This window comes from Schistosoma haematobium, chromosome 1, assembly GCF_000699445.3.
Source record: "Schistosoma haematobium chromosome 1, whole genome shotgun sequence".
Classification (NCBI taxonomy): Eukaryota; Metazoa; Platyhelminthes; class Trematoda; order Strigeidida; family Schistosomatidae; genus Schistosoma; species Schistosoma haematobium.
Window position 1 is genome coordinate 14,420,536 of NC_067196.1, and position 72,089 is coordinate 14,492,624.

Consider the following 72,089-nt stretch of genomic DNA (forward strand, 5'->3'; position numbering starts at 1 on the left):
AGTTCATTATCACCTACCAGCAGTACTTATTACTTGCGATAGAACATGAGGGTAATCGCACGCTAGATCGGGTTCTGGTGACATTATTTCCTTGACACACAATCCATTTAGCTGAAAATACAATAACTGAGGTTGATATTAGCTCTGGACACTTGAATAAAGTTAATGTAAAAACCGAAATCCCAATACTTAGTTTGAACGCAGAACTAATAAACCAAAATATATTCGATTGTACCAGACTATGTTCTTCTGTATAGCTAACGAGGCGTTTTTCAGTTACTCGTGTTAAATTATATCAAAACGCAAACTCTGTGCTCAATTTAAACGGCTCTGAATTACGAAATGGAATTGATTATATCAAAAATACAAAATACCTCAAACGGTACAGCCTGTGCTGTACTGACAAAAGTTTCTCTACCTGAGGATCAGTAAAAATATTCCCGACAAGATAGGGTCATTTATCTATCTGTAGTGATTCCGAAAACCTTTACAAGCAGACAGTCAAAGGTTTGCAGTGACACACTGAACCACGCTGTGACCTAGAGCTTAGTCAAACATGACCTTATTGTCAGTCGTCCGGCAACATGCAACAGGAAATTAGGTAACAAAACATAAGTTTATATTTAAAATCACACAATAAGGGCTCAGACAAAGAAGACTGAAAAACACAAAGTTTCGTTAAAGGAGATCTGAAAAAAGGTTAAAATACAAGACCAGGAGAAGAAACAGATAAATGACATTGCTGTACAAAAAAATGATGTGGCGGGATTTTCAGCGTTTTCTTTCTGTTACAGTCAATAAACATGTGAAACATGTTAATCACATTTGTGATGAGTAGAATAGGGTGTGCACAAACATACGCTAATTTAAAAACATTAGGGATAAATAAGCCAATGAGTGACAAGGTCAAAATGTGGTTTAGGAAGAGTTAATAAATTAGGTTGTCGGAAGCTAGAATAAACCATGTAGGTTTAAAAGCCACCGACGCTGCACAATCCTCCACAAACCTGTCGGCCTCACCAGTGTACTAGTTAACACATTATACGTAGTAACCGGAACGGACATAATGGCTTTTGTATAGACAAACGACATGTGATGCAGTGAATGATTCCGGGGGAGGTTTTAATGGCAAGTCAAGACCTAAATGACTAGTCTTTAAAAGACTTCGAAATACTGGACATGCTTCTAGTTAGTGGCCGCTGGTCAAACATCCGCACGAGACTACATTTAGGTAGGCTGTGCTGGACGTCTCCTACGGCACATAGTCGGCATGGATCAAGTACTTTCAAAGGCTTTGACCATTTTCCAGTAAATATTTGAACTCTCTCATTCTTGTCTTCTGGTTTGCCCAGCCTCGAGATCTTCGATTCAAAAGGAGTTAAGACAACTATGTCTTCTAGCACCGTATATTTATGGCATTGTTAAGATTATCACACACAAGTAACCTTGTAACAGAAAGAGACAGGTGAAAAGAGCCGTACAATAATAAGAAGTCGGTAGAAATCAGTTACATAGGCCTGACTAGAATTTTTGGTCTAGTCCAGTTTGGCTGGCTACAACCGAAAAGGAGATTTGGGAATTTACGAATTTATTTCGAGGTTGACTATGGACCTTCTGGTTATGCTAAATGGTTCGGTTGGATGCAAATATGTCCACCATGACGTACAGAGGTGAGGTCTGAATTTTAAAAATGCGTTCACCCCCCAACCATCGTTTAAAATGTTGAATCACCTCCTAGTTTATGAAAAAGTTAGCTACCTTCACAATTCCGCGAGTCTGTGGCCTGTCGTATGAAATGATACTTGGAAGCTATACTTGTTTACACTGTCCGTCTGCAGATTAAGCGATTATTTTATTTTGAGGTATAGAGTACTAAGAAATGATTTGGGGTCAGAACAGTTCAGTAAACATAGCTGACGATTTCGCTGATCCTATGTGTAAAATACCCTGGTGACACACAGGTTTTCTCACAGGTTTATGAGTTCTTTGGACGTACTACTTAGAGAAGTTGGGTCCGATTGACACGTCCTTGAGATTAAGCACTCATGAAAGCTTACTTGAAAAAGATTAACAAAATATATCGAAAATGTCTTCTACATAGTATTCTGGAGCCGAGCCAAACTCTGTTCGAAGAAGAAAAAGAACATGAATTTTTTTGCTTTTTGTTATTGCGTGGTGTTTGGCGCGCCGTACAAAGTGTCCGATACTATCGGGTTGCGAGGGTGAGTTATTGCAGGCGGTCTGGTGAGGAATTAGCTCATTGTTGTTCTTTTCTGTATGGCGAATTAAATATTGTTAATATTTGCCTGCATGATTGCCTGATTTATATAACGACGTAATGCGCGTGAAAATCTTATCCTACTACTGTATTACCATGACCAGTTGTTCTCAATTCACAACGCATTATTACCTCTAGATCTTTTTGTTTCAGGACTTCTGGAAGCCGTATCTTATTGGCGCTATTTTTGGGCGAGTATTGCGCTGTGACCAGCCTACTCTTTCTATTATCAGACTTTAATCAGCCTAGATAGCAAGGTAACCAGTCTCATTACTCAATATACTCATGAATTTGATATCATCTGTAAAAAATAGTGTCTGCAGGCGAGACTACAATTTATGGACGAACCAATCAGGTTTACGATAACGGGTCTTGCGTTTTGGCGCAAAATTCATTCACCCATTTCGCTAAATGGAATCCTGGTATTATAGCTGATGTCAGTTCGTGATGAAAACCCTAAATCTAATTCCTGACCCCAACCATCAACTATAAATCATAATCCTTATTCTTCAAACTGCTTTATAACCCTCACTTACCCCTATTAAGTAGGTAGACACTCAAAGTCATTATAGCGTCCCTCAAAGGTCGTCCACAAATTATAGTCTCACCCTTTCTGAAATCGATAAATATCTTATCTGCAGACAATGCCGTATATTGTGCCGCTGTCCATTGCATTTGTGTAATTATTCCGTACGTTCTCTAGTAGTAGGCTTAAATCAGTGCTATTTGTATATAACGTGAAATAATGTGGTTAGTTCTTCTCTAGAGCATCACAAAATGTACTTGATTTATTCGAAGACGGTCACATCTAAAACCAGCATGATTTTCTTGAGTTTAGTGTTCTTGCATCCCAACAGGCCATCTTATGTTCAAACGTTGTATAACAGTGCCAGGTCTTAGGTCGGATTAATTCGAATTCGGTATAATACCTTTGGGTAATATTTTAATATATATGGAGTCGCCAATGTAATGTAGTAAACTTTAACCATGACTTCGGTTGTTTCATATACATGCAAATAATACTAATCTTATGTACAGTGGCTTTGTTTCTCACTCCCGACCGTTGTTGCTACCTTGACATGGTGGTCGGCCTTGCCTATCGTGATGAAGCAACCGAGCTATACTGGCTGGAACAACTGTTCACCAAGGTCCTACCACGTCAGAAAGGTCGGTTGAGGAGCGGTAAGACTAAAAGCAACAAACCCAAGGTCCGAAGGCGAAGTCGTACTGCTGACTGTACAGAAATGTGACAGCAGTAAGGTGTTTCCCTCGGACAACCAGCATCTGCAGTGATGCTGCCTTCCCACAAGGAGGGGTGGGGTTAGAAAAGGTCGACTCTAAAAATGTCACACCTCACCTTACCTCACGGATTTCCGTCTCCGGTGGTAAGGCCCTTTGAAGAATGGAGCTAACACGTCAAAAACCTCCCACGAAAAGGCCGTGCGTGACCGGCCTCAAGCAGTTGTCCCTTGGGCACTGCGGTCACACTTCCAGGTCACTAAGACCACCTCTAATCCAATTTCCTTTTCAGGTACCACCAGAAGAACCCTTCCTCGGTGTGGGCAACCGGGAAGCGATAACCGCCCTCATACCTCTAACAGCACTCGAGACCACTGTATTCATAATCAACCTTCCTCTTCAATTCCTATTATTCCTCCTACATCGACTTTCAACTCTAAACTTCCTCTTTCGGCTTCCTCCTCAAGTGTCACCATAGCCAACGATTCTAGTGCGCAAAACTCTGTCCCAGGTCTACTGAAACCCCGCTCCAAACTACACATTGGAGCCTTCAACGTACGCACCCTATGTCAAATCGGTCAGCAGGCTTCCATGGCTAAAACCCTAGAGTCTCGTACCATTGATGTATGCTGTGTCTCCGAAACACGCATACAGGATCCCAGTGTGGTCATTCACTTGACCTCACCTCGGCAAAACGGAGAGCCAACGAGACACACCCTCCGTGTATCTGGTGACCCGATGGCCAGCTCTCGTGGACTAGCAGGAGTAGGGATATCACTAAGCATGAGGGCGGAACAAGCACTGTTAGAGTGGATCCCCGTCAACAGTCGTTTATGTGCTGTTCGGCTAAACGGCTACGTAAGAACTCGTAAGAATAGGGACACACATCGTTGCCTTTTTTGTCGTTTCTGCCTACGCTCCCACCGACTGCAGCTCAGTTGAAGTGAAAGATGAATTTTAGAGAAAGCTGTCTGAACTTCTTCAGAAAGCTAAACGCTCAGACATAGTACTCGTAGGGGGTGACTTTAATGCTCAGATAGGTAGTTTAAACCAAACAGAAAGGGATTTAGGTGGATATTTTAGTATTCCGACACAGCGAACAGATAATGGTGATCATCTGCTGCAACTATGCTCAGACAATCGTTTATTTTTAGCAAACACAAATTTTAAGCATAAAGAGAGACATCGTCTAACATGGCGACCCCATACACCAAAACAACGATGGACTCAAATAGACCATATTGCCATCAGTCATCGTTGGAGAGGGTCGGTAGATTGTCGTTCATACTGGAGTACCTGCTTGGACTCCGACCATGCCCTAATACTGGCACGCATCTGCTTGCGCCTCACTGTACGCAAAAAAGCCACAGTAAAAAGACCCATTAGAACTGAATTGAATAGCGAGAAAACCTAAAGTAGGTTCCAGGAACAACTGAGGTCACAGTTTGGTAGTTCTGAAAACGAGGCCGACCCAGATGTTGCTTGGAAAGATATACAAACAGCTGTGGAAACAGCAGTGACATCTATCAGTGATTTAAACCACAGGGTTACAAAGAACCAATGGATTTCTTCAAGGTCTATTGCACTGATGGATTCTCGTAAACTCATCCCATCAGGCTCTAAACACAATGAAGAGCGACAACAAATCAGATCTAGGTTAAGCAAAAGTCTAAGGAACGACCGTGAGCAGTGGTGGGCAATGAAAGCAAAAGAGATGGAAAAGGCGGCGACTATAGGGAACACAAGACAGCTTTACAGACTAATAAAAGAAACTGGAACTAATAAGTAAAGTGTGAGATTATTTCGGAAAAAGACGGTACTCTCATCTGCTCCCAATCCACTTATCGACTTAGAATACGCAGATGACATAGTCCTGTTTGATGAAGACGCTGATGAAATGCAGTCTTTTTGTAGCACTAAGCAACAATGCCAGAATGTTTGGAATGCGCTTCTCTCCCTCTAAATGCAAGTTGTTGCTTCAGGACTGGCCTGCGTCAACACCTAAACTAAGGATAGGGAGTGAAGTAGTCGAACGCGTGGACGACTTCACTTATCTTGGAAGTCTGATCAACCCTAGTGGGTTGGTGTGTGACGAAATCTCAGCACGGATTCGAAAAGCTCGTTTGGCTTTTGCCAACTTACGTCACCTATGGCGAAGGCGAGATATCCGTCTATCAATAAAAGGACGAGTATACTGCGCGGCAGTTCGTTTTGTCCTACTTTACGCCTGAGAAACATGGCCATTAAGAGTAGTAGACACCCGTAAGCTACTAGTATTTGACCACAGATGTCTCAGAAATATTGCTGGCGTCTGTTGGGATCACCGGGTAGGTAATAGTGAGGTTAGACGCAGATTATTAGGTAATGATGGTAAATCAGTTGATGAGATTGTGAATCTTTATCGACTGAAATGGTTGGGCCACGTGTTACGTATGCCTGAACACCGATTACCACGTCGTGCAATGCTAACGGGTGTTAGAGATGGTTGGAAGAGAATTAGGGGTGGCCAAACCAAAACGTGACATCAGTGCTTGAAGACACTAAACTCTAGTCTGAGCCATGTTGGTAGATGCAGACTACTTGGTTGGGGTCCGCGTGACTTTCGTAACCGATGGTTGGAGACTCTTGGTGACATGGCTCAGAATCGATCACAATGGCGTAGGTGTATACACTCACTGTCTTTCCTTAAACTAAGAGATTAAAATCACTTCATATCTTTCTTTCTACTAACTAATTCTTTCTTCCTGTACTGTATCCTTATATGCAATCTTTCTCCCATATATTACCACCTTTGACCTAACCACTCCTATGAATCCGGTGTTCATCTTGCTGTGCTAATGCTGTACGGCAACCTGGACCGATGCATATATGTGCCTGGTCCTACGTTGTAGCTGACTGACTGACTTATTTCTCACACCTGATTTCACAGATGTGTATTAAGAATTACATAGTATATTTTTTGTGTGACTTCCGATTACTACAAAAGCTTTTTGTTATGAGGACATTTCCATTCGTTTTAAAGATGAACAAGCTATTGCAGTCTATTTCTGACAAGTTGAAACATTTGGAATCAATCGCAACACCAGATGCAGTAAACTATGTTGAAGCATGCCTCAAAGTACAGAATAAACAGTTGTTGCACAGAATAAAGTCGTTAAAAGAATCAGTTATTCAGCAGGAGCTACTTCTTGGATGTTAGTCAAGTTAACTAATAAGTCTTTTTACAAATAGTAAATCAACAACAACTTCATCATTTACCCTCTGTTAAGGCTGTATCCAATGGTTCTAATTTGAATGGAAATTCACTGGAAATCGGACATTTGTCCGATAAAGGATTAGTGCCGGAAGGTTAGTTTCTGTTTTTTCTCTCTATTGATCCACTTTTTCCAACGGTATGATCCTTTATGTCAGAATGTGAAAAATGGGCTCGTTTAATTTCTAGTTCTTGATTCATATTTAGGTTTATTATATTAATAACTGTCCTCGTAATATATAGTATTTAGCGTGATGTCACCGTTTTTCGCTAAGCTGGTTTACTGTTACCGGGGCAGTATTGGATATTGTTTGCTTATTAAGATCAGATACTTGAAGACGGTTACAACCTACAAAATGAATGTAAATATTGGGAATGAGACATTGTCAGTAAATATAAATTTAGTAAGTCTGAATCACTGCCACTGATAGCCTTTCTAATACTGCAGGTTTCAATGAATATATTGTTATTTTTTTCAACAATGAGACCTCTTTTCGGCGAACTGATTATCAAATATTTATGTCCATAAACATATATTTCTTCATTGGCAACAACCGAAATCATTATTGTTGTTAATAAAACTAATCTTGCAAACTGAATGTTACTGTTCAACAATGCCTCCATTTTGCTCAATGCACATGGAACCTGGCTCTTAAATGAGAACTTTTAAACTGCTTTTCCGTTTTCATTCCCCTAACGGACTTATCTACATGCAGTTGTAACACCGTGCGAATAATGTTGAGATCTTATTTTTGCTCTTGGGCTTTATGATAAACTAATTGTTTCCACCATTTTTGGAATCCGGTCGTGTTGGGAATAAACCATTTTCTCAAATGTTCTTTGTCGCGCATTATTTTCCCGATGTGGAAACTAGGCGGATAAAGTAGAGGTGGGTATTTTATTATGTGAAATAAAAAAATCCTGTAAGGGATTGATAAATGTTAGCCAGTCACAATGCCCATGGAGAAGCCTCTGGGGTCATACAAGTCAGTGTCTCGAACTAAGAAGCTATGTCTTGTTTGTTTTCACATTGCATTTTTCAAACAAGCCAGATGTAACTCCGTGGTCGAATGAAGTCGATGTTAGTTGTTCTTTTGGTTTGTCTTGATCGTTTATTGAATACTAGTCTTTTTATTTGTATTTTAATAATGAGGCATCTCTGTGTTAGTTTTCTTCATAATATTTTTATTCTGTGCTTGGCTACCTTTTTTAGTGCCGCATAATACTGACATAAAAATCTCTTCCGGAGCTAGTAATAGAACTTTTCATTTTGTGGTTTATTATAGCAGAGCAACCCAAACAGAGGACAGAGGTACAAACGGACTCGGTGAAAACTAAAAATCGGAATACCGAACGTAAAATGCCAGATGGAAAACCACAATCTGCTGAAAAGCCTGTTGATATTGGTCGTCTGGATCTGCGTGTCGGTCGAATTATAGATGTAAATCGCCATCCTGATGCTGACTCTTTATACGTAGAGAAAGTATGTGGTTTCCTATCTCATCAATTGATTGTTTTTCGAATGAGAAAAGTAATTTCCATAGACATAAAGAGTTCATCATTTGCAATGCACATATAGTGAAAGCCAGAGCGGCTTATGCCAATCTGGGCCACCTTTGGCGCCTTCGTGATGTTAGTCTGGCTGTAAATGTTCGGATCTACAACGCATCGGTGAGAGCAGTCTTGCTCTATGCTTGTGAAACCTGGCCTCTCCGAGTTGAGGATGTTAGACGACTCTGTGTTCGATCATCGCTGTCTCCGAAGGATTGCTGACATTCAGTGGCAACACCATGTCAGTAATGCAGAGGTTCGGCATCGTGTGTTCGGGCACAGAGACGATAGTTTAATTGATACCATCATCTTGAAACATCGACTTCGGTGACTTGGACATGTTCTACGAATGTCGTCTCAGAGAATTCCACGTCGTGCATTATTTGCCGACTCTGGGACTGGTTGAAAAAAGCGGAGAGGTGGTCAGTGTATGGCATGATGTTGTGGTATGAAAGAAAGCTGCAAAGGATTGGCTTCTGTCGGTCCTTCACGACTCCCTGGTTGGGGTCCGAGAGATGGTGCTACACAGTGGCTAGAGACGTTATCAGATATGGCTCAGAACAGGAGCCAGTGGCGATCCTGCTGTAACCTTCTTTTACTTTCTTCATAAAAAGTGGTTGTGTCTCCCTTACCTGAAAGATTTCTTCTGATTGTGCCTTTCCGTTCCCTCGTTACTACCACACTACCTTACACTAATCTCTTCGTTATTGTTCTCTTTTTCTTTTTGCGCTCCTTAGTTTTTTTTAATGTTTCTCTTCGAATTCTCATTGTTTTGTGTGGCGCATATATATTGGCTCTCTTGTACCAATATTCATGTGTTCAAATAAATAAATAATTCCTATCTCATCTCTTTAAATCAGCATTCATATTTTATATAAAGTGTTTAGTCTGTCCAAGCTTTGTATTTTATAACCTAAAACGTGCTTTTCGCCATTTTATTCAGGTTGACTTGGGTGGAAATGAAATACGCACTGTTGTCAGTGGGTTGGTGAAATATCTACCTATCGAGTCACTACAAAACCGAGTCGGGATATTTCTCTGCAATCTCAAGCCAGCAAAAATGCGTGGTGTTGAATCGGAAGCAATGCTAATGTGTGCAAGCTCTCCAGATACATGTGGAGTAGAGCCTCTGATTGTTGAGGGCCCAGATATACAGTTAGGTGATTCAGTTGTGGTTCCTGGATATAATCGTAAGTAATAACTTTAGTTGTCCTTAGTCTTTCAAAAGAAAATTAAATGTCACACTTAAGCTGCTGATATTTTTGACATTATTTGGTTATTTATCGTGCTTAAAATCATTCTGAGTGCAGTGACTTAGTGATTAATATTGACGCGTTTTTGTTATCATAATTACACCTAATCATTGAAGCACACATATTTGTAAATAGTACATATATCTTTCTTAACACGAACATGTACTTCACATTCTTTAGGCTGGGGTAATTCTTTAGAATCTAATGAGCTTCCGTTAGCGGCCTTAGACTGATTTGTATTGTGTATTTAGAACATCTAACTGATTAATTATGTGCTTTGTGGTATGTAATTGACATTTGTAGATATATCCTAGTTTAGTTGGACGAGTTATCTAAATTGTTTAAAACAAAATAAGTCAGGCCACCACAGAACATATGAAGTTCCGCTAAACCAAATCACATACAGTCTGGTTTGTCTTAAAAATGACATTCTCATCATACTGGTTGTTTTACAACCTTTCGGACTGTTTTTTAAACTGACTAAGCTTAATGAGGAAAGATTTGATCAGAATCAATGATTCGCTTATTTTCGGTATATATGTCCTAATCCAGGCATCCTAAATCCAAGTAGTTCTATTCTATTCCTTTTTTCATCTGTGTGACTTTCGGAGTATAGTACTTAGCTATTTTGGAAAACTTGACTCTCATATTTCTTATAGTGACTGAGAGGAAAGTTAGTGACACCCATTTCTCAAATGAACGTAGACGGGATATATTCAATTTTGGGATACCCATTTTTTGATTATGTTCAACTACTACATTTCTGTTAATTTCTGGACTGTCTTGATTTTATTTTTAATTGACTGCTTAATCAGTTGATTTTTCCGTTTTTTCAGACGATCCTGATGACCAACTTAATCCCAAAAAGAAAATTTTTGAACAAGTGAAACCAGATCTTAGAGTAAATGAAAACGGGATCGCTATGTATAAAAATGTTTCATGGACACTAAAAGGGTCTTCTCTTGCTGTGATTAAATCACTCAGGGTCAAAGACGCTCAAATAGCTTAGTTGCTAACTATACCCTTTTTAAAATATGCTAATAATTATATATAATGTTTTCGGGAATTATTTTTCTTGTTATAATCCAACTACTCGGAACTTCTGGAAGATGAGTCATAAGTAAATCCTTTAGAATTGCAGGAAGATCCTCAGTAGCAAGTAGCTTCTGTCAAATGTTGCTTTAAAATCCGGTGATATACGTTTTAATTGATTCAATTTGGTTTAAAGCATACATTTTCAGCGACGTAATATTAACGAAGAGACATTGATGTGTCATAGTTCATTTCCAAATGAAATTCAATAGGGTTTTCGCTTTTGTGAGTTTTACATTACACTTCATTTACTCATTGAGTATCATCAGAGCAGTTACATTTCCACTATATTTCAGTTATTTAGAAATTCCTATAGAATGTTCATAAAAACATTTTGACGAACAACTGCTTTCAGTAATACTTGTTGTAGACTCTACAGTTAAAAATCTACAAGTATTGTGTTACGACGGATAGCATACTAGGGAATGCACTTAAGTTTCCCGTTGATTTATCCGATGTTATCAATTGAAAATAATAGGTTTTACACCGGTCGTCTCAAGTATTAGCGAAAGACGTCGATAGTGAAGTTAAAACATCTCACAAAAAGTAAGAAATCATTTTTTTACTTATCTTTAGCTTCTCAGTCCTAATCGGTAGTTCACAATCGCACGACAAAAGTTGACACTTTCTAGGGGAGATGTATCATTAGTTATTGTAGCAATTATGATAGCAACAATTATCAATAGGTATATCATGTTACTTACTTAAGCCTGTCACCCCTAGTGGAGGAGCATAGGCCGCTCACCATCATTCTCCAACTCTGTCCTGAGCACTCCTTTCCAGTTGCTATTCATATCTGCTTTCGATTCTCGACGTGGTATGTTCGTTGTTCTTTCTCTTTTCCGTTTCCCTTCATGATGCAGTTTGGTGATTTCATCAATGTGTGTCCTATCCACTTCCAGAGTCTTCCCCTAATTTTCTCCTTATCTGTAAGCTGGTTTGGCCTCTCCCACAATAGACTGTTGCTGATGGTATTCGGCCAACAGATATTGATTGTCTTGCGTGGACAACTGTCTGTAAATACATGTACCTTTTTGATGATGTTTGTGGTAGATCTCCAAGTTTCAGGTCTATTCAATAGAACTGTCTTGCCATTCATATTGAAGATTCTGACTTTGATATTGGTTGACGGTTGTTTTGAGTTCCATATGTTCTTCAATTTTAGGAATGCGGCCCTCGCTTTGCCGATTCTCGCCTTTATGTCTGCATCAGATCCTTCAGATGGTATGTTTTCAGGTTCTACTGCTTTCCAACCCTTGATTTATCTGATGGCTAATCTAATTTCTTCCGTCGTTGGTGGAGTGTCATCTCTATTTACTGCTTCGATGTTCAGTGGATTCAATGGAGCTGGTCTATTCAAAAGTTCCTCGAAGTATTCTACCCATCTGTTCTTCAATCTTGGTGGTTGTCTTCCTTCAGTGTCCTTGACCGGTCTCTCTGGTTTACTATATTTCCCTGTCAGTTTCTTCGTTGTGTCGTATGGTTGTCTTTTAGCTTTTTCCGCTGTCGTTGCTAGATCTTCCACGTATTTTTGCTAGTCGTGTCTAATGCTTTTCACTTCTTTGCTTCTGTGTATTGAGCTTGTGCCTTAACTTTCTTTGTTCTTGTTCGACTGTTTTTGATTGCTGTCTTCTTGCTCATCCTTGCTTGAGTCTTGTCTGGGGTTTCGATGGAGGTCTATTTATTATGATGATGCCTCTTGCGGACCAGCACATTCTGACACGTTTAAGTCAGCATTTCTTCAATCCCTTTCTGGTTGTCCTCCTTAGTAGTTTCTTCTTTCAGCAGATCCTGTAAGGCTTGGAACCTGTTGTTGAGAATTATCTTGAATTCGTTGAGTTTGCCAGTTTCTCTTATGAACGCTGTACCGAACCTTTGTAATGTTTCTCTAACTCCGCCTGGAGCCCCTCTGGGACCATTGCCGGCTCCGAGCCCGGACAAAGGAGGAGGGTTAGGCATGGGGTTAGCGATTACATCCCGTAGAAAACTAACTGGCTAAAAAGTCGCTACCCAGAAAAATAAATGTTTCTCTAGTTGTCCACCACCAGGTGGTGGTGTAAAGCTATATCAGTCCCTCTCCGGGTTCTCACGTGTTCCATTGATCTTCTGAATTTTTTAGTGATGCGAATATGACCGATCTTATTCCCTGTAGTGTGATCCGATTGGACTCGTGTCATTGTGTATGTGTTTGTGTACGAAAGTACTGCCGCCTACAACCAACTTGTTGAATGCACATAGGTTTACAAATCTGTCACCATTCTCGTTTCTTTCTCCCTGTCACTCCATGTCATCCCATGATATCTTCATAACCGTTTATGTCCATTCCGACTTTGGCGTATAGGTCTATCATCAGGAAGTGAGATCCTTTCCTGGGCACTTCTGTATGATCGATTGCTGCCTCTCGTAGAACTGGTCTTTATCGTCTTCATCGCTATCATTGGTGGGCGCATAACACTGGATAATATCCATTGTAATCCTCTCGTTTTCGCTATGTTTGAAGCGTTTACGAGTTCACGTAGTCTGCGAACGGAACAAAAACTTGTGACCAAAGACCAATATACTAGCTATTCCATTGCGTCCCAGCCCCGCTAACTAGAGAGAGAAGTCAAAGTCCGGACGGAGAAGTATAATCCGCAGAAACACGAGGGGTAAGAACAGACAAACCAAAACGTATGTATACAGCACAAAACCGTCCCTGGAGAGAGTTACAATATAGCATACTAAAAGGCACAAAGGACCAATAGCGTCTAGGATCCCCCAAGTTGGAAATACGACATGAAGGTCAAAAGAGCGCTTTTGACGCGAAAACAAAGAAATTTCAATCTTCGGAATAAAATTACAAAAGTTAGGACCTTTTCCAAGTGCGTTCTGAGGATCTAACGTCCCCAAAAGTTTTGAAGATTAGTTTGATATTCCTGGATCCATTAGCTTCTTTGGACAGCATCATAGGAAATCCCTGAGTTTGTGGAGCAGTTTATTCTTTGTGACTAGAGTACAAAAACATCTTTCCCGAATCTACCCTTTCGCTTTCGTGTCAACTTCCACAAATTCTCACCATCGTATTTTAAAGGTTTCGTAATTAGAAAGTTCCATACACTCGACATAACTAGCTGTACTATATACAATACAAGTCATCTAAGTTTGTGAACTCCTCTGAGACCGTAAGTCATGAAGCGTCATTTCAGAGAGGTTGGATTATCTTGCAATCAATTGAATCTTCATTCCACTACTGTCGGTGACTCAGTGTATTGAAGATACAATCTACTACCATTTCGTGTAATGAATGATAAATTTAGATTTGAAGTGATGTGCCATGAGATGATACGCCAAAATTATTAGTTCAGATGCATCATTCGTAAAAAAGGAAAATAAAACTACACTATTGAGAATCGGCTACAAATCTAATTCGACGATAGCTTAGTTTCTCGAATTTAAGTACTTAATTCTATGCAAGGATCTATACAACTATTAAAATATTCAACATAAGAGGCGAAAGCTACCGATACTTATGATGCCGTATATGCAGTCTGTAAAAATCTGGAATGACTTACACAGTCATTCTGATCTCATACTGTCAACGCCATAAAATTCCTCTTTCTTTTATAAACGCCAGTCATAATCTGGATATTTAAATAAGGTTACCTAGTGTGAGTCTGTACTTGGCGAATCTCTCATGCAATGAATTACATTCACAGGGACGTCTTCGTCTTACTGTTATATGTGGCATGTTCAGGCTACTTGCACTAGCTGTTACAATGAAGCTCGTTATCTAGCATTCATTGGTAATGGCCGTATTAGCGGTCAACAAATGATTTCTTTAAATAAGAGTAAATATATAGATTATTTAACACTATTTACCCTCCCGAAATTTCAAGATATTTTTCTAATTCAGTTCTGTTCTCGATTTTGTCTACACAGGAGGAGTGTGGATATGTGGAATAACATGAGTTATCATACACACCTCATATATCCATGTTTAGTTAACTAGATTTCAGATTATTTCTAGCATCGGTCCTCTTTTAGTTCCACTTATTATGAGCAGAGCTTTCAGCATATCAGGTTACAAATAATATTTTAGCTAGGCAAAACTCCATAACCATAGACTTCTTCCCAATAATAGTGAAATAAGTTTTTTTTGGGATGAAAATTAGCATTATAATTATTTGACACTTTATCAAAGACCATGAAAATTTCTCATGTTCGCCATGGGACCCATCTTCTCAAGCATTTTAGAAGTTACCGAGATGGCTTGCTTACCGTGAAGTCTAGCAACTTTCTTGTTTTTTGGTTATACTACTTTTCTGTCAAACAACTTCAAATCCTTTTTCATCATCCAATGACTAGTGGGCATGTATGATTTGAAAAATTAAACACTAACAACAAACCGAAGATCAGTGTGAACACGCCTAGTCTGTTTTGCAACTCCTCACTTACAATACATATTTCCTGGCTTTTTGTGGTGTTTGTATGAACTAATGATTCTTTTGTACTTGATGGCTGCCTGATTTTGAATACCAAATACATCACGTTCGTTTGTGCTCATCTAGTTCCATTTGGTGTAAATTGTACTACTTCGGGAATTCCTAAGTAGTATAATAATTCAAATACTTCTTATTATAACACTTTTCAGCTGAAAATTTTGAAAAATTTCCCTTTCTACACGAGTCAAACTCATTATCAACATTCGGATTACACTAGACGTATGTCACCACGAATATACTACGTTTCTTCCAGTAGGCCGATTACACTGCTCAAAGTATATGCAGACGCCTCGTCCCGTATAACTTCATCTAACAGTTTCCAAAGAACCCAACGTCTTAAACTCGCTCAGCTTTCAAAAGAAGACACTGATCTTCTGCACGAATTATTTTCGACAACCTAAAAAATGCGTATTAAACAGATGGTAACCTGTAAGGAAACCTTATTATGTGATACACCTGCAGGTAGGCATCGTCCAGTCGTTCCGAAACGTTAGTGAGGTTACATCTTCAATACGTTGCACAAACTTTCTCATTTATGTGTTCATGAAACCATCAAGCTCATGGCAGAACGATTTTACTGGCCTGCTATTTATAAATACTTGTACCTTCTTGATGATGGTTATTGTAGTTCTCCAAGTTTAAGCTCCATACAGTAGATCTTTGGTGCCTTAAGGTGACCCTCGTGCTATTGATAGAAGAAACCAGAGAAGTAGTGAATAGGTCTTTATTTCGATCTTCGCGCAGTCACAGTGGAGCGTGGGATTATCTGTTCAGACAAACAAAGGCTCTCAACATTCAATATACGATAATAGGGAATATAACGCTTATAAAAAATAAGGAAGTGAATGAATACTTGAACAATACTGTTTTAGCATATGCTTGGTTGTTTGGGGTCAACTCTTAACCAACCAACCTGAGCTGTTACAGATTTTCCTTGACGTTCGTATTGAAGATTCTCAGTTTGATATTGGTTGAAAGTTGTTTTGAGTTCCACATGTTCTTCAATTGTTGGAATGCGACCCTTCTTTGCCAATCTTTACACAAGCAGGCTTAAAAAATTCGCTCAGTTAAACTTGTTCCCACTCGACCGCGATGAACTGATGGTTTTGCCCAGTTTACCCTAAAACATAGTACACTCGCCTTTGTACATCGCGACTCACTTCGACGACTTCTCGAAACGGCATACAGCGGACCCTTCGAAGTTCTTCAGCAGTGATCTAAGTACTATATCGACGTCAAAAGTGGAATTCACAATAGCATCAGCATCCATCGTTTTAAAGCCGAATACTTAGACGGGTATCTTAATAGTGTTGACTCTCTTGAGGTACAATCGACCGTCGAAGGCCACACAGTTACGATACTCCACCCTGTAATGAACAGTCATGAAAAAACGCTAGTGGTATCTGAAAGCCGGCCCAGTACAATGCATTTTGGAAGAAAGAAAATGTTTTAGGAATACTTGAATGATTACATTTTGTTTCATCTCAATTTTCTACTATTGTGTCGAAAAAACAAGAACGGACATTTTTAATAGGTCCACATATACATATATTTATATTTTTTCCCAAAATAAACAAATCAATTTTGTTGCTATCATGCTTATGTTTATATACTTCTCTCACCAGAAGAACAAAAAGATTCATTAGGCGGAAATCGTTTTCACTTTATCACATGTTTACGAAACTCATTTATATATGTTTTTCATTTTTCTCGCCAGTTTTTTGTCCTAACACATTGGATTAACGCGCTTCGATTATAAAGGTGTTGATAGTAAAGGTGTTGACAAACTCCGAATACCTGTGGCATCTTCAATATATCTAATAACAGATCCTAATTGCGTTTGGCTCACCACTCCTTTGGATCGCCATCCACGCATAAATACTTTATTATGCAAGAATGCCTAGCTCGCAACATTTATCTCTTGTGTTATTTGGCTTTTGGACAATTTGCACTTTGGATTCGTCAACACAGAACATCTAATGAAAAATAAGACTGTAGTGTTAACTGAGAATTGTGCTGTAGAATCCGTGATTGCTCATATTAATTTTGCTATAAGTTCCGCGTAAGGTATATGTCATGCCCAGTTCGGGTGTCAACATGTTCACAAATCGAGCTTTCTTGACTTCCAAAGATCAACGCAAACGATCTCTGACAATTTCGTCATCTGAAATTTTACAAACGGTTGTCACAATTTGCGGAATAATCACCTACCTATGGCTCCTCCAATGCAGCTTCGACAGTGCGATTTTGTACATGCGTTTGTAATGGGAATGCACAACTCAAGGCGTCCAAGTTGCCGCTTTACTTGCGTTCATAAACTCCATATCATTCTCAATAACATTCTAGTGAGTGGTGACAAAGCACTAATCAAAGCGTAGGCCTGATATATTACACTATTCTATGTGCGACGAGTCTTAAGAAGTGATGTCACCCTATCTTAGGAAGTGTATATAAAATGGGAATAATAACTTCATAATATATTTGCAAAGTTTATCTGTCATGGCGATTCAAGTACACTTGCGGCTCACTACAGAGGACTTTAATATACCTGCAGTACTGCAGGGAAACGTGTTAGTGAATAAATCACAATCGTTACTGAATTCCCTTGACAGATTGTGTGAAGAACCCAGGTTGACCATTCACAATATCTACATTGTTATGCCTGGTAATCCTAGCAAGTAATGAGTTCTTCAAAGAAATAATTACTTGCTTTCGAATCGGTCACATAATGTGAAATACCCTGGTTCAGTAGACCAAAATAGTAGAGTTCTTCGATGTATCGCTAAGCAGCTTGTTTAGCCACCGTGAATCTACAGTGTACTGGGGGTTGTATTTTTCTCATATGCAACCCGTTAAGGAAAATCCGAAAATAATTCAGGACAACCATATTGAATGGCATCGCCAACAATGAGCTTTAAACTGTGAATATTAAAGAGCAAGTATTCTGTTATATCTAAAGCTTAGATTCTTGCCTTACCGCGTACTACTTGTGCACTCGAACGTTAGAACCCTCAAAGCCGCAAATGAGAAGACAGAAAACAAGTGAAAAGGGTGCTATTCCAAAGAGTGTCAAATGTGGTATAAAATACTTGGATATTTATAGATTTTGGTAAAAACGAAATTATCATTATGGTCATCCAACCCGTATATAGGGGTTTTTAGAATTTGTCCAATGTGAGGGCTCTGAAATATTCCTCCGAGAGATGGTTGAGTGGAATTCTTCGGCTCTTTCTGAGCTTCTTAGAACCTCCTCAAATTAAACCGTGCGACGTCCATACACCTGCCCTCTATAAATTCTATTGTGTAAGACTTTTTCCTCAGGTCTACCTAAAAAGTGGTTACCGCATTCCTCTTGTGGCCCATCACTAATGAAGGTTGTACAGCTTTACTCTTTTGCCACGATTTTGATGACATTAATCGTCACAGTGTAACCATCCCTCATATGCCACGTTCACTTATTCTTCCAAAATTCATAATAAAGTGTAACTGGATGCACTTATTAAGCTGATATCCCTATTCTGTATTTTAGGTAATTGATGAAGGAAAGTCACACCATGTGTGTCTGTTTTATATTACCATGATACTTTAATTTTTGACTACTATATTTTTAACTGCTTCAGAATTCAACGGTCCTTGTTTGTTATCGTTTTTTTCGTCACGGTAATAAACTTTCTGTGACTGGTTTGATGCTGCTTTAGTTCCACCTTGTATCGTTGTTGGTATTTCCCCTGGAATTTCAAAAACATCCAGGACGATATCCAAGGCTGTTCTGTTCTCCTCCGATGAGTCTTTTTTGAATCTTCTACGTATCTGATTGTTGTGACGTATTCATCTATCTCCTCCTACTGCCACTTTGAAAATGACTTATCCTCTCTGACCTTCTACTTTTCTCCCCTTGCTCAAGCTTTTCTCAACGTCTGTGATCACGGAGAGTTATAGATGTTTCGGTCTCATTTAAGAAATCCCCTTTCCGTTCTTTCTTCTTAGTTGGTTTCATTGTATCATTTATTGTCCTTAGCCTCTGTCTTATTAGAGCTTCAGTCGGTGAATTGTGTTGTGGTGTTCTGTTGTTGTGTGTACTCATGTATATGAGTGTAAATCTATGGACGATTTCCTATACAGTTCTGCGTTTGACCAATTGGCTGGTTCGAACTTCACTGGATTTTTTGATGCATGCTTTACTATTCACACTCGTTTACTATGTATTCTATCTAAGCGTCCATCTTCGGCCAGTGCACGTAAATGCTTGTAACTGATCTCATTCAGGCCATTCCCGGATGTCCAGAATGAAATTGTTTAAGTACCATCTATTGTAATTTCCGTGGTTCCACCACACGTTCTACAAACTTAGGGCATTCTTCAATGGTGCATAGAGATTGCTACCGTTGAAGTAGGCGTCTTAATTTTTCATCTAAAGATGATGGCCGTTTACTTTGAAGGTAATAAGTCGCCCGTTGAAGCGCCGAGTCTCTTCTTGTGGCATCTGTTGCTTGGCAAGCCTTCATGTTAAAGATTTTCACTACATCCATGAAACCGTTGTTTGTGTAATTTATAGTAGAAATCACAGTAACAGGGTTTATGGTCAGCCAACGATCTGAAGTGTCTGCCATACAGTATTTTATGAAAAGGACATACACAAAACAATCGCCAAAGGTTGTTTTTCGTTTTGGCCATAGCGTTTCTCTATAGACGTTAGTGATCTGAATGCGAGCATTATCGCCTTTGTATTCCATTTGGAAGTTTGTGTGAAGTTACTGCCCCTGTACCACATGCAAATACATCTGCTGCAACTATTAATGGCATCTTAGGATAGTAATAAGTTGTTAGAAGATGGAATCTAAGTATCGATTTCAATTCTTCAAACGCTGTTTGACATTGTTTTATCCATTTCCGTTTAGTATTCCTTTGAAGTAGATGATTATGTGGCGTTCGCTTTTCATGCAAGGATTTCTAAACTGAGGGTTAATAACTGATAAGCCGAAGGAGTGAGCATGGAGTTGGTAGGTCGTGTAGAACACGTATTTTCAAAGTCAGGACGTCGTCCAGAGATGTCAAATATAAATCCAGGGTACTTCACAGATCTTAGATATAATCAACATTTTTCTTGTAGTAACTTAAAACCATGTTTCGCTATATGGTTCAGCGAGAATTTATGTCGGTCACATAATTCTTTTGGCGATGTTGCAACTATGAGTATATCGCCTATGAAACTTACTTTTCAACCTATCTATGGAATATGGGGCCTATTCATCTGTATGAAAACATCTCCTATCACCCCTAGATTCAAAACAGGGTCACATATTGATATTGTTAACCGTAGGCCAGTTAATTTAACACCTGTGCTCTCAAGAACCATGGAAAATATCATCCACAAACAGCTATTATCATTTTTACTTTCGGCTAGAATGGTTAGCTTATCCCAATACAGGCTTATGACTAAACGCTCGTGTTTCACGTCGCACCAGGAATTTTTCGGTCAAATTACCCAGAGAAGAGATGTTGGTCAGTCAGTGATAATCGTTTGCTTCGATTTTAGTAACTTTCGACAGTGTCTCACACAAACTTCTTCTAAAACCCTCTTCATTTGGCATACAGAATCCCCTTTTATCTTGGCTCAAAACTTTTTTAGAAGGACGTAGCCAAATCATTCACTTTGGATCTTGCTACTCTCAACCTGTGAATGTAACCAGTGGGGTTATACAAGGAAGTGTGGTTGGTCCATTACTCTTTCTCCTTTTTATCAATGACGCGTGTTTATTCTTTCAGTATGGTAAACCTTTCCTTTTTGCCGATGACCTAAAAATAGTTTATTCCTTCTCTTCTCCCACCAAAGAAAGCTATATTTCAGCGGTAATCCAAGAAGAAATAAACAAGTTATACGAATGAACTGTTTTGTGAAATTTGCCACTTAATGTTGACAAAAGTGGATTTATTCACGTTGGCCGCTGCCTTAAATACGACTATACACAGACATACACTCAAGCCTCTTAACACTGTTTGTGACTTGGGTTTAAGATATAGCAACAGTCTGAACTTTTCTGAGCACAATGCATTACAAGTATCCAAAGCTAGAAAGCTTATCCGATTCATAATGATAAACTTCAATAATATCGAATCGAGATTACTATTATACAGAAAATGTATCTTACCCATTCTTGAATATGGTATTTTAGTTTACAGTAATTGCAGGCAAAATGACCTGATTAAAATTAAAGGTGTTCAAAAAAGGTTCACCAAGGCTGTTCTGGGGTATTTCGGCAATAAGAACTATCACCAAAGATGGAAACAACTCAAATTAGAACCTCTCTGGATCAGACGTATTAAATTAGACCTTGCCTTTATCTACTGACTTATTAACGGTATTTCCTACTCTTCGGTATTCACCCCTTCATACTCTACGATATCATCCCACAATCTACGCAATAAGGAAAATATTCTAGCGATTCCAAGAACCCACACAAACTTACGCCGGAATTTCCTCGTTATTCGCTACTCAACCATATGGAACAGACTGCCAGTGAACCTCCGTTGCAGTGAAACTACAACCCGGTTCAGAAGTCTCCTTGATGATTTTCTTTCCGAACGTGGATTGTGTCACTTATTGCATAACAACGTATTTAATAATGATTTATACAAACAAGGTCCGTCATACACCTAATTGACTGAAGAGCAAAATGTAACCGTTGAAACTTTTCACGCTTATTTTATTTCATTTCTATTCATCTTAATATATGAAGCCTGCTTATGTTTTTATTTATAATTATTACTGTTATCAATATAATTATTGGTCCCCCGACACATTAGATATTCTTTTTATCTCTTCTTAGCCTTCTAAACATATTTTATTTATGATTGTCCCTTGAAATTAATTGTGACTTTCATGGCATTATTCTTAATTATTATTGCACAAATGTTTATACTAATATCCGGTTTCACTCTGTGTACTATTACATAAATCTATATGTATTTATCCGAGTGCACTAAAGGATTTATTTTAATTTTTAAATTGCTGGTTTACTTTAGAGGTCGATATTCATTACACAATTACTATTATTATCATGTTTGAACCTTTTCACTAGGTGTCCACTTCTTTGCTCTCTATTTTTTTCTTCTAAATAAATATTATTCTTAAGATTACGAAGTTTGTAATTAAGAAAATAACTTGTATTACACTTAAATTAAATTCTCAGACCCGTTTTATCTTCACTATGCATATATGACTCATACATATTAATATATCGTTACCCTTGTGAATTAACTGATACTTTCATAACATCACTCTTAATTATTTTCTATTTTATTTTTGTTACTGATTTGACAATATATACATAGTCGTTTATTCTTGTTCTGTGTTCACAAACTCGCCTATTAAACTATTTGCATGTTTCACGTCTCCTTTATTTCTATACCCTTATTTTCTTCTTTTCCTTCTTTAAACTCAATTCAATATTCTTCTCAGTTACACAGAACCTGATTTATTATTATTATTCTATTATTATTACTCTCTTTTTTCAAATATGGCAAATATAATGCTAACATTATTGAAACTTGTGTATTATTGCATTTTTAAAGAAACCCGAAATGGTTTCTTCACAACACTTATGTACCTATAATATGTTTGTAAATAATAATAATAATAACTATATAATTATAATTCATTCTCAATTAACAGTCTGTTACATCAGGCATGCCAATTTAGATGCAAGATCGAATTTTTATATACGTTTCGCAATGAAATACCTTGAAGTTTAAAACAGTAAAACCAGTCTAAACCTAATAAATATAAGTTATCGTCTGATATATAATATATTCCAATTTTAGCCGTATCTTTGTGTATTACTGAGCATGACAGAACTTCAATAAGCATCAGTTTATCACCTATTGTGCTCAAAAAAACTGACGACTGACTGGGTTTCTCCATTTTAGTCCATGCTTTTCTGGAAAGGATGGTTATTTCTGAGGCGTTATCTAATTGCAGACCATAATTCTACAGTACTTAGAAAGAGTTTTTAATTTTAACTACTCACACTCATCATTAATTGTTCCAACATGCGTTGGAGAATCGTCCTCTTCGTCTATTACCAGCTTCATGCATCAATAACAAGAATTAAAAACGAGGGCTGGTCACCAATCAGCTGACTACGTGAAGTGATGGTATCCGCAGAAGTTCCGTCACGTGTAATTTGAAGTAACGCAATGTTGCAATATTTGTAAAAATCTGGTGCGCTGGGTCTCGGTAAAATTATTGATGTACTTATTGAGCATAGATCGAAATATTAAAGTTAATGGTGTTGATTTTGTAGTAATTCGTGTATCTGGTAATATATAAATCGCTTTCAACTGTTGTTCCAGTAAGTGTTCAAGATTATCAGCAAAACTTCTGGTCCAACGCTCGTCACCAATTGTTGTGTCTTGTTTTGGGGGTTCAGTGCAGACTACAATGTTACGGGATTAGGAAGGAAAACAGTTGGGCTACTCCAATATGACCAGTTTTCTTTGGAACTGACAACAATTAATTATACTCAACGCATGAAACTTCGACGGCTAAGAGAGGAATATACTGAACTGCAGGTAGCCTAATATTCGTGGTAAAACATGTAACCCAAACGAAATTGTTATAAAAGTTTTTGTTATGGTGGCAGAATATGACTTTCAGACATCTACTAACTTATTGAACTAAAATACATGACAACCAACCAGAGGTCAAAGTTTATGAGGAAAATCGAATTGCCAGAAAGTGTGCGAGCGATTATCATCCGTGAAGAGACTCGTTAACTTAATGAATCAAAATAGCATCATATTCACAAATTGATCCAGAAGTTATTTCATTGATGATAGAATACCAAACAGAATTTTAGAATTACAACTCTCACGTTGATAATGTTAAGCTGTAGCCCTTATTATTTGTTTTAAACTAAAGTGTAAAACAAGTAACTTAAAAATGGTAGAAGTGGTTGAGAATATATTTTTTAACAAAAATTTTGTTATAATGTCACAGATTCATTGACGTAGGTGCAACCACTAGTTCGACCCGTGATACACCAATTTAACGTGACAACGTCGTATATATTTCCAACATGCACAAATGTGACTAAAATTAGTTAGATACACCATGAAGTTGCACTATATTGTCATAGTAAGTTTAAACACAGCAAAAAATTCATTTTCTTGCACATGCTTTAGTCTGTAGCTGCAAAGTTACTCACTACAGAGTACTGTTGCTGATCTTATTTGTATCCTTTAAAAACTAGAGAGAGTGACTTGTTTCTATGCATTTAGAAGTTCGAGGGTCTTCAGTGAGTGTGCGAATTAGTCATGCGCCGGTGATCTGATGGCTTTCGCTAGCCGTTCCAGGATTACATGATGAATACTGTTACATTTTGGTGACTTTTCTGAGAGATTGGATTTTTTAAAATACTATATAGAGATTTAGGTAGCATTTCACAGGCCATCAGCTGGCACTGGAGTTGAGGAGTGTTCTGCGTTTGTAGATCCCTGTTTTAATTGAACTTAGCATCAGAGTTCCTTGCTCCCCAGGTTGATAGGTTCTTCACCGTTAGGAAATTGGATGGCACAGACCTTGCTTTAAACTTGGGTGTTATATACATCTATCGATCTCACGCAAGAGCAAGTACATCAATATTTTACAGAAATTTTCAATACCATACCTACTCTCCTGAGTTGTAGAAACAATCTTGTGGCTCTCTTGCAATGGGATTGCTTATTTTCGGGGTGCGAATATCGCCTAATGTACACTATGTAGGATTGTCTCCTGAATTATACTACACACTATAAGTCATACGCAGCTAGGTTTCACTGACCTTGTGGTCAAGTGGTATTTATGATAGTCCCTTATGGTCGTGTAGTCTGCCATAAGGTAGAAAATTTGGGGAACATTCAACCTAATCCAAAATAAATCGTTTGCAAACATGCTAAATATAACCGTGCTTTGATCACAACTCTATGTAGATTTGTTATGTTAAATAGATGATTATAAACGTACTACTTACTCAAAAGATAAAAACTACAAATTGCAACTTACAAGCCGCAATAGCGCCCCACCATGGTAAATCTAGGTGCACATGTAGAGTCTCCAACAAGCATTGATACCAACCCGAAGGCCAATAGCTACTCAAACCCAGAGATGAAAGAGTTGGTTCACCCAAAGTATTCAAAATGGCTTTTTTGTTAGGTGGCAATGAAGGCTCAGGAAGGACATAATCAGAAGGAGCTGATAGGTAGATGTTAGTAGAAAGTTTTCTTATTATCAAAGGAACAGAACTTGTCTTCTGACTGAAGACTGTTTCTGAAAACACTTTGGTTATTCTACTAAAGTCAGTGTAAATACCACCAGTGATCCTTGTATTCATAGTGTAATCACTGGCGATAATGTTATTACTGTGCATGTTAATCAATGGGTCAAATGACTGAGTATGTGAAAATTGTGGAAGCTGCACAAAGTTTAGGTTTTGAAAGATAAAAATATTAAAGTGATTGGATATCTAGTTTATACACGGACAAAACCTGTGAGAATCGAAATTTAAATTTAAATTTTCACCGTTCTTGAAGGGAATCTTCGGTTGATTTATTAAATTTCGCTTCAGACTTGAGTGATGAATGTATTAAAATCAGAAAACCAACGTGGTAACTCAAACAAACATTCGGGTATGAATGATCTCAAATCTTAGTTAAATTGGAATGTAGATTATATCAACGTTGAAACTGTCACATAAGTAAGTGTAAAAAGGCAAACTACATACTTAATTCAAAACCAATTATTTTTGACAAAAATTCCCAAAAATCGAGGAATAAGTGTGCATATTCTGCGTTCTGGTAACTTTAACATTATGATCAAAACAGTACTCAGTTTCTTCTAAAACACCCCGCTTTTATCCACTTTATCCGTTTTTGTGCACTGTTTTTTTTTGTTTTACGGTCGTAGACTTTTGCTAGAATCAATTAAACAACTTACATCTCCATAGTCGTGAGGAATTCATGCTAGCAACCCGTATGCCGTTTTGCTGCTAACTCTGGCATGCAGAATGACAAATGCAAATTTTGGTTCGACGAGGCATGCACAGATCTTACAGTAACTGCCTACGACATAATTAGTAATTCGGATTATGTGTGTGTATGTGGCACGTGCAACATGAATGCTGAGGGTTTGCTGAACAACATCATTCTCTTGAAATGTTTGCGGAAGAAGTCGTCAACAAACCTGAAAAAAGGCAATCCTAAAGCAGGTAAACGAACAAAGACGCGTGATGAAGAAAAAAAGAGGGACCTCAACAACGCTAGTATCAACGGAGCACGTAATGATACTAGTAAGGACATGTTGAAGCTCAGCACCATCATACCATCAAAGGTACTATACTCCCTCAGCAAACTTGAATCTCCCAGCACGGGATCCCTGAACGCAACGGTCATCCCCAAAAACCCTGAAGGTGATTGGAATTACGTCAACAAAGTTAATAAAGACCGGGTGTCACCGTCTAAGAATCTGAACATCCCAGGTAATGTGGCAAGTTTCACTGATTATCTGGCTGTACAGTCTACTCCTAAGCCTGTCCAGTCGGTTGGAGATGAGCACAAGAATCTGAAACGGCCTTCAACCACCAAACAACAAGTTCCTCAGCCTTAACGTACTCGAAAATCTGGGAAAATAATCAAAGTTCACAATGGAAGTCTCATAATCATGAACCTTAAACACAGCACTGACCTTCCCTCCAGCTGCAGGACAGAAGTGATAGGATGCTCGGGAAAGAGTTGAATAGGAAGCTTGAACGTTCCAAAACTTTTTTTATGGTTACAGGGCTCACTCGGTAAAAGGAGTACAAGAACCAAAGTCACCCAAGTCTACGTAACGCTCATTAACGCTACCAATGTAGAGGATATGTTGCTTGCTGGTCATTAAGTGAAATCAGATGTGAATAAAAGAATACTACCAGATATACATTATTCTGAACACAATTTCACCAGGAACATTCTTAAAGAATCTCTGGAGACTTTCCGTGGAAGAAATGTCATTGTACAATGTGTACCAAAAAACACGGACTCTGATCACACAAACACTGATATTCGGGAACGGGGATTCATCAAGTAGTCCTTGAAGCTCAAAAACATATTGACTCGACAAGTGGTGAGACTAGTCAAAAAGATGGGTATTCTAGATCTGAGCTGATGACGATTACCCTCTCATCGTCACATATGGAGATTGCAACTCTAGAAGCACTTCCTACCTACAGACGTCGGATGCCAACTGGAATCCATATGCATCCGGACAGGCCACATGATGCCAGGATCAAACACAAAGACAAGTTGGAGCTGACCATCTCACTTGTGGACTCTCAGGATCGTTGAAAAGAACGTAGGAAGGACTTGGGCTACCAACCCGGAGAACCCTGTGTATGTAGGTTATCTGTCAATTCACATAAGGCTCATATAGATAAACAGGAAAGGGAAGCTAACGCGTTTCAAATTGAAAGCATAAACTGCCTATGCATAAACGCCGCGAGTTTACCGAATAAAATGGTTGCGCTGCATAAACTCAGTAATGTTAATAATGGTCATCTGATAAGAATATCTGAAACTTTGATATCCTAATTTATGGACCAAGAGCCAGAAATACCCGGGATCTTCGTTTCACTACGAGAGGAAAACACGAATGGGGGTAGAGTAGCCTTGTACTTGCGATCTTGACTGAAGTTACGTCATGCGCACAACCGAGAGTTTAACAGTCTTGATGAATCCGAATGGCGCTCAGTAAGATTGTCTACCACTTCGATGTGTCTAGTTGGATTCATTTATAGAAAGACCACTGCTGACATCAAGTACGACAGTCGTATGCTGAAAGGATTATCTCGCTCTACTAGTCTCGGATTCACCCATACATTGATTCTAAAAGACTTCAATCTTCCTGAAGTCAATTTCGTGGAATAAACGTAACTCGGAGGTGAAAACCCCACACAAACTCAGCCATACAATCTCATCGAAGATCTGGTTTTATTCGAAAATTTGAAGTCGGCAACTCGCTAGAGAAACAGTCAGACGCCTTCGCGCTTAGACCGCGTGTTCACAAACGAAGAATTCCTCACAATCCTGACTCCATTGCGGAAAAGCCATGACTCCATCATAACCTTTAATTTTATCAACAAAACTGAGTTAAGAAATCCTAACGACAACAGGCGCTGGGATTTAAAACGGCTGATTGTATCGGCCTTACAGGACAATCTGCAACAACTGGAACGGAACATTCACCATCGAATTTATGTGGATGCTCATTGGGATTTCTTACTTCACACGATCTTATGTACTACAAAGCAGTCTGTCCTCCGAATTGTCCCCAAAATCTACAAGCAACCCACGGTCATCAAGAACCACACTCCTCGTTTGCTAAGCCGTAAAAAGCATTGTTGGGCAGAATACAAACGAACTGATAACAACGGCGAGCACAGGCGATGCAAAAATATAAAGGATATAAACACAAAGGCAATAAGAGAAGACAGGCTTCAGTACCGGATAAAGTTAGCGATAAATTTGTATCCAACCCGAAAAGCTTATTTCGTTATGCAGCCTCACTTCGACAAGCTGAAACTGAAGTTTACCAACTGTTAGGACCTAATGGCCCGACCAACAAAGACGGTGTTGTTGTTAGCGTTTTGGCTGAACAGTACTCTCAGACATTACAATGGCGGGCCAGGAAAGAAGTTCGGGGACTCGAATTACAGCTTTATGAAGAACGTCTCCAATCACGGAACCTTTACCCATTAAAGCATAGGCGTCTAAAAGGAAACTTGACATGTTCTTAAGGACTAAGGATAATATCTTACTATGATTTACCAATTTATTTTTCATCTACTATCGCTTATCCAACCTATTGACTGTAGTGGACAGATGGCAACCATTTTTGGCCGCGAGAGGAAGGTTGATATGATATATTCCGACTTTTCAAAAGCTCTTGATAGGGTCAACTTTATATGTCATCGATAAGTTCAAACGATTAGGCAACAAATCACTATTAATTGGTTGGCTCACTTCATGTCTAACAATCGATGTTGCAGGGTCAGTGTTAACTTCACTTTCTCTCAGGCCATAGAGTGTCCTAGTGGGGTCCGCTAGGGTTCACTGCTAGAGACTTTTCTTTTCTCGACTTATATAAACGATCTTTCACAGCAGATACCGTCAGACTTATTACATTTTGCCGATGGTATGAAACTTTGGAGAAAGATACGTAACCCAGAGGATAAATTGGCACTTCAGGAGGATATTACTCGACTTCGAAGTTGGGCAGATGACAACAGACTTGCCCTCAACACTTCAAAGTGTAAAGTAGTTCATCTGCGACATGATACAGGCTACAGTTACAACCAAGGAAACTCCACTATAGAAGTATCTCAAGTTGAGAAAGATTGCGGAGTGCTGGTACCTTACGATTTCAAGTCTTACGCTAACTGACAAAAATGCCTCTCGAACAAACTTTGCACTGGTAATATTGAAGCGCATTTTTTGCCAGTTTGACGCAAGAACTTTCTACATGATCCTTAACAGCTTCATTCGTCCCCATTTAGAGTACGGAAACATAGTATTTCCTCCCTCACTCCAAAAGGATAAGGACACTCTGGAGCGTATCCAACGGCGAGCCATTAAATCGTTTTGAGAACTCAAATTCAAGCCTTATTAAGAGCGTCTTCAATCATTAAACCTTTACTCATTAGAGTACAGGCGTCTTAGAGGTGAGCTTCTGATGGCTTGCAGCAACCTTAGCACTTTTGGATATCCCAATTAACACCTACTTAAGTTTGGCTCCAACAAAAACCTAAAGGGTAACACTCAGAAACTGGATGGATAACGCAGCGAAACAGACTGTAGACAGAGCTTCTACTCTCTAAGATTTGTCAAATACTGGAATTCCCTGTTGGCTGAGCTAGTCAAAATGAGTTCCCAGGAGTCCTTCAAGAGGAAACTTTACCTATTCTTAAGGACTAAGTATAGTATCTTACTATGACTTGCCAATTTCTTTTTCTTTTATTATCGTTTATGTATCTAGGTTCCTGCCTGGAGGTACTGATGATCCACTTTTATAAGATACGGAAGCCCGTTAAGCGAAAGCTTCTTTTATTTCGTCCATAACCGTTTGAAGCATTTGAACCAATCTTGTCTATTTACATATTTTATTGATAATATGGATAGGTTCCTACATGGACGTATTGGTGATCCACTACTACTGGATATGGAAGCTCGTTAACCGAAAGCTTCCTCTATTCCGTCCATAACTATTTGAGCCATCTGGACAATTTGACCTTGGGTTTAGTCAAACATGACCTTGTTGTCGATGGTCGGGCAACCTGCAACGGCAAAATAAGTAATAGAAGGTAAATCTTTAACCTAGAACAAATAACAAAGCCCCGACAAGAAATCAACCTTGTCAAATTTAAATTTTAGTGCATTATAATGCTTAAATAAGTCACAAGTAGTGTGCCAGTATGTTATAACGTGTTTCTTATAAGAAACTACGATCCTTGTTTGGATGCAGCGTATCTATAGTGTACTTCCGTTTTTATTTCCATTATAAGACTCAAAACGAAATGGATAGTATGGATCTATAGAACAATTTAGATGGGAGTCATTGTTAACATGCTTAGTAAATGTATATTAACTAGGTTTTGAGTACTTTAACATCATTTATATTTCAAAAGAAATCTGTTAAAGATCTTGCCAACAGATTTAAACGAACTTCGGCACAATTTAGGGTAAGATAGTATCTAAACTGAATTCATTAAGTTCTGAAGACAGAACATAGAGTAGTCTACATTCGGTTGTTTTTTGATCTGAAACATCATCTAGCATGCGTCAGAAAGTGTTCTTAACATGATGATGTAAGGATTTTTGATAGTCACTATAACGGTTTTATTCATATTTGTGGATTGCATGAGTGATAGGTCTTGTCATAAAGTAGTTAAATTATCAACCACACCTACGCATATCAAATTTATAACACTTAAGGAGAAACTGGAATATGCTGAGTAATTTGAGTTCTATAATGATGAATGACTTGATTCTGCTATAAAGGTCTCTCATCACTCCATAGGGTGTATTCACCACTTGGAAGAGTAATCCTACAGTAGAAACGATGTCCTATCACAATCACCTATCGTAACCTGAATTCTCGGCGTAATTAAGTATGTAACTAAATTAAGCATAACCAAGTGCTCCACATATTACGGCAACCGATTTCATAATTTTATATTTAATTGTTTAAGACCCAATGTCCTCCACCTTTTCTCTCAGGAATAACGTCTAGCTGAAGCTCATTGAGCTCAGCAGGTTATGCTCGAGAATGCATCGCTAATTTTAAGCGGAGTTATGCGACCTAACGTAGACCATAGTTGTTAGTTGGAACTCTTGTACAACGACAGCCTATCTAGGCTTGTTTGCAAATGTACGCAGCCAAAACTATAAAGGGATAACTATAGTTTGACATTTCTTAGCAGACTGGTTTGTAATCTGATATGGTGGTAAATGTCTCTGCTAATAAGCTTTAATTTTATATATTCACAAGTTCTTAAAAAATTCGAACACCGGTAGTCAAATGTGGGAAATTGTATCAACGGCTTTATGATGGAAACAGTTTTCTCTGCCCCGAAATGGCCTGGTGCGGTCGAGAGCGGGGAGAGTCAACTCTCCCTTTTGAGATGCACTCGCATGGTCACGTGCACACTGTCAGGGAAGTCCTACTCACCGCCTTCTCGCAGCGAGAGTTTTTTTACGAAATTGAGAGGACGAAGAGTGAATGTCCGGTGCTTTAACCGTGTTCGTGGATACGGACGATCGATCCACCTAGGGGATTTGGGAAACCCTGGTTCAAAACCAGTTGTGCACATGGGCTCTACTATCCTAGGGGAACAAATGGCATATGAACTAGTCGTTGGTCACCGACTACCATGGGACTGCATCTCCTTACGTTTCTCCACTGCCTTGTAGATTAGACCTTTAGGTCGAAGGCTCCGGGTGTGGTCCCCTAAGAAAACCACCTGCTTCGGTCTGAGCACCCGGGCATTATCCTAGCCCTCACACAAATCGAATGATTTGTGTGGCGCATACCTATTTAGTGCCTTCTTTTACCTATGTTTATGTGTTTAAATAAATAATAATAATTCTAATACTTGACCCTTCATACTTTCCATCGCAAGTGCATTCACCCCTTCCCTCGTAGTTGGAGATTTTAGTGGAACTAATCTTAAGTTCGTTAGTTCTAAATCTAACAGCCTTGTGTGTCTACCATTGCTATCCAGAAGCCTTGAGGTAGTGTGACTACTGGATGCAAATGTATTACAATTAACTTTGGTCAACACAAATACAGCCTCATAATTTAGGGGTTCTTAAGCAGAAAATATAGTTTTTACGCAAGATAAGTGACCATATAACCATATTTCTTTGTTTTTATTCCAATCGCAGACTAGTGAATGACTCTTCTTAGTTATCGTTGGCTGCTTTACCCTAATAACTCGTAGATATCCTTTAAAATCAGAATGGGAGAATAACACGTTCGATTGTATACGCTTACGTAGAAGATATTGTATAAATTGTGTACTAGGAATTAGAACTGATACAAGTAATATGAAGTCCTGTTTGCAAATACACCATGATTGAGTTATAAATAATTCCTAGTCTTGAGTAGCAATAATGAAACACTATGTGGCTTATTATGATCATTGTGTGACGATCCATTTGAGGACTTTAGTAGTTGCTAAAGGCAAACATGAAAGCGTGAACGGCCAGGCTGTGCTTTTTCAAACTTTCCAACCCTAATGACCAGTCCAAAACAAATGTTTTAATGAGAGACTTAATCTTTACTGAAAAACCCCAGTTCCTGCTATTGTTATTACTGAGGATTGTTAATAGACTACTGCGTTTACAAGCACCCATTTTTGATCTTGAAACTTGTTCTTTTTATGCTATGTGGTAACCGTATATCTTCGAAAATTTCTTTCTACAGTCATAATATTTATTGCCACTTTTCAGGGATCGGTAGAGATATTACCACCAGGTAGTCTAAGGAAAAACCAGTTCAGATGGCCTAGTTGTCCAATAGTCAATCTTTTTGTCAGCTTTATGTTTATTTATTTTAACACATAGATATTGGTACAAGGAGGCACCAAATATATATGCGACACACAAATCTCATTCGATATGTGTGAGGGCTGTGATATTGCCCGGGTGCCCAAACTAAAGCAGGTGGTTTTCTTAGGGGGTCAATCCCCGAGCCTTCGACCTGAAGGTCTGATCCACAAGGTAGTGGAGCATCGTGAGGAGATGCTGTCCCGTGGTAGCCGTTGACCAACAATTGGTTCATACGCCATTTGTTCCCGCAGGATACTGGAGCCCATGTGCACCATTGGTTTGGAATCCGGTTGAAGCACCGGACATTCGCTTTTCGTCCTCTGATTTTCGTAAACAATAGCAATGCCACGAGAAGGCGGTGAGTAGGACTTCCCTGGCAGAGGCTGTATACGCGTGGCCATGTGAGAGCATTTCGAGAGGGAGAACGGACTCTCCCCACTCTCGACCGTACCAGGGCATTTGGGGACCAGCTTTATGTGCTCGTGTGCAACATGTATGTAGGATATACACCCGTTAAATTTAGTAAATACAATAGTATAGAGAATTCGGTCCCACTGTACATTTGAGGATGACTAGATTATAAATATGATTGTGTTAGCAGTAGTAACTACTTTGATGAAAGGCTACAAAAAACTGATTGACAATCAATCATGTATGTTTATGTTCTGTCCAGACTTTTCTGGTTGGTTGCGCCTACAACCTCAATTCGCCAAGTTACATGTGCTATAAATAAAACCCAACATATATTTTGTCGATGCAATTCCACTCAACACTTTAAAATGACCGTAGATTAAATTTTTTCAGGTGTGTTAGGATGTTTGTCTAACTAAAAGCAAAAGTCATCTTGGATGTTCTGTAGATTGGATACTCATTCGATGCTGCAGTAGAGTCCTGACACTTCCTTTACATCTCCCAGCTTAAGATACGTGCGTAATCTATGTTTATCCTCAGACATCGTAGCATGGCTCATTGAAATCAGTGTTGGATTGAGTACTATAACTTATCCCTTATTATGAAATCGAAAGTTATTAACAGCAATTTTTGTGTATAAAAGGAAGAACTGTCTGCTTGGGATTTGTTAACTAGACATAACTCCCTAGGCAAAGTACTAGGTATCATGGGTTGGGTCTCTATCATATATGCTTCAGCGTAATCACCCTAATGTAGTTTTTGTTTTTTTTATAAACTATTTGAAATCAAAAGGATTCATCTTGATAACTCGTTATTTTGGCTGTATTTTATGATAATTTTTTAATTAACCTAAGAAACTTATTGTATTTTCAAATAAAGAATAAAGGTAAGAAGGAATTTTTTTCTTCTCGACGATCTCACCTACTGAAGCTGTACAGCCATGATCATGGTGATTTAATTAATGTATGAGTCGATAAAAAAAACCCTTTATGACTCAACCTATTTCTACTTCTACACAGACATCTATGGGATTTCATTTGTTGATTTTTTTGCGATGTGGTCTTGTGTTTCTTCACAACGTTGCTACTCCGTTTTTTTACTGTTTAATCGATAACACTGTGTAAACATTAAAACAGCAGCTTATTTTATCTTCCAGGTTTATTTGGCTGCCAAAAAGCTGCTAATTGACGACTTTTCAAAAGCCATATCTCGGAGGAATTTCTAAATTATCGTTCTATGTCAATAAACAGTAAGTACTATTAGTTAATGTTGGGCACGATAGATCCCCAAAACTCATGTTTTTTTAATTTTATCGATTAAATGTTTAAATATTTGTATGGGGTCAATTGATGAACTTATTGATTAATGTTTAAAAATTTTCCATGACAATATCGATTGTAAATATTTGTATAACTACGCTTGATTTGTGTGCTTGACTTGACTTGTAATCTGCTGTTTGCCTGTAGAATACACTTTCTACGCCTCATCCAGACTTCTTGATCGAGTTAGCTGAGTCGGGGACAGCGAACCACAATAGCTATCGAGTCTCTGAATCATTGATTCTTCGTTCCGTTCGAGCAAGACGAATCAGTAGTAGTATTCCAGCTTTAACAAACATAACAGTTAACTATTCCAAGAAACTATAACTTCATATAATCGGCATTCTTTTTCATCATATGCGGTATCGGATTATATAATGGTGTACAGATTAAAGCATTTGTGTTTTGGTTTACATGGGTTGTGTATTACACATAGTAAACCAAGTTTACCATTGTAAGACAAAGCGGCTTATGCCAATCAGGATTGTATTTGGTTCCTTTATGATTTAAGTTTGGCCGTAAAAGGTTGGATCTACTAGGCGTCGGTGAGGGCAGCTTTGCTCTGTGCTTGTGAAACCTGGCCTTTTCGAGTCGAGGATGTCAGAAGACTGTGTTTGACCACTGTTGTCTCCGAGGGATCGCTGACATTCAATGACAACGCCGTATTAACTCAGAGGTACGGCAACGTATATTCGAGTAAAGCAGTGTTAACTCAATTGATGTCACCATCTTGAAACACCGACTCCGATTGCTCGGATATGTGCTACGAATACCGTCCTGGCCAATCCCTCATCGCGCAATAATTGTCGACACTGGGGACTTGTTTGGAAAATTGTAGAGATCATCAGTGCATGACACGGTTTCGTTGCACGAAAGAAAGTTGTACAGGACAGGCTTCTGTCGATCTTTCACGACTCCATGGTTGGAGTCCTAGAGATGGTGCAACACAGTGGCTTGAGACTTTATCAGACATGGCTCAGAGTAGAAGCCGGTGGCTATCCTGCTATAATTTCTTTTACTTTCTTTACAAAAGTGAAAGTAACGTTTTTAACCGAAAGAATTCTTTCTGGTTGTTTTTTTGCCAACTGAACTTTATTATTATTATTATTATTATCATTATCATTATTATTATTATTATTATCATTATTATTATTATCATTATTATTATTATTATTATTATTATTATTATTATTTAGTATTAATCTCGTTCGCGTACACTAATTTCTATTCATTGTTGTTCTTATTTATTATACTCACTTTCCTTTCTCTATTTCCTCACAACCTCATTTTTATTATGCTGCATATATAGTTGGTGCCCCCTTTGTACCAATATCTGTGTCTGAATAAGTAAATAATGATGGACGATATCAGAGCTGATGGTAATATGGAAAAATACTGAAAGATGGCGCTCATTTTCGACACTAAATTTTTTTCTGAACCATGTAGGAGAAATGAATTTATCAACGGGAATCTTTAATGTCGAATTTTTATGCTGTTTCGTCAACATTTGAAAAGATGAAATAATTATGTAGTCTATTGGAAGGACTCAATATTTCATTATAAGTTTTCATACAAATATTTCGACAGACTACTCTACTTTGCTATCATCATCTTCATGAAAACATATATGGACTTCTATCCTTTTTTCCATTTCCAGTGTTCAATCGATTAGAAATTAGTAATGACATAGAAAATATATTAAGAATAAAGTAATAAACTGGAGCCATAATTTAACCTTTAAATCTTCATTTGAGAGTTTTTATTAGTTTAACGTTACTTCACCTTCTTATAGACCTTCCTGATTTAAATGTTTTCCGCAATACATACCTTTATCTCTGTATACAGAAAACTAAAGGGATTAAAACTAGTGGTCTGTAGAATGCTTTACTCTTTTCTGTAATATGTGCTTTCTATGCATTTAGTGCTGCTAGTTATTTGTTCGATTTGATAATCACTTACATCACGGAATGATAACTAAGAAAGTGATTGAAAACTATGAGTCACTGAACAGTTGTTCTGACATCGTCTAGACTCGTCTGTATCTGCTTACAAAATAAACCCCAGTACTGTTCGGTCTTACCGTGGGTAAGTCCTATAGTTGGCAGCTCCAACTTCAGTCAATATAGCAAGTATTTGAACCGCTAGTCAGTTTCATTGATGTGTTTTTTTGTTAGTACAAATATACAGCGAATAAAGGACGTGAGTAGAACACTAAGGAGGAAACCCGAAAGAACCCTTTCAGTCAAACAAGTCGCTCCTTATTTTACAAAGAAAGTAAATGAAAATTACGGCGGGATTTCCATTGGTTTATATTTTAAGCGATGTCTGATGACATTACAAGTCACTAAGTGACTCTCTCTCTCTCTCTCGGACCCCAACCAAGGAGTTGTTATGAACTGATAAATAAGAGTCCTATATACCCTCATTTCATATTCCGGTACTACGTCATAAACTGACCACCTCCCGTTTTTCTAACTAGTTCCAGCGTCAGCAATTAATGCACTATGTGGCAGTTGCTACGACAGCCAAATCATATAAAGGTGCAACAAGGTTCCCCGATAAGCGCTCGCAAAACAAGATTTTCGATTTGATAAATGGAGAGCTAGTTTCCAGTACTTCACTACAGTCTTGAATATACAGCTAACATCTATGTTGCCATTTTCCAAAGAAATAGCTAAACCTATCTGTTTCCGATATGCATCAATGTCTGAGAGTTGAGGAAGACCAATTTGAATGACACATGTAGTTTCAGAAAAGCTGATTGGGAGTCCATATTCTGTGGGAACATCCAAACTTTCGACCAATCAGTGACGTGAGTTCGTTTAGACAGAAAATTTCTACTGTAAATGAACCGTATTAGTTTAAAACTAAGCAGAATGAAAACATAGTATAATAGAAACGTGGTCGAGGGTAAGATAAAAATACATGAATTAAATGGTAGTAATTATCTTTTGAGTTAGTAATAAAGCAGAGTAAATAGACCAATTACTTCATAATCATTCACTGTCACTGGTGGATATCTGTTTCATTTATAACTTTTTCTGAGTCAATATTTTATGGCCTTATTATAATTTCAGAACGACTATCTAGAAGCAAGTTATTCAGCCTGACTCTAATCCTTATTGTGAAATGTCTTTAAATATACTACTTTTTTGTGTACAATGGTAAGTAAAGACCGTGTCCAATTCTCTGTACGTCATAAATAAGACATTTTCTACTATCAGAAACAGTATTCAACTGGTTGAAGCGTAAGGGGTCACTCTAATACGTTGTCGATTTAAGTTAGCACAGATACCATTTTAGTTTTATCTGTAAAACGAATACTTCGCAATTGGCGGTAGTAAAATGTCCCATTCTATGAAGCCACATTTGTTTCTATTGATCAGTACACTCGTAGCCAGGTAAGTCATCCAAAATACCAACTACTAAGGTGTTGATATAGTTGTTGGAGACAATAATCAGCGTAAAACATATCGGCCAAGACAAAAAGCATACTCAAAGCGATTAGTTAAGTACTTCAAAGTTCACGTTCACAAAGTAGGACGAAAGCTTAAGATCGAATCTTTAAATGTTATCTGTAAAATATAATAAAATTCTACTTAATTAGATGTTCAAATATGAAAAATATTTCGAATTCCAGTAGAAATGGCAATTCAACGTTTCCTTATATAACAAAACAGGCCTACAAAATTAAAACATCGTCTTTACAAAATATTGTAAAGCAATAACCATTCAATAAAGCTTGTACAAAACAGTTATCTGATTGAATATATATATATGCAAATAATTATATTATACAATGTACATTTTATGTCTTTACTTTTTCATATCAAAAAACCTGAAGTTGACAGTTGGACTCGTGTTAAAAATACTTTAAAAAGCCTATACTCAATTTGATTTTTCCGTGAAATATAATAATCGAAACGATGCCTGTTCCTTATCCTCAACATCCGATCCCTATTGAAGCGCTTTCTGAATATGACATTCGTGAAATACTCTTGGATGGTCATGAAATTCTTGAAAAGTATGTTTAGTGCATCCATTAATTGAAAATAATCAGGCCACTAACTCCAGCTGCAAACTTCCAGAGGATTATTAATCACATCGATTTTTCTGAGAGCAGCAGTTATAGTGATAATTGTTCTCAGAATAAGGAGTCTGAGTTTTTTCCAAAGAACTTTACACCAAAAATATGGGAAAATGTTAAGGAGACCCTACGGTATGTCGTATCGGGTATATCTAATTGTTTTTAGTACTACCTTGATTGAAATCAATGCTTTGGTTGACGTTCTTTCTATCATCAAAGAAGGAAAATATCTGGCCATTAATCCTGTTGCTGATGATTCGCAAGAAACTAATCTTTCTCTTTACCTATCTGGGAAAAAACGAGTTAGTTTAATCAAATTCTTCTCTTATTTATTTTGAAACGAGTAGTCTATCGCTGCTGCCGCTGATATCTTAATGAAAGGTGCTGAGCGTTTTCGTCGTAGACATAGTGAATTGATTGATGCTAGAGTCCGACGATTGAATTCAGTTGTACCTCCTCAGTTTGATAGTGCTCATAACTCCTTCCATAAAGCACTAATGCATCTACGCCAAGAATGGAGACTAAAGTTGCATCAAAATTCTATTTTAGGTGATGTTAGTCTACGGTCAGTTGGTTCTCACTTTAGGGAGTCTGGTAATTTCGAAATCCGGGAATCAGATGGTTTTGCTGATAGTAAATCAGATGTGGAGTCACAAGACGACAAGTGTGTTGATGCAGTAACTGGAGTTATGGTAAGAGATTATTTATCATTTGTCTGTAATTAATATTTTCTGCGCTTTATATGCCGTTAAATTTATAAATCATTTTTAATGTTATAGATTTAATGAATATTGAAATATGAAGACGTTTGTAATTGAAACAAAATCTAAGTAGTAGTTAATTTCGATTCAATTGCTTCTGAACTATCTTTTACAATCTACAAAACTCCATTATAATTCAGATTCTTAGACCTCATTATTATCAGATGGGTTTTTGTGGAGATTGTAGTAATTTCAATGGTTAAGATCATGAGTCAGTTGGTTAACTGGTTAAGCGCTCGGGCGCGAAACCAGTAGGTCCTGGGTTCGAATCTCTCAGGGCGCGAGGTCGTGGATGCGCACTGCTGAGGAGTCCCACAATAGGACGAAACGACCGTCCAGTGCTTCCAGGTTTTCCATGGTGGTCTAGCTTCAACTGACTCATGATCTTAACCATTGAAAAGACCTCATTATGTTCAGCTATCAATTAATTGAGAGGCTTGCAAGTGATCGCACTTCATCACACCATCCATGCAGCCGTATTAGTAAGATCGGTCGAATTTCAACATAATTCTGTATTAGCTATAATACGTGTTAGGCCAAGTAGGACGATGTTCGGATATTCGCCAACGAACATGTCCAGTTGTGCGACCTATGTAACTAACCTCAGAAGAGCAGTTTGATTGGTAGACTAACATAGATGAGGCGAATTCAAAATGTTTCTTTTAGTAAAAGATAATCAACGTTGATTAAACGATCTATACTTGTTTACTTGATACAAGGAATTAAGAGAACATAAACATAACCTCCCATAAAACTGGAGTTTTTAAATGACTATACTAGTGAAATGATAACGAAACAGATCAGTAAAGCCCGGGAAAAAACGTTTAGTTCAGCCAAGCGATAAACCTTTTTCTACAACCGTCTCATCACACCTGGAAATAAAAATAGAATTTCCAAATTCTCCTTGCCGATATGTATAAGCCGATCGAACTATTCTTGTATAAGCCATTTATATCCGGCCGAAAATTAGGCAAATCCGTCATCAGATTCCAGGATATCCTGCTTGGTTTAGCAAACGACAATTAATTATGATTTAAAGCTTTATTAACTGATAAAGAAAATCAAGTGAAGATAAACAATGCTTTCCAAATGATCCATCGTATTCCAGATGGATTAACTCCAAAGCTCTTTAAGGATGATGGTCCAGTTTTAGCGACTAAGTTGACTAATATTTTATCTAAAATCTGGGAACTGAACGTAATCTCTTCTGACTGGTTGCAATCACTGATCGTCCCAATATATAAAAAGGGGTCAAAATCATCCTGTAGTAACTACAGGAGGATTAGTCTGACTAATATAACGTCTAAAATACTAGCCTCAATAATTATCAGACGCCTAACAAAACCTCGTGAACTGCAAACACGAGAAAATCAGTATGGCTTCAGACCTGGTTGCGGCTGCATTGGCCACATATTCACCATTTTCCAGACTTAAGGAAATGTACATGTTTATCAGCGTCAAACAATGGTGGTCTTTATTTAGTTAAAAGCAGTATTTGACTCTGTAGACCGAGATGTTCTGTGTCAGTGTCTGTCATTGAAAGGTGTACCTCAGAAGTACATAAACCTTGTGAAGGCTCTTTAATCGAAAACTACCAGTCGAGTGAGAACCTGCTTCGGTTCGGGCAATCGGAAGTAGACTTATCCCCCGATAGTTGTTACAGGAACGACGTGAACCATTTTTAAAGATGGGGACAACTATCAACTCATTCCATGACGTTGGTACACTCTCTAGTTCCCAAACCTTTGTAAACAACGTCGTCAATTCCTTAGTCAAAAAGTCACCACCATCTTTAAAAAGAGCCGGAGGTAAGTCATCTGGGTCAGGTGATTTGTAACGCTTCAAGAGTTTGGGTTCTTTGCGGACCTCCGCCTCATTTGGTGGATCAGTCGTCACCGGCCATGGAGGGCAGGACAGTCTGACCGATGTTGCCGGAGCAGCAGGCCAGTTGAACTGCCCTTCGAAGAATTCTGCCCATCGTTCAAGACGTCGATGGATGTTAGTAATTGGCATCCCATCATCCTCGCAGATTGTTTCACTCACACCAGACTTCTTGCTGCCAGTGGCTCGGATGAGTTGTAAGAGCTTCAGGTAGTTATCAGATGCAGCTGCTGCTTCCAGCTCATTAGCACGCTTCGACCACCAGGCTTCTCGGTCCTTACGCAAGCTTTGCCCAATTTCCTTACGTAACATCCTTCGTTTATGGTCAAACTCACGGTCACCCGGAGTAGACCGACGGGCTTCAATGAGTTGTAAGGAACCTGAAGAAACCCAGTGCTTAAAAGCGGGACGTTTCGCGAACCCACAACTGAATGTACCCGCCATTTTCATGGCGTCATGCAATTGCGACCAATGCTCATCTATACTTTTCGGTGGAGTGGTAGCTAGCCTAGAGGCTAGCTCGGTTCGATACTTATTTGCAACAGAAGTTGCAACCAGCTTGCTAACATCAATCCGTTGGTGGCGGTCACTTCGTTGTCCACTGAAAAGTATGGTAAGATTGGCGCAGACCAAGGCATGGTCAGAGTCCAGATAGGTACTCCAAAAGGAGCGGCAGTCTTGTACACAACCACGCCAGTGGTAGCTGATCGCGATGTGATCAATCTGAGTTCAGGCCTGAGATGCAGAGGGAGGACACCAGGTAGCACATCGGCGATGACTGTGCCGGAAGCTAGTGCTAGCCAGAAAAAGATTGTGGTCTGTACACAATTGCAGTAGACGGTCCCCGTTATCTGACCTGCGACCAACGAGTCCCCATCGGCCACCTAAACGACTCTCTTCTGTGCCTAGACGCCCGACCTGAGCATTCAAGTCTCCGGCTAGTACTACAATATCTGTCGAACGCACTTTCTGGAGAAGAACAGATAACTTGTGGTAAAACTCATCCTTGATTGCATCCGGGCTGCAATCTGTCGGGGCATAGGCGGAGATGACGAAAAGACATCGTTTCTCACGCCGATTTCTTCTCACTTTGATGGAACTTTCTAATCTAACAGCACATAACCGACTGTTAATGGGGATCCAATCGACTAGTGCTGCCTCAGCTCTAGCGCTTAGTGCGACACCAACGCCAGCAAGACCAGACGAAGATGCCACGGGGTCCCCGGATAAGCGCACGTAAACAAGCTTTTTGAAGTGACAGATGTAGAGCGAATTTGTAGTACTTCACCAGAGTCTTGAATACGGGTCTCGGATAGACAGCAGACATCAACATTAAGACTTTCCAAAGACATAGCCAGCCCTATCTGTTGTCCAACCTGCATAAGTGTGCGAACGTTGAAGGCAGCCCGTTTGAATGGCGCACGCGGTTTCAGAAAAACTGCTTCAATACTCATATTCGATGGTAACATACAATTTTCAACCGGACAGTGACCCGAGAACGTTTAGATAGAGTCGAATTTCCACCAAAGACGAGCCGCTGTATAAGTATAAAAGAGGGTGAGTAATGTGGAAAATAATAATAATAATAATAATAATAATAATAATAATAATAATAATAATAATAATAATAATAATAATAATGATAATTTGAATCAATTGATTGTTTTTCGAAGCGAGAAATGTAGTTTTCATAGACACAGAGAGTTCATCGTTTGTGTGTGGGCTGTGATACTGCCCAGGTGCCCAAACCGAAGCAGGTGGTTATCTTGGGGGGCCACTCCCCGAGCCTATGACCTAAAGGTCTAACCCACAAGGTAGTGGAGCATCGTAAGGAGATGCAATCCCATGGTAGCCGGCGACTAACAATTGGTTCATACGCCATTTGTTCCCGCAGGATACTGGAGCCCATGTGCACCATTGGTTTGGAATCCGGTTGAAGCACCGGACATTCGCTTTTCGTCCTCTGATTTTCGTAAACAATAGCAATGCCACGAGAAGGCAATGAGTAGGACTTCCCTGGCAGAGGCTGTACACGCGCGGCCGTGTGAGAGTATTTCGAGAGGGAGAGCGGACTCTCCCCACTCTCGGCCGTACCAGGGCATTCGGGAGCTGATAAAATGCAGAGTCTTCTGGTAGCACTGAGTAACAATGCCAGAATGTTTGGAATGCGCTTCTCTCCCTCTAAATGCAAGTTGTTGCTTCAGGACTGGCCTGCGTCAACACCCGAACTAAGGATAGAGGGTGAAATAGTTGAACGTGTTGACAACTTCACTTATCTTGGAAGTCTGATCAATCCTAATGGGTTGATGTGTGACGAAATCTCAGCACGGATTCGAAAAGCTCGTTTAGCTTTTGCCAACTTACGTCACCTATGGCGAAGGCGAGATATCCGTCTATCAATAAAAGGACGAGTATACTGCGCGGCAGTTCGTTCTGTTTTAATTTACGGCAGCGAAACATGGCCTTTAAGAGTAGTAGACACCCGTAAGCTACTAGTATTTGACCACAGATGTCTTAGAAATATTGCTGGCGTCTTCTGGGATCACCGGGTAGGTAATAGTGAGGTTAGATGCAGGGTAATAGGGAACGATTGTAAATCAGTTGATGAGGTTGTGAGTCTTTATCGACTGAGATATTTGGGTCACGTGTTACGTATGCCCGAACACCGATTACCACGACACGAAATGTTGACAAGTGTTGGAGATGGTTAGAAGTTAGGAGCAGCTAAACTAAAACATGGCATCAGTTCATAAAGTCATTAACTCCTGGTCTGAGCCATGTTGGTAGATACAGACTGCTTGGTTGAGGTCCACACAACTGTTGTAACCAATGGTTAGAGACTCTGGATTACATTGCTCGGAATGGATCACAATCTTGTCGGTGTGTACACTCTTTGTCTTCCCTTAAACCGTGAGATTAAAACTACTCTATACCTTTCTTTCTACGAATTATTTCTTTCTCCGTGTATCATATCCTTATATGCAATCTTTTTTATTACGATTGAAGTAACGGCTTCTGTGAATTTGATGTCTACTTTGTTGTGTTAATGGGGTATGACAACTTGGACCGATGCATATATAGGCCTGGTCCGATGTTGTTTATGACTGACCGATTGAATTCCAGTAAATTTGCGGCATCGTTTGCTCGTTTGTCGGATGCAGCTGAAGACATTCATCTGATCAAATCTGTTCTCTGCATTTATAAGAAATTTGTACAACTTTTTTCTTGGCCATCAGAACTACTGATACTAGAGCTGGTTACAAATGACTTATTACTTCCCGTTTGTTTTTGAAAATGTTCTCAATTTTTGTTTTGGATATTTACTCCTTCATAACCGTAAGATCTCCCTCTCCACCCTTATTTAACTACTGTTAATATTCGAACTTTATCAAAATGTTTGTTAACTCTCTAACTAGATATCATTTAATAATCCTATTCTATAACTAAATATTTCAATCCATATATTTAACCAATAAATATCTTTGCATAGTGATTACTTTATCCATTTGTAATTTTTTAATTACTTGATTAATAGTTTCATCAACACAACGCCATTATATTGTTATTAATTTTATTATTGTTAAACATTTATATTAGTGTGAGATCAAGATGAAAAACTAATCGGAAATAAATAACAGTGATTAACTATAGAAGTCCGATATAGATGCAGTATTTTTTCGGTATTACAATTAATTATTTTCACTGCTATTATTTGATACTGAAATGTAATTCAATAATGAAAAAAATAATACTCGTTTATTTATTTAATCGTTTTGTCATTTACTTTTAATAGATAATTTTTTCTCAGTCTATGGAAGCTCTTTTAAATTTATCTCATGGACCTGGTTTATTGAATGTTGAATTCCTTGAATCGGATATTAATTCACTACCCACACCTTTATTGGAGTTCATATTTCATAAACAACAAATATCCTCATGTTCTAGGGATCCGTTACCTATAAACCAAAGACAAAAACTTTTCAAAGCTCAGAGATTATTAGCATGTCGAGAGATTTTATCTTTGCTTAGTTGTGAAGCAAGTACTTCAAAGGAATATAATCATCTAACTGGTTCTGTCGCTTTTGCCACTCAGGTTAGTTTTTAACACCTATATTTCTCTTGTTATTGATAGTAAGTTAAAATAGTTTTAGAAAAATCTATGGGCCATAAAGCAAAGTTTGGTTACGAATCATAATATTTATGGAAGCTGGTCGATATCATTTTAGTTCGAGTACAGTATCATTTCACTTCTCATGAACGCTAAAACACAACCACTCTTAGCTTCATTTATGTCTTATACCATTATATGATGCTTTCTATAAATCCATTCAAGTAACCTGGTTCGCTTGTATTTCATACTATAACACTGATTACCGTTTATTTTTATTATCAGTCAAGAATACACTATCCACGTACCCAATGTTCGCCATCTCATCATTCACTTCTTTGAGTTTCATCATCGACAAAACTGAGAAGGAAATGACTAAATAAGATAATCTTAGCTGCCCGTACGTCTGGTTCATAACAACGTGGTTAGATGGCGGTTTTAATTATTTCTCGAGTCTTTGCGTTCAGAACCTTAAGTTCCTCTGCAAATCCACTCTTGAGCAGACACTTTCTTTGTACAGTCATTACAAAGAATTAACTGCAAAAAGTGCTTTCATTAAATGTTTAGTCCTGACCACGATACGTATGATAATGTTTACGAATCTATAGGCCGTAGACGTAGCCAACATATTCTAAATATGAATGAAACATAATCTTTTACACGTTAATATTTTTTCCCTACGTGTTTTACAGTATGTGTGATTCTTAGTCTATACATCACATTTTTTTAATGAAAGATTTATGCTGATAGATTCTTAATATACCCAACATGAATCCTTTAAGATAGTGAAAAGTAGTTTTTGATGACGTCATATGTTTAGTATCTGCGACATTTTTGTTCACAGTCAAACCACAGTCGTGTTTCTTTATATTTAAACAATATAAAATGAACGAGGTAGAAAATTTGATTTGTTTCCAAATTTTAATAGATAATTAGTTTTTGGTACCACGAGTTAAATAGATAAATGGATGTGGCTTTACTGCGAAGTACAATTTTATGTGCTAAGTTGTTGTGGATTGTGAAAACTGTAATACGAGATATTTCGAAACCCGTAATTCAATATTTGAAAGCTGATGTTAGCAGACCATGATTCTGTTTCGAAAACTAATAAATCTGTAACTTAGTATATCTCAAATTCTAATAGGATATCAGCTGTAAATAAAGCCAAATCTGTAGAAAACTAAAAATAATGACAGCTATCCTTCAAAAGGTGTCATCTCTATATTATGAAATTGAAATTAAATAACTAGTATAGAATTGTTTTAAGTGAATCATACTTGTTATTTTATGCTTACTTCTATAGGATAAGATCATAGCTACATTATTTCCGGGAGTACAAATATGTCTGTCGTCCGCTGTTAGACCTACAGTTTTTGGTGAAGATGTATCAAGTGACGAAAGACCAAAATTGCAAGATAAAAAATCGGATCATACAGTATCTACTATGGACTATTCAAATTGCATAAACTTGCAACTACATCGTATGTTAGCAGGTCAGCATCGTGCAGTGTGGCCGAATCTTGCCAGTTTGCCACAGCCTACATGTGGCCCTGTAGAGATTCCTTTATACTATCGTTCAGGTGGTGCAAATGGATTACATGCTTCGAAATTCTCATCACTACCATATAGCACGAAGTTCTCTGGATTTTCTGTCTCTGTAGCTAGTGTTTCTGGTTTTGCTTCCCAAGCTGCTTCTGCTTTGTGTGTTATTCACGCTACTAACCGGACTAACTCAAATAGTGTTGAGAAAACAAACACCTTTAACCAGCGATCCCAACCCATCTTCGCTGGTCAAGATCGCTTGTCGCTCTTCACAGAATGGGGACACTCACTCCCAGGTGGAGCCTGTGTTCCATCAGTTGGGTTTCGTCATGGGGTACCAAGCTCTGCTGATGATTCAGTCCCTGGCACGAGTGACATCGCTATGCTGGAATACACCCTGCTATCTCGAGGAGTTGATGAAGACACAATGAAAACTGTTCTTGGTACGAATCCGTCGTTACTTAGCCGAACCATTGCCATATCTCGTCATCACTATCTTCGAGATCAGTAAGTTTATGTATATTTTGACTTCTTTTACTGCTTTATTTTGCAACAACAGTTTTATTCTTCTGGTTCTAAAGGCATGGACACCTTGTCTAAAAGGTGAAAGGAAATCTGTTAGGTCTACTAAGTTCACTTAAATTGCATGGTCTATATATATATATATATGACTAGATGTACCCAGGGGGGCACAGCCAACAGTGAACACATAGATAAAGAGAAAACTAACCACTGCAGTATGGCTGAACGAAGAACAATTACAGCAATCAAAAAGGAATGTAGCTAGTTTCCAGTCAACGAATAAAATACAACTAATAAAATTGCGGATGCTCATGGGTATTATTCCCAGAATATGTAAATCAGTTGTGGTTTTCTGACTAATGAGGAACATCATTCCTTCGAAGTCATGTCCATTTAAAATAGATAGAATTTCGAGGAAAAAATTTCTTCAGTGAAGTATCTTTTAATTTCCTTAGTTTATGTAAGAACCTATTTCAACTGAGCTTCGAAGACAATTTTTCTGGTTATTTTTGCATTATGCTATATGTACTCGTGATTTGTTTAGAATGTAATGAGTTATACTGTCTGATAATCATCAACAATCCTTAATTTGTTATGCATATATAATCGAATGGTCCTTGTTTGCTTCGAGGTTACGTATTGACTGAAGCTTATTCTCAGGTCTTCTGTTCATACGATACTTAACAATTAACTGTTAATATTATTCTTCTTAATCATTTCTGTCAACATCAAACATTTAGTTTCGTCAACTCAGTGCAAGTCACAAACTTTAACAACTAACTTCTCTTGAGTAAAACTTCAAACCTAACTTTGATACTTTTAATTTTGAGACTATGCATCACGCCGATGACTGAAGTATCATGTATTAATTAATTTGTTTGAATTAGTTTTTCTACCTTTTTACTTTTCAATTTGATTTCACTTCCAGAGTATACTCCATCATATCCGAACTTTCTCAATGCTCTCCTATTAAGATTATAGCTCATTGGGATACTTTTAATTCTGCTACTGAAACGTCAGTCAGATTGTGTTTTTACTGTACAGATTATGATGCCTATCGTTCGTGGTTAGGTGTAACAATTACACCTAATGGTCTTGTAGTGTTGTATGCAGACCCTCCTAGAACATATCGTTTAGGTATGGATCTAAACAGACTCAGAGATGTTTTGAACAATCAGGTATGTTTATTTAAAAAATTATAGTCCTTGTACAATGAATCTGTTATTGAGGTTGTACTATTTGATTTTGTAGTTCATTTCAATCATGCACTTACGTAATATTATAAACCGTATCCAAGAATCATTATTTAATGTTTCTGATAATAACTGTTCAACTACTAAGGTATAGTGCTAATTGTTAATTATAAAAATAATGATATATTTACAAAATCCCAATGAGTATAGAATAAAAACTTGAAGTTTCGTGTCTAAGTGTAAACCAGTTCTCCAAAGAATAAATTTTCTATGGAATCTCTGAAGTACAAAGTACTGTTACAAGACTAAAAATACCCTGATTTCATTTAAGCTATTTGATTTAGTTGAAAAGTTCATGTAGTTGGGTAGGTTGACTAAACAACACGTTTGTGACCCTAGTTCTATTATGTACGTGTAAATCTACATACTGATAAGTCTTGTTAATTTGAACGCTTTATTCGGTTCCTAAGCTATTCTGGTAACGCGCAAGCTAGAACTACGCAGCGAACTGAACTCGAGAGAAAAGGCGCAAAATAAGCGGGAAACACTTTACTCCAAAGGTTTATTTTTGTACAGAAAAACACGGGTATTTATAGATGTTAACATTTGTTAAATCAACATCATATTTTGGCCAATCTGCTAAAAGACATATTATGCTACTGACCAATAGTAGCACGCCACGTTGATATTCTAGAAAGCTCCATCATGCACTGATTGGCTAGGACTCTTCGGCTCCTTTAGGGCCTCTGGAGACTCCGTTGCAGTTCTCGGAAAGCCGACTCAACACATACCTCCTGTATTCAGTCATCATTATCTCTCATGGACTGCTGATATCCAGTGCCAACATCATATTAGTAATGGTTAGTTCCACCGGTGCGTATCTGAGCACAGCGATGATGATTCATTTGACATCATATTGAAACATCGACTCTGGTGTTTCGGACATTTCTATGAATGTCATCTCAGTGGCTTCCACATAATTCTAGTATTGAGTTGAAAACATTGGGAAATGAGTATATAGTATCGCACTGTGGCAACAAAGATACCCGTATATTACTGATATCTATCTGTCCATCATGACTTTCGGGCCTGAGTTTTAGAGATCGTCCGTGCTGCGACCTGAGATATTAGAGATTTCTCAGAATATGAGCTATTTCCAGTCCTGTCATAATTTTCTCTTGCATTCTTCTGAAAATGAATCTTCTTAAGTGAAAAAATGTTTCTTGGATGCATTTTTGCATGAGCTGTTTCTCTTAGTAACTACCAATCTTGTTCACTTATTTGCTGATTGTACGACTCTTCCTTCTATTTCTTCATAATATTATCATTTTCTTTTTGTGTAGCGCATGTCTTACTGTGTATAACCGAATGTGTTATAAATAAGCAAATGCTTTAGATTAGTCTGTTGTAAGATATTGATAATACTTGCAAGTAGTTGTCGTTTTCACATGACATACACGCTTTGGAAAATCCATTTATATTAGTAGATAAGGTTTATAAATGAATTCTTGAGTATATTTTTGGTTTTTGAGTACATTATCTTGAATAATGATATTATCCTTCCTATCTTCTAAGGTGATATTGGTGAGTGTATGTATCAGTATGCTCAGTTAACCCACTTTGTTACAAGCTACAAACTGACTAGAAAAAAGTAGAAATTAACCGATCAAAATTAAGGATAAGTGCATGGTCAAGTCATCCAACCCACAAAACCTGCTGTAAAATAGTTTAGATATCATCAACTATAAATTTTGAAATCTTGAATTGTTTGTTTTATTTATTTTTTATAGATAATTAACTCTTAATTGTTTGTTATGCTCTAAAAACCTTATTCATCATAATATAAAAAGGCTTTAGTGCCTATTTATAACTAGCAAAATTAATGACCAAATATCATGTAGTAGCTATCTTAACTCAGCATATTCTTGTTTTCAAAGTTATTACATAGTATTAACAAATAAATGTCTTCCACTTAGATTTCCTTTCCACTGATCTTCAACTTCAGGTATTGTATACACAAATGAATTATATAGATATATTAGCTATAAAAATTTTGGGTTGGGTTCGACTAGGGAATAATCCATTTTCAGCACTAGCCAATCCTGAAGAAATCGGTGATGGTCCAGTGATAGTAAAAATGTTTGCATCTCCTTCTGCTAAACAGTAAGCTGATATTTCGTATACCGATCTTTTTCTTTTGTGTTTCATGAATATTACTGTTAATATCCTTTCCACACAATTATTTGGTTGTTACAATTTACTTACATATGATCATGATGTGAACTAGTCCAATCCTAATAGTAATGTGTGAGTGATCTGAAGTTTATTGGTAAATTTAGCGAAACTGATACTCAATATTAATGCATCTATTACATAGTTTATCTGAATCCAGTAGGATTATATTTAGTTCATAAATGATTGTGAGCACTACCTAGACATTTTTGTGTGTTTTGAAGCGGAACGAACTGTAATATTACAATGTCGATAGGTACTGTTATTCAATATCAGATGACAGAACGTTAGGTGTGAACAGCTGTTAAGTAAATCTAATTTTAGAGATGAAATACTGAATACATATATCTTTACTGTTGAGATATATTTCTAGTCACAGGATTTGATTTCAGTTCCTTAAGGTTACTATTTAATAAAACCATGGTTCCTGTCAGTTGCTTTATACAGTGGTGATAAATCGTTACATGATAACAATGAAACACCCGCCATTATACCACTACTTTTAAAGTGTTATTTACCATTTTTCCTGTTTCGACATTAGCAACATGTGTACAAAACTTAATAGCCTCGTTAAATATATGTACCTTTTTACTTGAGACTGTAACCAGCCTCAGTCCTTCGATTATCTAAACAAAGCTGAGTAATACTATAGGCTTAAGTAGTCAAGTTTATGTTTACACTAGTCGGTTTCATACACATACTAACTATCAGAACCTAAGTGACACTTTTGTTAGATCATACTTTTCATTTTTTGAAATTACAGTACGATAGTCGTTAAAATTAATTTCAAACAAGGAACTAAAGTTAGCACTTGTGTACAAAAGGATTAAAATTCAAGAACATTAGCGTGTACTTGGTAAATGAGTGACACTGAATAATTTAGAAAAACACCAAATTGTTTGAAGTCTAAACAAACATTTTAAAAATGAACTCTTACTGAGCCTCCTAGTTATTAGTTATTTTCTGGTGTTATTTACATCGTGTAAATAAAATCCATCGCTTTTATATCCCTTACTGGAATAAGTCTAAAGATCTTGAGGATTCTAAATGATGTTTTACTTCAAATCGCTTACATCTTAAAGCTTTCAAATAAGTTATTTTACTATTACACTAGTACTAGTAAAAATATTTTCTGCTATTTACATTTCCTAAAAAAGACAGATTGACTCGTTTGAAGATCATTCCAATTGTTGTGTTTGTCCTAATATATCCTATACAGAATAAACGAGTTCCTGCTTGAATAGAGTTACTTATTGCTATTCTAAAATGTCATGGATAACACCTCTGTTTTGTAATTTGGTAGATGAGTCCCATAAAAAACACTAACAGAAACCAGGATAAAATTCAGGCTGGACGAAACGCACATCCTAGATTCCGTTGCTAATATAGTAGGAAATAATATCTAAAAGTATATTCTGAAATATTTATTGATAGTCATCCTAAAGCCCATACAGTATGTATTACTGACATATATTTGTTTCTTCGAAAGATTTTCTTGAATCTCTTTTATTTACTTGTAAGTATTTCTCATGCTCTTTCGTCGTATTGATTTTTGGTGTTACATTTTTTTTTTATCAAACACCTGTTTATCGGGAAATGTATTGGTTTTAATTTGTTGTTAAGTTTCTCTTTCTGTTTCTCCACACCTTTTTAGTTTAATTTGTTTACGTGCAAGTGCTGTCATGGATATTCGAATGTTTGTTTCTCGTTGTAGTCCATGCGACTACCAATTTACTACCGATCATAAAGATATATTTTCAAATCAAGACTTTCGTGAAGTATTTCTTTCTCATATGTATGGAAAAAGTTTGGTGTCCAAAGTTGAAGCACTTATGACTTTATTATCCTAATGAAAGTATTATAAAAGATTTTGTTTTAATTGTGTAAATAAATATTACTTTATACATTCACTTTCTGATGTCAATTATACATCTAAAGAGGTGTAATTGTTATTCGTTTATGAATTAAGATTACCAGTAGGTCATTCAAAAGTGTACCTCAGAAGTACATAAACCTTGTAAAGGCTCTTTACTCGAACACTACTAGTCTAGTCAGAGCTTATGGCGAACTGTCATCTACTTTTGCAACCTCAAGTGGTGTCCGTCAAGGCTGCCCACTTTCTCCATTTCTGTTTAGCTTCATCATAGACCTACTGATGGAAATCACGTTCTCGTCGACTGAATTCCCGGGTATTGATCTCCATCCAGGAGGTCCACTTGTCGACTTAGAATACGCAGATGACATAGTCCTGTTTGGTGAAGACGCTGATAAAATACAGAGTCTTTTGGTAGCACCAAGCAACAATGCCAGAATGTTTGGAATGCGCTTCTCTCCCTCTAAATGCAAGTTGTTGCTTCAGGACTGGCCTGCGTCAACACCCGAACTAAGGATAGGGAGTGAAGTAGTCGAACGCGTTGACAACTTCACTTATCTTGGAAGTCTGATCAATCCTAATGGGTTGGTGTGTGACGAAATCTCAGCACGGATTCGAAAAGCTCGTTTAGCTTTTGCCAACTTACGTCACCTATGGCGAAGGCGAGATATCCGTCTATCAATAAAAGGACGAGTATACTGCGCGGCAGTTCGTTCTGTTTTAATTTACGGCAGCGAAACATGGCCTTTAAGAGTAGTAGACACCCGTAAGCTACTAGTATTTGACCACAGATGCCTTAGAAATATTGCTGGCGTCTGTTGGGATCACCGGATAGGTAAAAGTGAGGTTAGACGCAGATTATTAGGTAATGATGGTAAATCAGTTGATGAGGTTGTGAATCTTTATCGACTGAAATGGTTGGGCCACGTGTTACGTATGCCTGAACACCGATTACCACGTCGTGCAATGCTAACGGGTGTTAGAGATGGTTGGAAGAGAATTAGGGGTGGCCAAACCAAAACGTGACATCAGTGCTTGAAGACACTAAACTCTAGTCTGAGCCATGTTGGTAGATGCAGACTACTTGGTTGGGGTCCGCGTGACTTTCGTAACCGATGGTTGGAGACTCTTGGTGACATGGCTCAGAATCGATCACAATGGCGTAGGTGTATACACTCACTGTCTTTCCTTAAACTAAGAGATTAAAATCACTTCATATCTTTCTTTCTACTAACTAATTCTTTCTTCCTGTACTGTATCCTTATATGTAATCTTTCTCCCATATATTACCACCTTTGACCTAACCACTCCTATGAATCCGGTGTTCATCTTGCTGTGCTAATGCTGTACGGCAACCTGGACCTACGTTTTAGCTGACTGACATAAACAGTTCATTAAATCATTATTTGGTATACCTTCTATACTGCTAATAATAATAATGAATGAAATTTTTGATTTGAACTTAAATTATGAATTTTATTTAGATAACATGATTACCTAATCCTGTTAGTAATTAATAGTGTTACTATTGGCGTACGATGTCCTTATTACCAAACTATCCGGATTAATTTCGTCCCATAATTAAGATTACGTTTGCCTCCGGTGTAATGTTAATTAAGTCATGAAACTAAGTATTGTTAAGTAAAGTTTATCTCTAGCATCCTTGTATCTAGCCAAGCGATCAAACAGGCAACGGATAAATGCATGTATGAATGAAATCAAAGTCAAGTGTATACATATGTATATACAAAGTGTCGTGAATCAAAAATCCATCTTGAGCGTGACAAATCCGTCAGAAAAACGTGCATAGACATTCATAAACGCATATGTGTACACAGATAAGAGTTTACAATTATTTATAAGAGGAAGAACAAAGTAACCAATGCTACTGTAATTATAAGCTTGACAACGAAGCCCTTTTCTCATACCGTTCTGACAAAGCCCAAAAAGATAGGCATGCAGAATAACGGAAATAAGTGAAATGATCAACCTGTCCATAATTTAGGACAAAGTTCCCACAAGACGATCCTAAAAGATGATTCCAGTGCCTAGACGCAATCAGTGCTCATCATATGTTCAACCTTTGAGCTATTGCCGAATGGCATCCATCTTAAGATCGAAGTGCAGAGTAGTATTATAACATTTGTTTAACGAGTTTACTCGTCGTTCGACTAATGACATTCACATGAACAGGTAAACAAATAAATTAGGATTAAGGCTTTCGAAAGCGGCTGTTTGTCGTTAACGTCTCCAAATGAAGTGTCTGATAAAGAAAACAACTCGAAGCTGAATAGAAACTATCTTTAAGATTTCTTTTCAGAATAGATGTTCATGAACAAAATCTTTAGTACTGTTAGAGTATTTCCGAGTTGCTATTTTAGTTTTACACTAATTTAGATGTCTCTGGCTTGGAAAACCACTCAATTGTTGTTCATCGGATTTTACTCATCATCGCAGTCAGGCTTCAAAGATATAAAATTGATTGAGCTCTGGTCGCCTAGTAACACCCAACTTCGAAAGCTTGTATATTGTCTGTTACACGTTGACTTTCTATATACCGATCTTCGTTGAAAGCGCTCTGGTCATCCCTACAGAAAAACATTAAGAAAATGAAATTCATATTTTACCTCCGATTTTATTGTGAAGGTGTTGGCGACTATTGAACTGATGTAGGGTGTTATTAACATCCATGTTCTCGCCACATAATGGAGGTGTTGTTCATACAATTCTTGTATTGTTGTTCGAAGGACTGTTCTCCGGAATGATCACGATGCTCAGACCCAGCAGTGAGTCTATTTTATCTCGATCAATCTGCTCATTTAAGTAATAGTTAAATCTGAATTGAATGTTGAAGTGCAACGTAGTATTTTTTTATGCAATGTTTTGCAGTACCGATTCGGATTATGTTATCTTAAATATAAATACATAAGAAGCAGATTGTATGTGTAAGAGGAACATTATAAAGAGAAAAGCAAAATCTTATGATATCATTTTCTTTCCTAATAAGTTGATTTCGAGTATTCAATAAGCGAAATCATAGGGATCAGAAACTCTATATCGAATTATCTAATATATGACTGGTTGTAGAATTTCCTCTAACAATTTGGGAGTTGTTTGGTATGAGAAGTTATTAACTTCAATTTTAAGTCGAAGAGGAACATATATTATTAAACTTTGGGAAATCATAAAACGGTCGGATAGTGAAACCTGATAATTTTAAATGTTCAAATAGGTCACTGATGATGGTTGGTTCATTTATTTTAAAAGAAATTTTATCAACATTTATTCAGCTTGGTTGGTTGTATCTATTTAATTATTTCTTCAGAATACTTATATGCCTCTGTCAGTTTAAAAATTAACTTAATAATATAATCCAACAAAATATGCTGAAGCATATTCTCATTTTATCCGTTTCCTCAAATAAATTCTTAAATTAAGGAGAGTTATTACTGTGACCTAATACTGAAGTAGATTAATTGAAAAGTAGCTTTATAGTAGTGTTACTTCTTTTTAATTAAAACAATTGCATCAGTTAAACAATGAATATCTGTAATTTGTATTGTTTAATTTTTCTGCACGTAAATACAAATAAACAATAGTAGTTATTTATTTACTCACGTTAATAAAGTAAACATGTGTTTTTGTGGATTAACTTAATGCTTAAGATACTCACCTTTAATTATTATTCACGTGTCATTTATTTGATAATACTCTGTAAAAATTGAATACAATAAACAATTGCTTATGGATGTATAGTGATAAACTCTCAACTTCAGTAATATCTTTATTTAAAACTCATAATATAGTAGAACATTGTATTGCGACTTAACAATGATAAGATTATAAGTGGATATAGTTTACTATATATATATATATATATATATATATATATATATATATATATATATATATATATATATATATATATATATATATATATATATATATATATATATATTACTAGTAAACATAACAAGTGAACATATAATATTGACCTTATTGTCTATTACTATAGCAACAGGCAGTCAGTTTTTCCGGCTTATTCTGAATTATCCGGATGCTATCTTATATGTGTAAACAAGGCAAATTCATCTATGCTCCCTGTATGTCACAATATGAATTGATTCTGCAAAACATAATTTTATCTGCATATCATAAGAAATTCAAGTCTTAAACAATGGACTATATATATATAGCCCCGCCCTAAACCGTGTTCAACAATTTAGATTAAAACATCTGAATTATTACAAGAATTTTGGTGATAATGATAAATTCATAGTTTAAGTGTTTGCCGTCACTGATATTTGAAAGGATAATATAGAATAAAAAACGAAATAATTTCTTATAAGAAGAAATAACTTATTGTTGAACCGTAAATTCAAACGATTAACACTCTAGATGAGAATAAACTTGTGAAAATAAAATAAAGTTCATTCATTCCCTCAGAAGATATTTCTGTTTGATGAAGTATAAAAGTAAAGTTTAAATAGTAATCAACATTTTAAGCTTGTAATAACAGTTACTTTAGATCTAGTAATTCTCGGTTTTTTATGATATTCAGGACGTGTATTTCTGTAAGTTAGTAGCGATTTAATAACATGGAATATTAGTGGATTAAAGAGAGTTTAACAATTATTTACTGACTCCTGTACTGTGAGACTCGATCCTGAATGTTTAGTCCCCAAAATCGTGAACTTGATAGACTCTAAATGTTACAATAAAAATAGATTTTCTTTATTTTATTAGATAAGTTATCAAATCAAATCCAACTCTTCCAAATTATGGGAAATAGTAACAGATAATCTTAAATAAATGCAAATTTCATCGTTCACAATAATCTTATAACTGATAGGAAGCTAATGATAACCAAAAATGTTGAAATGGAACTACAATTAATAAAAACATTCAATTGGATTATTTACACAACAGATTTTTTCAAAGGAGTCAGCTGTATGGTCAGCTTTTTAATTTTACTTTCATTTGAAAAATCCTGTTCTTTAGTATATTAAATATACATTATGTATGTGAAATTTCAACACGTTGTGAATGACCATTCTAGAAGTTACAGACCATTTTTACTGAAGTTCCATCAAGAAAAACACTTGATTTTTAATTTTATCTCCAGAAAATGCTTCTAGATAAGGGATTTTGAAAAAAAAGATTCTCTACATGAATTTGTAACTGAGTTTACAAAGACTTTTGTTAAAAAAAAACACATAAGAAAATGGTTCTGTGTAGACTGTCTGAGTTTAGTTTTATTCCAGAAACACAGAAATCTTTCTCGTATTCATCCAATATTATTAAAACCAAGTGTGACCTTATTAAGCTATTCGATTAAAATCTGAAATAAGTTTTCTAGCCTGAATAATTGTCACAGAGATAAGTAATATTAATTTTAAATGCTGTTTAGTATGAGATTTCCTAAGTGAGAACCAATCTGAATAGATATACCATTATCATTAAAAGGAAATATGACACGTTGATCTACATATTTATAACTACAAATCATTTGCACAAAAAGTTGATTGTTTGTAGCAACAACAAAAAAATGCTCAATAATTCTCAAGGATTATGATACCCGAAATTTGTATTATCGTTTGGAAAATAAACACAACTGAGTAAACTTGAATACATCAATTGAACTTAGGAAACATATTTATCGAAAATATGAGAATTTCCTACTGGATTCCATGTAATCAATTCTGTAATGAATATAAATAAAATAACTACCTTTTTTACAATTTCAATGACATCGCTTTTCTATAGAAAAGAGAATAAAATATGGTTAGGAAGTTATGAAAGATCAATGTAACTTACAATAATCGAAAAATTTCACTGTACTAAATGTATCTAGAAGGAATATCAAGACCTAATTCTTTTTATAATGTCATATACCTCGTAAAAGACATCTAAATAATCATATCTTTTTTAGTTTTCTTTACTTACTGACTTCACATAGAGAACAATAGAGGGCCAAGAAGAACATAAAAGTTATTTCGTTCTAGTCTGGTCAAACGATCAAACATTCAGCACGTGATATGAAGTTAAGAAACATCAACGATTGTAGCATGATCACTACTAAACTAACAATGATAATAACGATATTCTCATACGGAATACCTCAGGACACTTATGTTGTTATTTAGTACGGTTCATCTGTTTCAAACAATAAAATTCAAAATAATACTAACGAAATATATGAATTCTAAAGAAACATCGTTTGTGGATTCACTTCTTGTTAAGTATTATACTCTAGTATTTAACTTAAAATTGGAAGATTTGAGTAGATTTAATTTATTCAGTTTTAATTTTCATTCCATATCCACAGTTTAAGAAACAAATGATCAGAAATAAAGTAAGAGATTTAATCGTCATTGAGATGAAAATGCAGGCGTTCGCTCGTGAGACCGAAGGCCCTTGGTTCGAATCCCGCGTGAGGGATCTCGGATGCGCGCCGCTGAGGAGTTCCATAATAGGGCGAAACGGTCATCCAGTGCTTCCACGTTTTCAATGGTGGTCTAACACCAATCAGTCCATGATTCTCAATAAAAAAATTAACTTTAATTTCCTTTAAATTCAAACAAACTAAAATATTTGAAAGAACAAATTTAAGAATAAGAAATGTAATAAAGACAATCTTTCTAATGTTTTGATGGAGTTTTGTTCTCTGTGCTGGATGGTTTGATCATGGAGCTTTCATCGTTCGTCTGAACGATATCATCAGCACAAACTTCTACCTGAAAATCATCCAGCTAAGAGAATAAAACTCCATCGAAATCATCCACCTGAGCTACAAATCTTCCTAATGTATTTTTTACAATAATTTATTCAAAGTACAGTTGATATGGTCCATTTTAATGTTTATTTAGTAATTTACTTTTAATAATGAAGACATGTATAGTAGCCTTATTTAATAAAACTATTGAAGAATAAATGTTTCATTGATTTGTTTTTCGCACAAGTCATAAATGCTTCTGTATTTAATGGTTTTACATTTTAAAGTTTGCTATCACTTTGAAATACAATTTCTAACTCTTCGCTTTTGTCTATCTATTTATTAATACCTGATATACGATAGATCACCAATAAGAGAGCGTTTAAGTATTGTAAAGATATATCAAACTAGTCCATCTTATGTAACAAGACAAATCAACAAATTTAAAAATGATTAAGCCAATAGTGTCTGATTGGTTTACAGCATGTATCTTTCAATGATATGCATTGATTTTGTTACATCATTTTGTTAAATACTTAAGGAATTAATAAGTCTCAACTACATCATGAACTTATTTTATCCGTTCAACAGTTGGTTATCAATAAAGATCCACTTATATCAATTACAATATTTTTCATGACTTTAATATTTTATTATCGACAATTCTTCATTCAACTCTTAAATAGTTTTTTTTTCAATGTTTTGTTTCTTTTCTCACTTATTTAATTCATTATTTTCTAAATGATCACTGGATCAACTTTAAATTATATTATTAATTCATGTGCTCACTAGTGAATAGCTTCGAGAGATAATTCTCGAAGTTCTAGTGAGAAGTCGTGACCAGTGGAGCTAATCCGTGCCGAGTGTGAAGCAGTTACCCACTAATGACGATGGAAGATGAACGTACACAATCATGGATTGGTTGAAGCTAGACATTAACGTTGTCGGATGCCAACTTAGTGATCTAGAAGTTAAGCGTTCACGCTCAAGACCAAATGTCCTGGGTCCGAGTCCCTCGTGCGAGGTCGTGAATGCTTACTGCTGAGGAGTACCATAGCAGAACGGAACGGCCGTCCGGTGCTTCCAAGTTTACAGTGGTGGTCTAACATAGGTCGATTCATGATCTCATTCATTTAAAGTTCTTACCAGTTGAATATAAACCTTAAGATAAAAAAAATTTCGTTTCTTTAAGAAAATCTGTTTAATCAAGATTTAATTATAATTGAAATTTCGATATTATCAAATGAATAGAAGTATTTGAATATGAACCCACAAGATTGATTATTCAATGGGATAGTATTGTTTAGAAACAATATCATCTAAAAATACATGTATGAGACACCCTTCATATTGTGCACAGTGTATGACCAATACATAAGTTCTATAATCCATCACTGAAAATAAACTGAGAATAAGTTTACAAGTAAATTTGATGACATCTAATTAAAAGAGTGACGAGGAGAAAACTCAACATGGTTTTATTATATTAATCTATTCATATTAATAGTTCATAAATAAATTTCGAAATCCATGCTAAGCATTCTGGTTAATAGATTTTACGAAATGAACATCTCCCTAAAATTGTTTTCAATGTTTTTGAAATTTTCAGATAGATCTTAACTTTTTGTAATACAGTCATAGTTGTTATACCACCTTCGAAGTGTATCCGAAAATGCTTATTATGCATGACTTGTGTATTTATATGATTGATAACCATTACGAAGCTTAGTCCGTAAACATTTCTATAATTTAGACTGACATCACGTTTGCTAATGAGCTCTTCATGAATTTTATACCTCACATTATTAACTATTCCATCATTAACATTCAGTCGAAACAATAAATGTATAACCTTTATTCAAATGATCTAACTTTGTTTTTTTTCTTCAAATGCTGTCTATCATTATGTATTAACCTGATGACACATATAAATTAGTGTACATTCTACTGTTATTTGCGGAATAACTCTTTATTAATTATTTATTTTAATGTAACTAGGAGTCTAATAAAGAGGCATGTTTATCATAGTCTAAGGTCAAAACAGTGTACACCATTTGTGACAACGTTTTTTTAAAAATCGTGTGCAAAATATTCAGGTAACTAAGTGTCATGTCATAAATTAGGTGTACACTTTAGCAAATGGGTGTTTTCTCCCAAGAAACTAGATTTTTAACTAAGGATGTGTGTATTTCGTTTAAAATGACATTTATTCATTCTATGAATAGATTATATGTTATGTCATTTGGAGAATTGAGTTTTAAATTCGTGAAACTACTAAACACCGTCAAGAAGAGTAGTTGAACAATTGACAGTTTATCTCCGGTTGTAGTATATTAAGTGTATCAAAGCACTAAATAAGTGAATATCTTACCATTCTAGATCATTTTTAGCTCTAGCAAAATTAACAGCTATGCTTAATTTTTGAAAATCATGGAGCATTTATTGTTCTGTATTTTTTTCGCAAAATCTGCGTCACCAATTTGTTGTGACTTTATGGCCGGTTAGTTATCACGTGATTTATTCGCTAATCGAAATATGACTTATTCAATCTTAGTACTGTGCTAAAACCAATGAGTAGCCCAGCGTCCTTATTAGTGCCTTGTTCGCCTAGCCCGTCCAGGTAAGTTTGGAACGCCAATAACAGCTACTATACGAATTACTTATTTCAAACATACCCCCTTTATATACCAGCCAAACAGACTGCATCACAGCATAAAATAGAAAATAACTTTTATAAAAGATCAAGCCAAAAAGTGGCTTGGGACGTGGGAGACTGTAATCAATAAACGGAACATAACTTAAGAACAGTGAATCGCATATTAACAATCGATAGCTCAAAATGAAGCTTATAATAAGAGGAATATAGATAGACACAATCTAGTTACTGAACAGTTATACAATAGGAATATATATAATATTAGTCCATTAATAGCTCTTAGAAGTTACCTGTAGTTTAATCTTCACTAGGATTTAACATTTATTACATCCTGAAACAAAATCTAAGCTAATTCAACTCTAAATACATAAAAGCTATTTTTAAAAAAATGTAAGAAATTCATTGTCAGAAGTACAAAGAATTGAGCTGGCATCTTTACCTAACAGTATTAGAAATTAATTTGTCAAATACTGTTAGTAAGATGTCACACTCATTCTTGCTATTTTAAACCGTAAAAAGTAAAGTGTTTATTATTTACCAAATATTTCGTTTTTTTTTATTAATGAATATGAGTTAAGAGACTTAATCGATATTAATCAACAAAGTAGCCCGTACTCTTCATAATGACAATTATAATACGTTAAAATAATGAAACAATCCTAAAGATCTAAAGAACAATAAACAGTTTGATCGTTTTCTATCCTCTCGTCTACGTTCCTCGAATAATAGATGGTATGAAGTATCGAATACGAATTCAGATTATGAATATTTATAATCTTGTTGTCATATAATATTATGAATAGTTAAGTTTGTTAACTGTATAATCATTTGAAGGCTACCCACTCACAAATTATATAAAAAACGGTACAATCCATCTTTCAAAGAAAGATTATTAAGTCCTCATCATTTATCACAGTCATCATGGTTCGAATAGTAAATTGGGATAAATGTAGTTGTTTTATTCTGTTCATGAATAAACTTTTAAATAAACAGCTACAATGTTAAAGGCAACTAGATATTATGTTCGCTAATAACAAACGTTCCTTGTCTTATAAATATATATATATTCAGATATGTGTAAAATTTGATCTTTCAAATGACAACTAAGTTATGTTCAGTAAGAAGTGAATAGTTTCCTCAATCATTTTATGGATTTTGTTGTAATTACTCTAAATGCGGTAACTATTTTAGGTTTTTCATAAAAACTTCACCCCATAAGATACTTTCAATATAGTCGAAGTGAATAGATTTAAACAATAAACATTCTGTATATTTTAATTTCTTAGCTAATTTATGTTTTGATGATACACAAAGATTTAAAGAGAAATGTAAAATAAAGATTAACTACTTACATCTTGGTTAACTATAAGTCATTGTTCAGTCCCATGAATTGTAATTCTGTAAATTTAAAACGACAATATTCACCATATCCTAAAAAGATTATTAGAAAAAATATTTTTTTCGCATAGTTACATATGTATAATATTGACGTTGTATATATAACTTATTCTAAGACAGGCAGTGTCAATGTATTCTATTTTTACTACAGTTTAATTCTGTTGGTTGGAAAATAAGAGAGTAAAAGCTAATTTTCAAAGAAATTTTAGTTACTTCCCTCCTATGTTTATAAGTTGATACACTTCTTACTACTACTTTAGACATCCGAAGTATTTTAAGACAGTCATTAAGACCAGATAACGCAAGCATAAACAGCCAATGAGCATAAAAAAACCACAGAACTTCTTAGGTTTAAAATTATAACCTTGAACCTGCATCACTCCCCATACATTTACTGACTGGTTGGATTTATGATTACACTAAAGGGATAGACTATAATAAATACATTGTTAGTAAAACAATAACAGAGTAAATATATTTTTGATTCAGGTATTTGGGCCCATTCTTTCTAACACTTCTGCCCACTTCTTTTTCTCTCTTGCTTACAGGCTAACAATGCTTCAAGTATCTCAAAATCTTCTTAAGTATTTATTTGATTTTCATCTGTTGCTCAAACATCTTTCTGCCCTTATACGCCCAAAATGCTTTAGGAATAAATAGGAAAAAAACAACAAAATAACTGAAGATTTAATTTATCATTGGTATCTTGACTTTTATAGAGAAACCACAACCTAAAATACCATGTTAAGATACTGGTAAGCCTTCATTTTATTTTCACAGATGAAACATTGTATTGGGAATCTATTATTTAAATAATGGCAAAACATATTTTAATGATTTCTTAGACTTGAAAGTGTATGTTTTAAATTGGTTTTGAAAGACCATTGGTATAAACAACAAATAATAGTCAAGTAAAAATGTTCATTAAATTGCGTTAGAATCGTAGGCTTTAAAATGACTATTTTTAAATAGATCTATAGGACTTTATTCTATTGTATTATACCCGTAATCAATGTGGTGCAACTAAGTCTTGAATGAGACAAATATCCTTAATGTCACTGGTTGATAGTCAAGCAGTATCACAAATCTAATTTTGAAATCCAGACTATTGGATGATAACTCAACCGCCTAAAAGTCAAGTGATCTCTACGAAGCCTAAATCCTATAGGTTCAATCCCTGATGGGATCATGGATGGACACTGTTTAGGAGTTCATCCCACGAATAAACAGCTACGCCGATGTTCTTGATTTTTAGTGGACCCCTAAATAAAGTCAGTTAGTGATGTGCACTACAAATTGAAATCTGCTGATTACCTGAACAAAGAAGCAATTAGAGCGAAAATCATAGAATGTATTGTATCATATTTTGTTTCAACAAAAGTTTACTATCGTAATTCTTAATTTATGCTAACTCTGTCATATAATGCATCAATTTCGAATACAGTTAGAAGAGTTTAAGAATTTCAAGTGAGATTTTTGTAAAAACTTTTCCATTTATTGTAATTTATCTATTAAAAAACTGTTCAACAGTAAATTCATGTTAAATGATAATTAACTATTGTTTTTCCAAACTGCTTTCTAGATATTAGGCACTTATGAGTCATGCTCTCCCATAGCTTATAAAGTGCCATCTCATTACTTCATAAATCAGTTCAACGTTTCGTATTCGATTAACTGTTTGTACTCAGAAATGGATGTTGATGCATAAATTTCAAATTTAGTGGTTTGTACAGAGAAAAAGTTATTCCCTTCCATGATAATAATGATTCCTTGTTGTAATAACAAGTAGTGCACTGAAGTTGTATTAAACTTTAAATTTACTGAATTTTTAATTCAAGGAATTATTTGATATGGTTCAACCGTAATAATCCAAGATCTTTATCTTTTTTTTAATGAAAATATTTTTAAACGCAATACAGTTCGTTACTTCAATAAAATCTACTGAATTTTTCAACGAAGCATTTGCATCTGTTACTTGATTGCCTGTAAAATAAATGACTTATTTTATTTTTCATTTTTATAGCAAAAGGTTTTTTGACGGAAATAAAATGAATTGAGTCATGATTTTTCAGTGAGTTGTCAGGTGCTCGTAGGGAGCTTTAAAGCATTAAGTAAACTTTTAATAAATTAAGTGTACACTAGTAGTAATGGAACAGAATCCTATATGAATCCATTCATTAAAATAACGGTGTATCTTTAAGCAAGAAATCCAAGTTTTAAATTACTGGTAGAAATCAAGCCTCATTCTGTCACCTAGCATTCAGAGGTAGATGGAAAACATCTGTAATATTTCCTTATACGTTACACTGTTCTAAAGGTTCTAAAGGGCAGACAAAAAGATGACTGATTTTTAGATGACCAGTATTATACTACTTGGTTATCGACGATCGAAGATGTCTTCTAAGTTAGAAGAAGACAGTTTCCCTTTAAATTCATGCATAATTTCTGATTCTGAGCATTAAATTATGACCTCGTAAATCATGGAATCTCCCGAACTTATAAAGAACTATTTGAAATAACTAAATAACTGGATTCATATGGGGCAATTTAGAGAGACTTTAGTCGGTCATGGTTATTACAAATATATAAGCGGAGCTTTGTGAGGACCGTCCAGATTGTAATTGGTTTTACCCATATATTTTCATTAACTAAAGAAGAAGAGGAAACCCTAAGTAAAAATCTTAATAAATTTAGAGACACCTAAAGATAAACAGTCATCTATCCTATTGGTTTGCAGTGGTATTCATGAGTCCTATAACAGTGAAACTTTAGAGCCATTTTCATCTACGTCGTATCACTACACAATTTATTCTGGCCAATCAGAAATGGTGTCAGATTGATCAAATTACGTCAACTTATGTTACTTTACTGTGCAACGATCGCAGTAGCTAGCGAATAGAATGTGACGGATTGATCTTGAGAGTTACATGTCACACAAAAATACTATGGTCTTTTATAAACTAGCTTAGTTTCCAAATTACCAAGCTAAAGAGACAAATCTCCCCCAATACTGAACATTGTAAAGGGTAAAACCTGTAAGCAAACCGTCATAGATCAGTGGAACAAACAATGGGTATCAAGGATAAAACAGTTGAGACGTAATCCAGACTTAAAGATACTGAGTGTAAAATAGTAGGGGTGTAGAAGTCGTCACAGGTTTTCACCAGATTATTTGAGTAATTTGATAAGGAACGTAGCTGACGCATTTTTAACTATTTCTTGGAATGAGTTTCATGGACCTTCCTTTTAAAGGAGATCGTTATAATTATTCAACTAGTTCATCATACGAAGTATTTATTTCAAAAACTGTCGTGATTCAGCTTGGGTATCAATCCGTAAGTGTCAATCGTAGCATACAGTGAGGAGCTACACAATAGTAACTTGTTACAAGAACGCAATATCACGTGTATCAACTTGACCTATATAAATTGCTTGATATCAAGTTAAGCAATTCGTGATCATCTCTCATACTGAGAAATTGTCTTAGAACAGTCAACTAGAGCTAAGTGGTTTTCGACAAGATATTAATTGTTACGCTGTCACCAATCAGTTTGATCAACGGTGTACTTAGAAAGTAAGAACAAAGCAAAACACGTTAGAAATGATGAGGAAAGTTTAAATAATCTAGAACAAGTGTTCATTGATATGATTTAGCCAAAATTATGCAAAATACTTTATATACATCATAATAAATACTCAATGATAGATGTAATGAAACAAACCTACATTCTAGTCACACCTTTATATATCGTTGTAAATTGTAGTGCAGGACAGAATCCATGATAAATGACCAGGTTAATGAAGAGAAATTCTAGCTATGATGGTGCCCAGAAGTATAGTGTTTCTTCGGATTCAGTGATTTTGTTCATTGACTGTCGACATAGAGTATCTAACGTAGTCAATAAACTTCGATCAGTAATAGTTACGATAAGGTACAACGGCGTTTATTACATTCATGGATAATTTTTACTATTGATTACTTACCTGAATAGCTGATTGCATTATCATATGTTAAATTTACTGTTCAAAGTTAGAGTGAGACCTTTCAGGTTTAGTGTTACAATTTGTTGGTCACCACCGACTGGATTGACAACCCTTCTCTGTCTAGCATATAGAAAGACCACATGAATCGACCAGATTTTAAAATATAACAGTGATTAACCTTTAATTCAGAGGCATATTGAAATATATATAGAAATTAAAATGAGACAACCTATGCAAAAAGTCCCAACCTAGTGATTATTACGTGGTTTGTTCAAAAAATACATTTTCACTTATAACAGTTAACACATCTATTGTTGATGAAGAAAAATGTGTAATTATTCATAAATCGGAGATAAATCAACCAATAAAGACAATAATGTAGAACCGCGGTGGAACAGAGACTGATATAACTAGCACAGAAAATTTGCAAAAATCGAAAGATCGAATTCAGTCAAAAGACAAGATCGATGTGGTCAGAAGAGAATAGCATCAACACCAAATATGTGATAGTTTACTCAAAAGGTCTTTGAAGGTGTTATAACCCAGTGAAGATTAAGTTACAGGTGACTTCCGAGGACTGTTAATAGACTAATATTCTATAAATATTCTTATTGTATAATTATCCAATAATTATCATGCTAAGTCTAATGGTGTCCTTGGACTTTAAATGGGCATTTCCTATTGGCCACTATTTATTTCACTTGTCAAATATTGTACGAATGTTGTTTTCTATTTTATGGTACAATGTGGTTTGTTTGATTAGTATATAAACAGAGTATGTCTGGAATAAACGATCTGATTCGATGCGATTCATATTACGGGAGCTGGTATTGTGTTCTGGACTCAAGTGGAAGGGCTAGGGGAGCATAAGACCAATAAGGACGCTAAACTGCTCATACCGGTTGAACGTCATTGGTTTGGCATAGTGCGAAATTGTATAAGTCGTATTCTGACTGGTCGATAAGTCGCGTGATAGAAAGCCAGACATCAAGGTCATAACAGAAGGGACTTACAAGGAGAAGCTGACAATTGGATAAAAGTATAAATGATTCACCATTTTATAGCATGCCCACAACCACGATTTCAAACACAGAATTGTAGAGATTTTGCTTTATATAGGATATAAAATAGTGAAGAAACATCTAAAAGTTAAGTTCTTCAGAAAAATGTTAGACAGAAAAATCAATGGCCTGTCCATAATCTACTTAAGACGCAAATCTACTTCAAATCAACTGAGTAAATCAATTAACAACTACTCCTATGAATAAAAACATGTCCTATTCGCATAAGGATTCTGTCATAACTCAATATGATTAAAAGTCGAAATGGGAAGAATGTGGCTAAAATCTTCTTCAACCAGTAGTATGATAACATTCAGTGCTAACAGAATTTCTGGCAAATGATTGACAGAAATCGAACATATTTGTAGTTATTAGTACAGATGAGATTTCCAAGACTGGTTCTAAAATGTTAGTACCTGATTGTGAAAGTTCAGTTAATAGTCAACTAGTTTCCTTGTCCCGAATTGCAAGTTTTTCAAAGTTAAGAACGGAAATTTATAACTGGTTGCTTATTTCTTCATTCTACATATTTCATAGGTCATTTGAGGGAATTTCCATTGTGCATTATTTGTAGTTCTTTTAATTCTAACCAGAGTGATAGCAAAACATGATTATGACCGATTTTTTTCTATAGAAGTAATAAGTGATCAATCAGTTGCTTATGAAAACAAAACCATAAACATGTCTTCAATGAGCGATGTTAACCTTTATATTTAGGTACGATAACTGACTGATCAATTATCTGTGTTATTTACTATCTTGATGAAAGCTGATCTGATACCAGTGATGTCTTCGAATTACCTTTAAGTTATTGAGTGATATTACTAGATATTAAATTATTAAAACATATACTTATGCACGCGGAAGGTGTTACGAAAAATAAAACAAAATACAAGATTGCCTAAGGCCTCGAATTATAAGATAATAATGACAAGACTTACAGAGGGAGAACTATATTTGTAAAAATTTCAGCTAAAAACTCTAAGCAAATCCAATGTTTCACCAGGCAATCTGGTCTAGAATTTCTCAAGGAAATATAAGTAAACACCAGAATTATCGAATATATATTCATGACTCAACGTTTAACTGTACACGAAACAAGTAATGTAATCACGTTAACAATGTTAAAAGTGAGATTTTTTGTAATATTTATGAGACATTTGCTGTGAAACAAGGAAAAAATCGAGTTAAAACAACAGTTGTATGGATTTGTATGTAGATCTGATGTGAAAGATACGCATTCACTATATGTCGTCTCTGATTAGGGATTTTTGATGAAGTCAGATAATTTTTACAGATAATATAAGACAAACATGTCGCAACATACGTAAAATGAACATAAGTAAACAAATATCCGTTATTGTACTGACCAAACTGATTGTTTATCTTATATTCGGATTGGAACAAATAAAAGTAATCGTTGTTCACATAATAAGAGATGGATTAAATGAAGTAGAATGTAATAAAGAGTTCAGATTTACTCATTAATTATTAATTGCCATGAAACAGCTGATTTTATTTCATCTCTTCTGTTAATATTGCTTGAATTTCTCCATGTGTTTTAGGCTTCAGCTGTTAATTTCTCTTCTTACGAAAGGCCTTTTAGAAGAGTCTCTGGGCTATTTAAATCAATTATACGGGCAGACTCCACGACGTGTTAAACTTATCGTCTCCAGTTTTTTTCCACTTCAATAAATTAACAACTGTCATTATTCCTATCTTCATCCAACTTTACTTATCCAATCTCGTCGTCGTAACTACATACAGGTATTTCAGACAACTGAGTTTGAAGAGTTGGACTCTGTGCTTTTGTATCTGATGACTTTTGACACATATCATTTGTTTAGATCAAGTAAATGACCGTTACGATCAACTGAATACAAATGTCCTACTATGAAATCATTGATTTTCCACCCTGTTTAGCTATTTAATTATGTACAGAACATAAATTATGTTTCGTCTCAATTCATGGGTAACTTTTCGAGGGTGTGTCAGATCATAGAGACAAAACTAACCCATGAATAAGATTAGTATTGGTTGAGATTTTACCCACGGACGATTGACACGGTAAGACAAATCGAACCACTAGTCCTACCTTATGCCATTTTACAGCACAGAAATCGATAAATCAGTCTAGATTACACTGCGAAGCTGTAGGTAATGAGTTTAGTTTTGGATTACTCAGTTCCACGACCAACAGAAGTTCAATCTCGATCGCTATACGATATATTGGGGATTGTGCTTGAGTCGGGTTTTAGGTGGCTTTTTCCTGCTGAACATCGTATATGTTTTTAGAATGAACTCGTAAAACTTTGGGCTCCAAATATGGATGTGAGACAGTACAATTCATGCAATCTATAAACTTACGATCTGATCTACAATGTGATATGACTTTCTACTAGCCATTCCAGCTGACAGTTTTGACACATACCTACTTTTTCGTTTATCAAACATAAATCAAATATAGCTAACAGATTGGTTGGTACTTTCTTTCGCCAGCTGATAAGATACTTAGTGTGAAGTAATTTTGTTTGAGTGGCATTAAATTGACCCTTTTCTTCTTCTCTAACCACAACCAAATACAGAAGTATTTTAACTAGTCGATGACTAAAAGTTGCCAAACCAGTCACGTATCACACAGAGAAGTACCTCGTGGATTGACTGCCTTGGACAAAATTCTAACGTATGTGGGAGTGATTGGCATCTTTTAAGTAGGATGTAATTATTGTTCTGAGCGGAGGTTATTATTTAAAAACTGTTGCATACTAAACAGCCCGAAGAATATTAGTCAGTACTAAGCTGCACACGAAATAAAACAACAGAATGCTATCCAAATGCAGACAGGCAGCTAAAACCAGTTGAGATATATACAATGAAAGTGTTTATCAACGCCTCAAAATAATAAACACCACGTATGGCTACATCATCAGTCTATTACACCAGAACCAATTATTATTATTTGCTTTATCAAACAAGCTGTCTGATGCATAGTATCCGTCTAAGAACTGATTTTTGTCTGACCTTTTATCTTAACTAATCTATGTCGAGAAAAACGGCCAAACAGTGTATCCGGGTTCGA

At 36.3% G+C, this 72,089-nt stretch overlaps 2 protein-coding genes across 2 annotated transcripts; both read left to right on the forward strand.

Annotated features, from left to right (window-relative positions):
• The first annotated feature begins 2,174 nt into the window (after positions 1–2,174).
• On the forward strand, positions 2,175–12,995 carry AIMP1 (Aminoacyl tRNA synthase complex-interacting multifunctional protein 1). Its single transcript, XM_051210850.1, has 7 exons — positions 2,175–2,222; positions 2,432–2,535; positions 6,540–6,711; positions 6,749–6,865; positions 8,057–8,253; positions 9,265–9,511; positions 10,411–12,995. The coding sequence occupies exons 3-7, from the start codon at positions 6,540–6,542 to the stop codon at positions 10,581–10,583; spliced, it is 906 nt and encodes a 301-aa protein (XP_051073211.1). The 5' UTR covers positions 2,175–2,222; positions 2,432–2,535; the 3' UTR covers positions 10,584–12,995.
• Positions 12,996–30,451: 17,456 nt separating this feature from the next.
• On the forward strand, positions 30,452–53,297 carry MED17 (Mediator of RNA polymerase II transcription subunit 17). The gene is made up of 11 exons (XM_051210861.1): positions 30,452–30,518; positions 34,835–34,927; positions 38,842–39,021; positions 39,058–39,216; positions 39,251–39,386; positions 39,432–39,776; positions 45,520–45,819; positions 47,138–47,883; positions 48,827–49,076; positions 51,097–51,254; positions 52,978–53,297. The coding sequence occupies exons 3-11, from the start codon at positions 38,924–38,926 to the stop codon at positions 53,171–53,173; spliced, it is 2,388 nt and encodes a 795-aa protein (XP_051073212.1). The 5' UTR covers positions 30,452–30,518; positions 34,835–34,927; positions 38,842–38,923; the 3' UTR covers positions 53,174–53,297.
• The last annotated feature ends 18,792 nt before the right edge of the window (positions 53,298–72,089 follow it).

Coding starts and splice junctions, on each gene's coding strand:
- AIMP1 (XM_051210850.1), top strand. CDS start 6,540: ATGAACAAGCTATTGCAGTCTATTTCTGACAAGTTGAAACATTTGGAA. Junction 6,712..6,748: donor GCAGGAGCTACTTCTTGGAT/GTTAGTCAAGTT, acceptor TTTTACAAATAG/TAAATCAACAACAACTTCAT. Junction 8,254..9,264: donor ACTCTTTATACGTAGAGAAA/GTATGTGGTTTC, acceptor CATTTTATTCAG/GTTGACTTGGGTGGAAATGA.
- MED17 (XM_051210861.1), top strand. CDS start 38,924: ATGCCTGTTCCTTATCCTCAACATCCGATCCCTATTGAAGCGCTTTCT. Junction 39,217..39,250: donor AATGTTAAGGAGACCCTACG/GTATGTCGTATC, acceptor AATTGTTTTTAG/TACTACCTTGATTGAAATCA. Junction 49,077..51,096: donor GAGATGTTTTGAACAATCAG/GTATGTTTATTT, acceptor CTTCAACTTCAG/GTATTGTATACACAAATGAA.